Below are 72,089 nucleotides of genomic sequence, written 5' to 3'. Positions count from 1 at the left end.
TAACAGGCTCTTTCGTTTTCTGAACATTTATTTACCTCCATCCAAAGTACATTCTTTACCTAGGTCCTAATAGATATGATATCATAGCCTCGACAAGTCGATCAAGCAGGGTCCTATAATTTATTTCCAACCACTGCACAAAACTGATACTAACACTCCAATCTACACATTCATCTGACTCCATATAACAAGACGGTAAACTGACGGCTCTAACACTTTTAAAGTGTACTTTTTGATGTAGAATCATGTATACTTCATCTCGAGATTGTATCACTCTAGGGGGGGCCATGAGTGGCCGAGTGGTCTAAAGCGCTCACCGTTCCGGATCACTGCCATCTCACCTCTGCCTGGGTGGGGTCGAGTCCAAGGCTCGGCTAGCGTGGAAACGTCGGAAAGCCTGCCAGTAGCTTCTCGTGGGTCGGTGGTTCTTCCCTGGGTTTTCCAGGATTCTTCCTCCACCAGTTATACTGGCCGCCATGTATAGCCTATCTTGTGCTGAAAAATGGCGTTAGACCCGAGAACAACAGCAACAAGTATCACTGTAAATTATACTAGATAATCCGTCGACTCGAACAGATAAGGAGAAAATCGCCAAACCGTTCTAGACTTCAGATATTGCAATATTACTACAAGATGCCATCTGCATATAGACTATATAATTTGTATATGTTACCTGCATTGAAGAATTTTAAATATAAAAATTATAAATATTGCATACTCCTTACCTACAACCTATCATCAAACAACAAGAAGCTCTTTGTACTTAATATAGTTGGGGAATAGATACTATAAATATTTACTTTTACATTACCTTCAGAAGACCGCCCAGTGAGGGAATAGATATATAAACGAATGACCAAATATATTATCAATCACCATTGCATTCGAATATGAACATTGTGCAATTCAAGCCGTAAAAGGAATACCCACGGGACAGTATACAAGGAATTTACATATGAACCAAATGTATGAGATATAATTAGTCAACATGAACATAAATCCTAATTAAACCGCTTTCCAGCGAAAACGTTCTTGCTTTACCGACACGCTCACTTTCTCAACATGTATTTCGAAACATTCCACGATGACCCGAAATTACCGAGTCCCGAAGAAACTGATTATCTCGAACACAGTACCGAACAATTATTGACCAAACGAAGATTGTTTTTAAGTCTCTGTGGCGCAATCGGTTAGCGCGTTCGGCTGTTAACCGAAAGGTTGGTGGTTCGAGCCCACCCAGGGACGATGATAAGTATTTTGCACCTCATCAATCGTGTCTTTCAGTTTTCTCTAGCAAATTCGTGAACAACAAGCAGCGTAATAGAAGAATATATTTGTTTAAGACATTTTTTGCAATATTGTACAATGATTGAACTTCACATATTGTTTTCACATTACTTTCAGACTACTGCCAAGCAATGACAAGACTTTTCTACTGTGGCAAAATAGATCAATACAACATTCCACACATAAACTATCACACACCATTCAATTCCAATGTCATCATTACATAATATTATAATAATATTATTATTTGACTACGCGGTTTTTAAAACATTCCTATTCATCGCTGGATTTTCATTTCAGGGTCCACTGTTTGCAAAAATGTATAATACTTTCATCCTGGTCTATAGTGTTTCATGGACTGATTAAATATGTCGTGATTATGAGCTCTTTTTAAATCTATTAGTTTACAATTTCTTAGGAAACGTAACCTAAAATCCGTACTCTAGATTTCATGAGTGGACGGGAGAGCAGCAACATTGATACGGAAGTAAATGGCAAATACGTTTATATTCTTAGAAACATTTTTTTAAACTTAATAGTCAATAGCTATTAAATCGTTAGAAGTCATAGTTCCTATTTCATTCTATTAGTTTACATATTCTAAAGTCATTTTATTGTACATTTAATAGCATCTAAAGTGTAACAGGCTCTTTCGTTTTCTGAACATTTATTTACCTCCATTCAAAGTACATTCTTTAGTTAAGTCCTAACAGATATGATATCATAGCCTTGACAAGTCGATCAAGTAGGGTCCTATAATTTATTACCAACCACTGCACAAAACTGATACTAACACTCCAATCTACACATTCATCGGACTCCATATAACAAGACGGTCAACTGACGGCTCTAACACTTTTAAAGTGGACTTTATCATGTAGAATCATGTATACTTGATCTCGAGATTGTATCACTGTAAATTATACTAGATAATCCGTCGACTCGAACAGATAAGGAGAAAATCGCCAAACCGATCTAAACTTCAGATATTGCAATATTACTACAAAGATGTCATCTACATATAGACTATATACTTTGTACATGTTACCTTTTTTGAAGACTTTTATATATAAATATAATAAATATTGCTTGCACATTACATTCAACCTATCATAAAACAAGAGGAAGCCCTTTGTACTTATTATAGTGGGGGAATAGATGTATTAAAATGTTCCGAGATATATCATCACATACCATTCCATTCGAATATAGACAATGAGCAATATAAGCCGTTAAAAGCATCGCTCATATATATATATATATATATATATATATATATATATATATATATATATATATATATATATATATATATATATATATAATTTGAGTCCACATAACATGATGGTCATCTGACGTCTGCAACATTTTCAAAGTTTCATTTTGTCATGTACAATCATGCATACGTGTTCTCGTAATTGTATCACTGCACTTTGTACTAGATAATCCATTGCTTTGAACAGACCAGGAGAAATTCTAGATTACGTTGTAAAGTTAAGATTTTGCAATATTACTACACAAAATACCATGTACAAATAGACTCTATACTTTCAATTTGGAACTTGTATTGAAAACTTTTTTCAATATAAAAATTATAAATATTTACTTTTACATTACCTTCAGAAGACCGCCCAGTGAGGGAATAGATATATAAACGAATGACCAAATATATTATCAATCACCATTACATTCGAATATGAACATTCTGCAATTGAAGCCGTAAAAGGAATACCCACGGGACAGTATACAAGGAATTTACATATGAATCAATTGTATGAAATAGATATAGCCAACGTGAACATAAATCCTAATTAAACCGCTTTCCAGCGAAAACGTTCTTGCTTTACCGACACGTTCACTTTTTCAACATGTATTTCGAAACATTCCACGATGACTCGACATTCCCTAGTCCTGAAGAAACTGATTATTTCGAATGCAGTGCCGAACAATTATTTACCAAACGTAGATTGTTTTTAAGTCTCTGTGGCGCAATCGGTTAGCGCGTTCGGCTGTTAACCGAAAGGTTGGTGGTTCGAGCCCACCCAGGGACGATGACAAGTATTTTGCACCTCATCAATCGTGTCTTTGATTGATTATACATTGATTGAACTTCAGATATTATTTTCACATTACATTCAGACTACTGCCAAGCAATAACAAGACTTTTCTGTTGTAATAAAATAGATCAATACAACATTCCACACATAAACTATCACACACCATTCAATTCCAATATCATCATTGCATAATATAAGCCATCAAAAATACACTCTCCGCAAAAAATACCTTGAATATTCATCAAAGATAAATATTATATATATATATATATATATATATATATATATATATATATATATATACATATATATATATATATACAGTGGACATAAATCCATGATATTCGTGGCGATGAGTTAGCCAAAGTACCCAGATATCTAAAACAATTCAGTTTCCTCGTTTTTAGTTATACCTTCTCTTTTCTATATTATCTGTATATCTGTTATTTACGTGGTTTATATGAAGGTCGAGTGAAATGTTTACACTCCAGAAATCTCTTTATATTTATGTCATAATGTACTCCCCTACCAACTGGCTGCACGTTTGGCCAATAATAGCCATTTTGTCACTTTATCAATTTATCACAGATCCAATGAGACACATTCCACGAAGTATCGACATTACCTAATCCTAATAAAACCGGTCATATAGACAAAGGAGGCAAACAATTATTGACCAAGAGATCATGGTTAACAGGTCTTCCTGATAAAAACGGCTAGCAACGTTTGGACTTAACTGAACAAATGGTGGTTTGAGCCCAACCATGGACGATGGATATTATTTGCACTTGATTAGGCGTCCCGTACCATTTGTCCAGCATATTCGTGGACGAGGAGCAAGGATAAAAAGGAAACATATCTGATGAAGATATTTTTATTACATACATGTAGTGCGTTGAATAAACAATAATAAAACTATATATTCTTACACAGACTCCGAATGGGATTGTTCTTGCTACAGTGTTGAGAATATTTTCAATAACTCGCTCCCACTTTGGTAGGTCAAGAAGAAAACAATCATCTGTATTTTAATTACATTATCAGTGCGTGAGTTTCTTAGTGTAAATCGGGTTTACTCGTTGAAATTAACCCGGATAATAAAATATCATTACATTAACAAGGTACTTGAAATATGACAGTGATGATTCTTCAGCATGCATGGATGCCCATCACATCCAATACGTTAAAGTTAGATCTTTAAATGGCGACAACCTGCTTTATAAACATTCGAACTCTTCTTCTCGGACAAATGCTTTATTTAAATATCTGCATTATTTGACTATAGGGTTTTCCAAACATTCATATTCATCGCTGGATTTTCATTTCGGAGTCTACTGTTAGCAAAAAAAATGTATAATACTTTCATCCTAGTTTTTTAGTGTTTCATGGACTGACTAAATATGTCGTGATTATGAGCTCGTTTTAAATCAATCAGTTTACAATAGCTTAGGAAACGGAACCTAAAATCCGTACTCTATATTTCATGAGTGGATAGAGAGAGCAGTAACACTGATACGGAACTAAAGGCCAAACACGTTTATATTCTTAGAAACATGTTCTTTCACTTATAATAATAATAATAATAAACTATCTTTAACGAGGATAACACATTTGGTCATGGCTGACCCATCTGCCATGTGGTCCTCCGTTTTTGTAATAAAATAATAAAAATAGAAGTTCATGCACATAACCATGTATCGTCGCACACTCATTCGTACATATCTGACATGAATGACTGTGTGATTATATGGGAAATATACAAATATATGTCAATTATGGATATTATTTTAAAGTTTTCTATTCAGAACTTTCAATATGTCATTTCAGCTGGTCTAGAACGAATTTCTTTAATTATATTTTAATAGTCAATAGCTATAAAATCTTTAGAAATCATATTTCATATTTCATTGTATTCGTTTACATGTTCTAAAGCCATTTACTTGCACATTTAATAACATCTAACGTGTCTCAGCTCTTTCGTTGTCTGCAGGACACACGGTACTAATTATACGGAAGAACTGTGAACCAGTCTAGAAATGGGTGAAGAAATAATAGAGTATTTACTGGTTTGGTTGTCCATAATTGGTTAATAATGAAAATTAAAATTTTAGGAAAAATATCTTTTGAGAGCTTATCCTATATGTAATGTAAAAAAAATATTGACAAATTTCTACTGATGCAATTTTAGCATTTATCTAGGCTTGACTCAGGAGTACTCAATACTGAAAGTAGCACCTGATTCATTTGGTGCAGAATCAATAACACGTGTTTCATGCATATGTATGTAAACAAAGTGCCGCGGGTCATATGGTGTTCTCCACACATAAGCTTGCACCAAGGTTAGATGTGCATGAAGAATTATAGGTGTCATTATCAGCACCCATAAATTTTAAGTTATTGAATTTTGAATATGATAGTGTTTCCATATGTTTACCATTGGAGATGAATTAGTACCGTGAGTCCTGCACATTTATTTATCTCCACTCAAAGTACATTCATTAGCTAGGTCCTAATAGATAGGATGTCATAGCCTCGACAGGTCGATCAAGTACATTCTTTAGTCAAGTCCTAATAGATATGATATCATAGCCTTGACAAGTCGATCAAGTAGGGTCCTATAATTTATTACCAACCACTGCACAAAACTGACACTAACACTCCAATCTACACATTCATCTGACTCCATATAACAAGACGGTCAACTGACGGCTCTAACACTTTTAAAGTGGACTTTATCATGTAGACTCATGTATACTTGATCTCGAGATTGTATCACTGTAAATTATACTAGATAATCAGTCGACTCGAACAGATAAGGAGAAAATCGCCAAACCGTTCTAGACTTCAGATATTGCAATATTACTACAAAGATGCCATCTACATATAGACTATATACTTTGTACATGCTACCTGCATTGAAGACTTTTATATATAAATATAACAAATATTGCTTTCACATTACATTCAACCTAGCATCAAACAACAAGAAGCCCTTTGTACTTATTATAGAGGGGAAATAGATACATTAAAATGTTCCCAGATATATCATCACATACCATTCCATTCGAATATAAACATTGAGAAAAGTAAGCCGTTAAATGCATGGTTCATATATATAAATTAACTGTGAGTCCACATAACAATACGGTCATCTGACGTCTGCAACATTTAACATTTTTCAAGTTTCATTTTGTCCTGTACAATCATACATACGTGTTCTCGTAATTGTATCACTGCACGTTGTGCTAGATAATCCGTTGCTATCAACAGACCAAGAAAAATTCTCTATTACGTTATAAAGTTAAGATTTTTCAATATTACTGCAAAATACCATGTACAAATAGACTCTATACTTTTAATTTGTAACTTGTATTGAAAACGTTATTAAATATAAATATTATAAATATTTACTTTTACATTACCTCCAGAAAACCGTGAGGGAATATATACATAAACGAATGACCAAATGTATTATCACTCACCATTACATTCGAATATGAGCATTACGCAATTTAAGCCGTAAAAGGAATACCCTCGGGACAATATACAAGGAATTTACATAAGAACGAATTGTATGAAATAGATATAGCCAACGTGAGCATAAATCCTAATTAAACCGCTTTCCAGCGAATTCGTTCATGCTTTACCGACACTCTCACTTTCTCAACTTGTATTTCGAAACATTCCACGACTAATCGACATTAACTAGTCCTAAAGAAACTGATTATTTCGAACATAGTGCCGAACAATTATTGACCAAACGAAAATTGTTATTAAGTCTCTGTGGCGCAATCGGTTAGCGCGTTCGGCTGTTAACCGAAAGGTTGGTGGTTCGAGCCCACCCAGGGACGATGACAAGTATTTTGCACCTCTTCAATCGTGTCTTTCATTTTTTTCAGCATATTCGTGAACAGCAAGCAGTACAATGGTTGAACTTCCGATTTTACTTTCACATTACCTTCATCAGACTACCGCCATGCAAGAAGAAGACTTTTATACTGTCAGAAAATAGATCAATACAACATTCCACACATAAACTATCACACACCATTCAATTCCAATATCATCATTACATAATATAAGCCATCAAAACTATACTCTCTGCAAATAAATACCTGGAATATTCATCTAAACGACATGTCAATCAAGGCTGTAGGGCACTAATATTTGCAGCAAGTTCCAAATTTTTCCAAACACTGCACAAGATGGATGATATCGCTCAAACACATGCATTAATCTAAATCCACGTAACAAAACTGTCAGTTGACATCACCAACATTTTTCAAATTTCACTTTATCCTGTACAATCGTGTATACGTGGTCTCGTGATTGTATCCCTACACTTTCTATTCATAACCTACTGATACGAAGTGATCAGAAGAAATTAACGGTGTAGGCTTAATATTTTGAAATATATGTCTTTAAATGACCTTTCTCCAGATTATACCCCTAACATAATTGAACTAAGATCATCAAATACTCCGATCGACGACCAACAAAGATACCCGGATTCCGTGGACAAAAACTAATTACAACAAAAGCTCATTTTCTGTATCAGTATGGAATTGATTACCAATGAGGATACGTAATTCAAATTCCCTGTCTGCTTTTAAAATATCATTGAGCAGCTAGAATGACATATTAAAGGCTCTGAATTGAAAACTTTATCATTATGTCCATAAATAATATGTCCAGAACTTATTAGATATATTTAATAATGACGACTTATGTTGAAGTGAATATACCTGTGTGTAGAATAGTCGTCATATGTCTATGTTTCTCAATATAGTCACGAATAGTATTCATGTTAAATATGTATTAATTAGTGTGCGACGATACCTGAGTTTGTGTATGATCATGTATTTGTTTTAAACATAGCCAATCACAACAACAGAAGACCAAGTAGCAGATGGGTCAGTTATGGCCAAATGTGTTATCCTCGTTAAAGAAAGATGTTTATTAGTAGTATAGACGATTTACTTTTCATTTGTAACTTCTACTGAAAGCGTGTAAATATAAATTTTACTTTCGCATTACCTTCAGACTAACGCGAAGCAAAACAAGTCTTCTGCTTAGTGTAGTGAGAGCTTATATACATTTGTATGGCCATATATAGTATCACACACCATTACATTCCAATATGATCGATACGCACTTTAACCGTCAAAACGATACAATAAAGCACATTCTACATGGCGTATAAATAAGAACGAATCCTTTGAAACAGATATAGCCAACGTGAACATAAATCCTAAAGTAGTTTGCTACAGCACAATCTTTCTTGCTGGAGCAAAATAGTGTCCCTTTCTCGTAATTGAATTTAGACAAATTCTCACGAGGACTCAACATCATCTAGTCCTGAAGAAACTGGTTATTTCGAGCATAGAACCGAACAATTATTCACCAAGGGGGTTGAGCGATCTCAAGCCTCTGTGGCTCAATCGGTTTGCGCGTTCGGCTGTTAACCGAAACGTTGGTGGTTCGAGGTCACCCAGGGACGATGATTAGTATTTTGCATTCATCGTATGTGTATCAAAGTCCTGAACAAAAAGCAAGCATAATATATGATCATATTTGTTAAAGACATTTTTAATGCATTATTGTACAATGTTGAACTACAAATATTACTTTCACATTACCTTCACACTGCCGCCAGCTAGTGAGAGAATATATGCATAGAATTATGTTTAGACATGATACTATCGGATGTTCTTTGAAGGGTTTTCCCGGGTTCTTCCTCCACCATTAATACTGGCCGCCATGTATAGCCTATCGTGTGCTGAAAATGGCGTTAAACCCCACAGAAACAACAACAAGATATTATTTTACACACCATTAAAATCCACTAGGATCATCACTCAATTTTATCTGTGAAAATACTCTCAGGCCAGAAATGCAAGGCATATGCATAAAACTGAATAAAATAAGATAGATATGTGCAGCGTGGACATAAATCAAAGGTATTCGAGGCGAGAAGAGCGATAAAATGCCTTATAGTGCTAAATGAAGTCGGTTTTCTACAAACTGAATTAAAGCCTGTTTTCTATATGATATGTATATCTGTTATTTACGTGGCTTATACTATGGCCCAGTGACATTTTTAAACTCCAGAAATTGTTTTATGTTTATGTCATCATACACTCCTCTACCGATTGGCTGTTTAAGGCGAAATCTAGATTGCTGACGATAACCATTTCTGTCACTGTACCACTTTCGCTTCCTTCCATTGAGAAACATTCTACGAGGTCTCAAGATGACCTAGTCCTGGTAAAACCGGTCATTTCGACTTTGGAGCCGAACAATTATTCAACAAGATATGTTGGTTTTTAGGTCTCTGTGTCGCAATCGGTTAGCGCGTTCGGCTATTAACCGACAGGTTGGTAGTTCGAGCCCACCTAGGGACGATGACTAGTGTTTTGCACCTTATCGATCGTGTTTTCTTTTTATCTTTCATGAACAAAACGCAACCATAACATTAGAACATATTTGTTTAAGACATATTTCTTGCATTATTGTACAATGATTGAACTACAGATATTACATTCACATTACCTTCAGACTACCGCCTTGCTACGATGTCATAGCCTCAACATTATTTGTTGTGGTTGAGGCTACGAACTGAGCCCATATCATGTAATGCAGCACGAAATATCATCACTAAAGTCAGAAAAACAAACAGTGTAGAAATCTACTACATAAGTGTAATCACGTTGCGAAAGAAGTTTGGCTTATTTTGAATATATAAAGCTCTTACACGATAAAATAAATTGGCATGGTTACACTAACGTCACCGTGTCCGCCATAACAGATAATGCGAGACCCTCGCCGTGACCCCTTTTCTACGTAAAGGCTTGCCAGACCATATCTGGATATTCTACGCTATGTTACTATCAACCAAGTGGCGAATAATGGCTTCTTGGTGGAATTTCAAAGTTGCCGATAAACCGTATTTACTTTCAATGCGCAGAGTTTATGACTCAAACCGCGCCAAATTTTTACTATGATTTGTTTATGTTTCCAAATACGGCCTCAATATTCTTATATGGCACACAAACAAACGAGGCTGAGAACGGAATTAATCATTATTTGAACTAATATGGTTCGAGCCCAACCAGGGACGATCGGTATTATTTTGACTTCGTGAGTCGTCTCTATATCGTCTGCTATGTACAGAATAGATTATAATTCAATCAAGGTTTGTACTGTTTTCTTGGCACATGAAATCTTGCTTGATTATGAAATCCTTTTAAATCCAATTGTTCTCAATAACTTAGGATGCGGAACCTAAACTCCGTGCTCAGCCTTTCATGCTTAGGCAGTGAGAGTTCAATTATCTGAGACACTGAATGTGTATTTGTGCCACAGCGAGGTCAGAAGCACTAATTGCACATTAGTGAGACGAAATGAAGATACTATTCCATAGCTGCCTTTATTTCTGTTTAGAGTTTCACCACAATTATTTCGTGACAATTGTCACGAATAGTGGACTCTTTCTGCGATAAAAATAACCTTGTAATTGTATTTTTATTGTGATAATTGTATAGTTTTTTTGGAGGCTAGTTTGTCATCGCGGTCACCTTTTGAGTGCTCCAAACAAAAAGAGGCAGGGAGTGTATATGTGTTAATGTATTTATTGTACGGTCTAACGGAACATCAGCACAACCCTCTTTATTCACTTATCCTGACAGTTTATTAACATGAAAGTATAAAGGGAAATATATTTAGCAATTCATAACTCTTCTCTACTTTTCTAAATAATAGGGCGTTTGACAATAAGCGAATTTCTGCAAAAGATATGTGTAAGATTTTGAGTCCCCTGCTTCAGTGAACTCACACATACACACATACACTTTGCAAGGGCTGCGATTGTGGTAGTTACGCCACGTCTAAGTACTGTTTCATTTGAATAATTGATTCTACACTCAATTTATGGACGCCTCTTTCAAGTTAAGGGAAATGAAATTAATGGAAAAGTTTACATTGGTTTTCTGTATTTGGCAGTCAGGATTGATAACCATATTTCGAAAGAATACTTGTGTTTTTGCAAAGGAAAGACGTCATTGATGACAGAATCTAATATTGGTTTGACTTTCACTTTTTTAATCTGCATAATACTAGTCAAAACGAGAAAGACAATATTACCTTATTCTCTGATTGAAGATATTTCAGTATGGTGAGGACAAAACGGTGGACGCGGTGTGTACAAGCTCTCTTTAAAATCTGACAAATTTTAATTAATACTAGGAAGCGTTCTACTTTCCCTAATTATGCTATGTGAATTGTATGCCTAGTTATGATATGTGAATATTATGCCTAATTATGCTATGTGAATATTATGCCTAATTATGCTATGTGAATAGTATGCCTAGTTATGCTATGTGAATATTATGCCTAGTTATGCTATGTGAATTATGTGAATATTACGCCTCGTTATGCAAGTGATGCAATAGGCTTTTTAAAGGGTCGAGCGAAAGGAGTGCAATTGGAAATTTGAGTCATTTGATTATTGAATTTTTATTAAGTTGTTATTCATTGAATTTCAACCTTTTTTTGTATATTTAACCATTTCACCGTCGGCATTGCTGACTGGGGGCTTGAAGTTTTACATCGATCTTTCACTAAATTTAACTCCCAACAAAACAGAGCCTCGTTGGGACTTCTATAATGGTTTAAATAAAGTATTGGGGGCACCCCAACCCAGCCATATAGTCCGTCACAGTACTTATTTTTGTGAGGTGCGCTTTTACTTAACATAACCAATATCATTTGTATTTATTGTATTATATTCTCCGGCATGACATTAGGATTGTTTAAACCTCTTGCTCCTAAAAATCACCATTCAACAGACCTTTCCCAAATGCGTCCCACATATTGTCATTTACATGAGAAAAATATTTAGTAGTGAATCATGCAGATTTTTGGCACATTTGTCACTAAAGTAAAAGTCAGCTACTGCTAAAATTTCAGCTTAAAATGTAATATTATTGTATTATGGCATTAGCACCTGACTGTCTATTAAAATAGTGGATGGGGAATTTCCCTTAGTAATGTATAAATAGATACATCTAGCAGAATGTTTGCATGATATTTTGATGGTGGACCATTTTTTGTGGCTATATCATCCTCAAATATTTTACAGCATTGGTGGTGGGTCTCTGTTATTTGCTCGTGTCCATGAAAACAAAAAAATCTGCACACTGCGAAACAGGAGCTTTTTAAGATTTTTGAAATTTTATGTTCTATATTCTTTCATAATGACACATATTATGACATGTATTGAATTCAAAATATTAACATCAGGCCTCTACTTTGGACAGGTTAGTAGTATGGCATTAGGCTCTGATTTGGACAGGTTAGTAGTATGGCATTAGGTTCTAATTTGACAGGTTAGTATGCATTAGGCTCTAAGTTGGACAAGTTAGTAGTATTTCTTTGACCTCTAATCTGGACGGGTTAGTACTATGACATTACACCTCCAATTTGGACAGGATAGTACCATCATATTACAACTCTAATTTGGACAGGTTAGTACTATCATATTACAACTCTAATTTAGACAGGTTAGTACTATTGTATTCGCACTCTAATTTGGACAGGTTAGTACTATGTCATTACACCTCTAATTTGGACAGATTAGTATGCATTAGGCTCTAATTTGGACAGGTTAGTAGTATTTCTTTGACCTCTAATATGGACGGGTTAGTACTATGATATTACACCTCCAATTTGGACAGGATAGTACTATCATATTACACATTTAATTTGGACAGGTTAGTACTATGTCATTACACCTCTAATTTGGACAGATTAGTATGCATTAGACTCTAATTTGGACAGGTTAGTAGTATTTCTTTGACCTCTAATATGGACGGGTTAGTACTATGATATTACACCTCCAATTTGGACAGGTTAGTACTATCATATTACAATTCTAATTTGAAGAGGTTAGTACTATCATATTACACTCTAGTTTGGACAGGTTAGCACTATGACATTACACCTCTAATTTGGACAGGTTAGTACCATCATATTACAACTCTAATTTGGACAGGTTAGTACTATCATATTATAACTCTAATTTGGACAGGTTAGTCCTATGACATTACACTTCTAATTTGGACAGGTTAGTACTATCATATTACAACTCTAATTTAGACAGGTTAGTACTATTGCATTCGCACTCTAATTTGGACAGGTTAGTACTATGTCATTACACCTCTAATTTGGACAGATTAGCATGCATTAGGCTCTAATTTGGACAAGTTAGTAGTATTTCTTTGACCTCTAATATGGACGGGTTAGTACTATGACATTACACCTCCAATTTGGACAGGATAGTACCATCATATTACAACTCTAATTTGGACAGGTTAGTACTATCATATTACAACTCTAATTTGGACAGGTTAGTACTATTGTATTCGCACTCTAATTTGGACAGGTTAGTACTATGTCATTACACCTCTAATTTGGACAGATTAGTATGCATTAGGCTCTAATTTGGACAGGTTAGTAGTATTTCTTTGACCTCTAATATGGACGGGTTAGTACTATGATATTACACCTCCAATTTGGACAGGATAGTACCATCATATTACAACTCTAATTTGGACAGGATAGTACCATCATATTACAACTCTAATTTGGACAGGTTAGTACTATCATATTACAACTCTAATTTAGACAGGTTAGTACTATTGTATTCGCACTCTAATTTGGACAGGTTAGTACTATGTCATTACACCTCTAATTTGGACAGATTAGTATGCATTAGGCTCTAATTTGGACAGGTTAGTAGTATTTCTTTGACCTCTAATATGGACGGGTTAGTACTATGATATTACACCTCCAATTTGGACAGGATAGTACTATCATATTACACATTTAATTTGGACAGGTTAGTACTATGTCATTACATCTCTAATTTGGACAGGTTAGTACTATCATATTACAATTCTAATTTGAAGAGGTTAGTACTATCATATTACACTCTAGTTTGGACAGGTTAGCACTATGACATTACACCTCTAATTTGGACAGGTTAGTACCATCATATTACAAATCTAATTTGGACAGGTTAGTACTATCATATTATAACTCTAATTTGGACAGGTTAGTCCTATGACATTACACTTCTAATTTTGACAGGTTAGTACTATCATATTACAACTCTAATTTAGACAGGTTAGTACTATTGCATTCGCACTCTAATTTGGACAGGTTAGTACTATGTCATTACACATCTAATTTGGACAGATTAGCATGCATTAGGCTCTAATTTGGACAAGTTAGTAGTATTTCTTTGACCTCTAATATGGACGGGTTAGTACTATGACATTACACCTCCAATTTGGACAGGATAGTACCATCATATTACAACTCTAATTTGGACAGGTTAGTACTATCATATTACAATTCTAATTTGGACAGGTTAGTACTATTGTATTCGCACTCTAATTTGGACAGGTTAGTACTATGTCATTACACCTCTAATTTGGACAGATTAGTATGCATTAGGCTCTAATTTGGACAGGTTAGTAGTATTTCTTTGACCTCTAATATGGACGGGTTAGTACTATGATATTACACCTCCAATTTGGACAGGATAGTACTATCATATTACACATTTAATTTGGACAGGTTAGTACTATGTCATTACATCTCTAATTTGGACAGGTTAGTACTATGACATTACACCTCTAATTTTGGACAGGTTAGTAATATGACATTACAACTCTAATTTGGACAGGTTAGTAATATGACATTACACCTCTAATTTGGACAGGTTTGTACTGTCGCATTCGCACTCTAATTTGGACAGGTTAGTACTATGTCATTACACCTCTAATTTGGACAGATTAGTATGCATTAGGCTCTAATTTGGACAGGTTAGTAGTATTTCTTTGACCTCTAATATGGACGGGTTAGTACTATGATATTACACCTCCAATTTGGACAGGATAGTACTATCATATTACACATTTAATTTGGACAGGTTAGTACTATGACATTACACCTCTAATTTGGACAGGTTAGTAATATGACATTACAACTCTAATTTGGACAGGTTAGTAATATGACATTACAACTCTAATTTGGACAGGTTTGTACTGTCGCATTCGCACTCTAATTTGGACAGGTTAGTATTATCACAAGTTGCTAACCTAATACTTGTTTTGAACGCTACTTGCCCAATGACTAGTGAATACAGTTATTGCCGAAAATTTCCCAATGAAGATCCTCTGGACCTAATCGCAAGAAGAATTAGTACACAAAGAATTTAATTTTAAATTTCCGAATGCTACCCAGGGGCAAACCCGAAGTATTTGGCACCCTTGGACGGATCCTTCCTTTGGCAACCCACAAATAAATTTTAAATATAAACACACAAAAAATTATATTATGTTTTCAATTAGATTTTTAAACAGTACAGTGCTGTCATAAGCAAACTGGAAATAACTTTACTTTGGCGAATGTTTCATTTGGTTTGAAAACTTGTATTTCAACTCTCCCAATGGCACCCTGCCCCCCCTTTCTGGCTGTCACCCTGGGTGGACCACACACACACACACACCCCTCGTATCCCCCTAGTACATCAATGATTGTTATCAAACAATAAAAATAAAGTACACGCTATATTTTTCGCCTTAACTGATCTTTGATTGGCGCCATTTTAGCCAACTCAAACTGCTGTATAATAAACAGCGACATGATCCAATAATTCAGTTCACCAAAAAGTATATCCGTGTGCCTCTTCAGGAAATCAAGTCTCCTTTTCTACATTATCATAAAAATAACTTTTCTTACTAACAACTCTTGCAATGTTTATTTTGTCTTTATACGAGTTGTTTCCCTTGCTATATCATAAAACACCTATCAAAAGAGTAATTTGCACAAACTGGTGGGATTGTTTGGTTTGATGCTTTTAACTACTGAGATAAATCAGCCCCATAATATGTACTGATACTGACTGGCATTTGGTGAACTAATCTCGCCTATTCTATAAAATGTAAATTTGTATGCAGACACCCTTTCCAGCACAAAATCGGTGTACGTTTGAAACACTTCAACATATTGAGGTTTTCATTTTCTGTGCCAATTTTCAGGCGAATCGACCGAAATTGCAGCACATGGTAAAATGCTTTTTTTTAATTTCATTTTCTTTTCAATTTTCATTAGTTGGGCGTGAATTGGAACAATGCGGTGTGAAATTGGATCTGGAAAAATTACTTAAAAGATGTTGATTTTATATTTTTATAAATGAGAATGGTCATAAAATTATATACTTGCTACTAAAAACATATGCACTACATTTAATGAATAATTTAATGTAATGAAAACTGGCGCCAATAAATTGATCGGATGAATAATAAAGATAATTCCTTCTATTCCTGTCTTACATAAACATCAGATGATGATATTTGCGTCTACAAAACCAACCAATACCTTGCTAAATAAAACAAGTTTGCAAAGTATTTGTCTGTGAGCACATTATAAAATCTACGAAAAAATTGCAGAGTGAGCTAGAAAGAGCGAGAAGGTGTTCAGTTTCCATGCTTTATCTTCAACGTGTTTGTAACTCTTCGACCTTGCCACAGTACATATTTCAGCAACTTTCTTAAGCACTTTCATGTACCTCATTCTACTCTTACATAACAGATTATTTCAACTTTTGATCCTTTATTTCACACCATATGTTGTCATAATACGTATTTTCCATTTTGAACGTAATGCCATTATGACATTATTGCATTATCTCGCGCAGAAGGATAATGTTAATTGTTTTAAACATATTTGATTGTCATTTTACGAAGCAATATGGGATTGACACGAGTTGTCATTATCATCTAGGTCCTTTCCCAAAACATACAAAAATAACCTAGATATGACATTCATTATACAATTCGTCAAGTACATCCGAAAAACAAGGTAAAACAATTCGTGAGCTTTAAGGGACACAAAACAATGTAAGGAAAAAAGAGAATAAACATATAGGTATGTGTTAAGTAGAGAAGCAGTTAACAAGAGAGAGGGATATCAAGACAAACAGACAAAAGGACAGGTAAAGCGTGAATATATTACATTGGTTATAGTCAGTTTTATCTATTCCTTTATTTATAAACGTGTTGAATAACATTATAAGTATTGTAAACGTGCGGTTTCGTTCATATATTTCTGAACATTTATGAGTATAACAGAATGTTTCTTTTCTCAGTGTGACTCCACTTTTCAGTGTTAAGTCCAGTTACACGACGTGTTGAAAGACAGAGCGAAAGATTTTTGGGTATTGAATAAGGGGCCACAGAAAACAAACAAACAAATTGATCATCACCTTAATTTGTCATAACCATATGCACACATTGGAGAGACAACTAAATTCATTATGTAAAGATCGGACCTGAGGGGACTACATGAGTGTCTAAGTTTTGTATGTATGATATAAAAGTATGTTCACCAATTTCACAATACAGTAACGAGTTGAATTAGATACTTGTTTTCAAAGAAGAATAACAGATTTGTCGCTTTCGCATACACTCAACGAGCGAGAGAGAGAGAGAGTCACAAAAAAGCAGTTGTACATGGTAGGAAAGACGTCTAGGCAAAAAGGAAAGAAAACGTTAGATAAGGTGTTATGCTTTGGGAACAAAATAGTTATTTTACATTTCGAGTATACAACAAACGATGGAACTATGGTAAGAGCATTGACTGACTTTAAGAAAAAGGCAGAATTTTCAAATATCCAATATTTACAATGTCCAAAGTGGATGATAGTAACATTAAGCAACTTCAAATCTATTGCAAGACTTATTAAACATTATAATAAATTATTATAAAGCAAAATAATTTAGAGATAATATCATAAATACCCAGGCAGAAGGAAAATGGACTTAATAAGGTCAGGTATAGAATCCTATAAGTTACATTCCCAGCCACTGTTAAACCCCTGAACATCTTATTCGATAAATCATAAAGAGAACAAATGTCTCCAAATATTGGAGAAGAAACTATAGTAACGCCAGTTTTTAAAAAAGAGAATCCCAACGATGCGTTCAACTGCCTACCTATTTCTTTGTTAAGCTGTGTCGAAAAAATAACGAAAACAGTTGCATTTAAATTTGTTTACAACTATTTGAATTCAAATAATCCAATTTATAAATATCAGTCTGGTATCCTCCCCAAACATTCCACCATATTTCATCATATTTCAGTTAATACATACAAACTGGATGATGTGTAAATAGTATTGTGTACTGTTTGAAACGCTCTTATTCGCTTCTATCATTAAGGATTTCTCTTTAAATTAACAATATAACATATTTTAATTTAATTAGTTAGCTAAGAAACTATCGTTCTGGTCGACTTTGAAAGGGATTTTTAATAAATCTTAATCAGTAAACAAACATATGTTGGCTGCGTCCTCCAGTTCCCTAAAGAACTATGTCCGCTGTTCTATATATAAGTGTCAAAAGACTCTTGCCTGATGATAGTCCGCTACCGTACTAGCTTACGTTTCATCTAATACTAATGTACGATGACCGATAGCGGCCGCCAAAATACAACATCAAAGTAACATGAATTTGTACATGTTCACATTTTATACGTGACGGATCAATATATTAAAGTAATAGATATTTGTACATGTACATATTTTGCTCAAATGTGTACGTGACGGATCAACATATTAAAGTAATAGAGATTTGTACATGCACACATTTTGCTCAAAATGTGTGCATGTACAACTCTCTATTAATTCACAAGTAAAACCAATTAACATTCCTTGCGCAGTAATAAATTCGAAAGAACAATTCACCTTTCTGAAAACCTATCGGTGTATTTATTTGTTCGTCTTAACATACTTACCTTGGTCTCTATGCTAGCAAGAAAGAGGGAAAGCAAAATTCTAATAAGCCTTGTAGTTTTGGCCTGAGAGTATTTAAACGACTAACATTGAGTCATGATCATATTGGAAGATGGTGTGTAATATCATATCTAAAAACACTTTTATGTATCTATTATGACACTGCATTAAGTAGAAAAGTCGTCTTGTTCCTTAGCGGCAGTCTGAAGGTAATGTGCGCCACAGAGACTTGAATACCAATATCTCTTGGTCAATAATTAGTCAGCTGCAAAGTTAAAATGACCGGTTTTAATGGAAGTGACAGAAAGTGGGAAAGTATCAGAAATGGTTATGGTCAGCAATCTCGATTTCGCATCAAACGGTCGGCCAATCGGTAGTGGAGTGCATGACGCCAGAATCAAGGTTATCTGAAATCATTTTTTGTAGTTGAATCATTGTATAATAATCCAATAAAGATGCATTAAACAATATATATACATGTTTTACTAATTATTGACCAAGAGATATTGCTCTTCAAGTTTCTGTGGCACAATAGGTTAGTGCGTTAGGCTGTTAACCACAAGGTTGGTGGTTCGAGCGCACCCAGGGGCGATCAATATTATTTTGCACCTCTTCTCTTGCGTCTTTCATCCTTCTCTACCATATTCCGGAACAAAAAGCAAGCGTATTATATGTACATATATTCTTTAATGGATGTTTATTGCATAATTATAAAATGATTCAACTACAAAAATTAATTTCACATAACGTTCACACTGACGTCAAGCAACAAGTAGTCTTTTCTACTTAATGCAGTGTCATAATAGATGCAAAAAAGTGTTTTCAGATCTGATATTACACACCATCTTACAAAATGATCATCACTCAATTTTAGCAGTGAAAATACTCTCAAGCCAAAACTACAAGACTTATGCATCACACCGAATAACACTGGACAACAAATTTTTACAAAAGTCATGTTACTGAAATAAAATTAGTCAATTCTTATCAATTTGTATGTGCTGAACACGAATATGACAGTCAAATTGCAAAATTGGCTCTAGTTTTTTTGTAATCTGCAAGAAATTAATGTTTACATAACGAAATGCATTCCAATAGTAAAAGGTCAACTGTAATAGCCTACCTATAAAAAATCAAGTCATTGACTACATCTTAGATTTCTTCGCCTGTCTCTTGTACAGCTGTTCGGGAGCATCTCTGAGGAGTGTCCAGCAGTAGTCAGCCAGCATTGTAGTGGACCATTTTCCCTGGTATCTTTGTTCCATTGTTGCGATATCTTGATGAAAACGTTCGCCGTGTTCATCACTAACAATACCACAGTTGCTAGGAAAGAAATCCAAATGGGAATGAAGGAAGTGAATCTTTAGAGACATATTGCAGCCAAGTTTCTTATACTTCATCAACATGTCTTCTACTAGTTCCTTATAGTTTTCTGCCCTAACATTTCCGAGGAAGTTTGTAGAAACTAGGCGAAAAGCATTCCATGCTTGTTTCGCGTCACCTTCCAGCAAGTTGTTGAACCGGTCATCTTTGAAAAGCTCTAGAATCTGAGGACCCACAAAAACTCCCTCTTTAATCTTTGCTTCGCTGAGTCGAGGGAATTTTTCATGCAGGTATCGGAATGCTGGCAAAGTCCGGTCAATGGCTTTCACGAAGTTCTTCATCAAACCTAGTTTGATGTGAAGGGGTGGTAGCAAGATTTTCTGAGCCTCAACCAGAGCTGGGTGTTGGATATTCTTCTCTCCAATGGCTACATTCTGCCTGTGAGTCCATTCCTTCCTCATGTAGTGCATTTCCCTTGCTCGGCTATCCCACTCGCATAAGAAACACATGTATTTTGTATATCCTTGCTGCAGTCCCATTAAAAGGGCAACTACCTTCAAATCACCACAGAGGTGCCAGCTGTACTTGTTATACTCAATGGAATTCAGTAGCTGCCTTAAGTTATCGTATGTCTCTTTCATGTGGACAGCATACGCTACTGGAATAGATGGAAGAATGTTTCCATTGTGCAAAAGCACAGCCTTGAGACTCAGTTTCGAAGAGTCCACAAATAGTCTCCATTCTTGTGGGTCATAAGTGATTTTTAAAGCATTCATGAGGCCCTCAATATCGGAACAGAATATCAGATTACTTTCCTTTCTGAAGAAAGGCTCCAATTGCTGGTGGCGCTTTCGATATGCAGTAATTGTGACATCTTCTTCTAGAAGATTCCATTGTTGGAGTCTTGATCCTAGCAATTCTGCCTTGTTCTTTGATAAGTCCAAATCACGAATCAGGTCATTTAGTTCTTCCTGTGTTATTCTGTGTGGGGTTGATGATGCACCACAGTGAAAATCTGGATCACTGCATGCTGATGGACCAGGAGAAGAACAGGTCGACTCACCTTTGTCTTCGTCAGATGAATCAAGAGAATATTCTGCTGGAGGTTCTGGAATAGGAAGTCCCTCACCATGTGGAACTGGTCTCAATGCAGACGGAATGTTTGGGTAGACTATTCTCGACTTCTTTCGCTTCGTTATTCCGCCGGAAAGAGGAGGAACCAAGCAGAAGTAACAGTCATTTAGGTGGTTGCTTGGCTCTCTCCACACCATTGGGACTGCAAACGGCATTGATGACCTTTTGCAATTCAACCACTGTGAACACTGTGTTGTACATGTAGCACAGCATATATGCGGAGCCCAAGGCTTGTCTTGGTCACCAACCTTGCATCCGAAGTAAAGATGATATGCCTTCTTCACTTGAGAATTGATACTTTTCTTCTGGTTGGCAAATGTCACTTCCCCACAAATATAGCAAAAATTGTCCGCGGTATTAACACACTTTCGAGGCATTACTGTTCTTTATTGTACGTAAATGGATAAAATAATAAGTTTTATGTAACAGTAGCTTGAACTGTCTCGCACAACGTCTAAAATATTTTAAATGCTGAACCTATCTGATTGGGCTTTATATAGTACACTGCTTACGTCAGCTTCAGCAGCCGCCTGGCATTAGTATAATAGGCCTACACATGTATAGTACACTGCTAACGTCAACTTACTTCAGCAGCCGCATGGCATTAGTATTGCATTGCATCAGAAAATGATGCAATCAACTGTGGATGATGTGAGCATGATGGTATTATGCAATGTTACATCATTATTCCGGATGTTGCTGCAGTCCTACTGGAGAAATTTACACAGTGAAACATAGAAAATGAGGTATATGAATATCTTCAAAACGAGAGCCAATACAAATTTTTCACGGTTATATTCGTGTTCGGCACACCAAAATACTACAGATTAGGGCCTTTTCAAGTCAGTAATGATTTCACTGTTGACCAGTGTAATTAGAGATAGATATATCCAATCGGTAGTGGAGTGCATGATCACATAAGCATAAAGCAGTCTCTGCAGTTTAAACTTTTCACTGGGCCATATTATAAACAATGGAATTAAGAGATGTACAGATCATTTACAAAACGGGGTATAATTCGATTTGTAGAAAACTGACATCATTATGCAAATAAGGCATTTTATCGCTCTTCTCGCCTAGAATACATTCGATTTATGTGCAAGTTCGATATATCTATCTCAAATCATTCGGTTTGATGCATAAGCCTTGTAGTTTTGGCCTGAGAGTATTTTCACGGCTAAAATTGAGTGATGATCTTATTCGAAGATGGTGTGTAATATCATATCTGAAAACACTTGTATGCATCTATTATGACACTGCATTAAGAACAAAAGTCGTCTTGTTCCTTGGCGGCAGTGTGAAGGTAATGTGAAATTAATTTTCGTAGTTCAATCATTGTATAGTAATGCAATAAACATGTCTTAAACAATATATGTACATATATTACGCTTGCTTTTTGCTCCGGAATATGGAAGACAAGGCTGAAAGACTCAAATGAAGAGGTGCAAAGTAAGAGTCATCGTCCCTGGGTGGCCTGGAACAACCAACCTTTCGGTTAACAGCCGAAAGCGCTAACCGATTGCGCCACAGAGACATGAAGACCAATATCTCTTGGTCAATAATTAGTCAGCTTTAAAGTCAAAATAACCGGTTTCTATGGAAGTGAGACAAAGTGCGAAATTGTCAGAAATAGTTATCGTCAGCAATCTAGATTTCGTCTCGAACGGTCAGCCAATGGGTAGTGGAGTGCGTGATGACGTAAGCATAAAGCAATTTCTGCAGTTTAAAATGTTCACTGGGCCATATTATAAACCACGTCATTAAGAGATGTACAGATCATATAGAGAAAGGGGTATAATTCGATTTGTAGAAAAATGACATCATTCAGCAAATAAGGCATTTTATCGCTCTTCTCGCCTCGAATACATTGGGTTTATGTGCAAGTTGGATATGTATATCTCTCTAATCATTCGGTTTTATGCATAAGCCTTGTAGTTTTGGCTTGAGAGTATTTTCACGGCTAAAAGTGAGTCGTGATCATATTGGAAGATGGTGTGTAATATCATATCTGAAAACACCTTTTTGCATCTATTATGACACTGCATTAAGTACAAAAGTCGTCTTGTTCCTTGGCGGCAGTGTGAAGGTAATGTGAAAATAATTTTCGTGGTTCAATCGTTGTATACTAATGCAATAAACATGCTTTAAACAATATATGTACATATATTATGCTTGCTTTTTGTTCCGGAATATGATAGACAAGGCTGAAAGACTCAAATGAAGAGGTGCAAAATAAGAGTCATCGTCCCTGGGTGGGCTGGAACCACCACCCTTTCGGTTTACAGCCGAACGCGCTAACCGATTGCGCCACAGAGACCTGAAGTCCAATATTTCTTCGTCAGTAATTAGTCAGCTGCAAAGTCAAAATGACCGGTTTTAATGGAAGTGAGAGAAAGTCGGAAAGTGTCAGAAATGGTTATGGTCAGAAATCTCGATTTCGCCTTAAAGGAGACCAGAAACCAATGGAAATACAGAATAATAATAAAAGCACTATAAAAGAAAACCTGATTCGGAATTATCATCTGCGACCGTAATGCCAATATTTAAATATTGGCATATCTTCTAGGAGCTGAATTTCCGTGACCTTGTATGCAAAATTTCCGCGCCTATTCGGTTACTTTCGGGTGTGACGTCATAGTAGCGACTCCAGCATCCCAACTGGGAGTTGCCAGAGTAAAAGACAATGCCGTTTTGCGTTACTTACGGGTGTAATAGCACATTAAGAAAAGCCTGTGGACAACATTTTTTTTTTCTTTTCCAAACATAAGGGCATAAAGAAAGTATGGATACATTATTACAAGCGAGTCGATTTCAAAGCAACACCATACAGCACACTATGATCATTACATTTCTAAAGGAATGTTACGAAAAGGATCCTGAAAAAATGATAGCCCGACTCTCGGGGCCCTTCTAATTTTAGTTCGGGCCCATCCTGTATTCAAAGGTAGGTCCCCGTCGGGTTTGTCGGAAAAAAATTGTTTGCCTGAGGAAACTTTGATCGCGCTGATGAAAAGAGTAAATGTATTTTCAAGATGTTGACGTACATGCCTTAACATGGCACAATCGAAATCAAATCACCACTGTCCTAGGTGAAATTGAGATCTGATTTTAATCAAATGAAAGCTTATCTAAAAATAAGATTTTAAACCACTGACACGGTCATGTTTCGAGAAAACACAATTTTCAGTAATCTTAAATAAAAATTTAAAAATAAAAAATAATAATCAGTCTATGCCTGTTACACGTAGTATGTATAAACGGTAATCTGTAATGATTGGAACTGATATAAAACTATCCCTTAGGATGTTTAAATAGCAGCGACTAAAAAGAAAAGAGGTCAGTTATAAAATCAAAGTTTCAATTTAACTGGCTGACAATAGAAATTGGAGGAGGCTACAATTGACCCCATCCCTTGCCCCAATGTGCGAGCACCCATTGGACGCGCCATTTCCCCTCTGATACGCCTTATTATCCCCCAGGACAAGACCCTTGTATCTTATTCTGGTCAGCTGTGGCTAAACTGCATAATACCTAACGGTTAGACTTGAGTACACAAGCATAAGGCCAATGTGGCTAATTAACAGTTAATCCTTATCAATTCATTTATCTTGTGAAAAGGACTGCTCTTCGGACATACTTCAAAGAAACCATGTTCTACAATATGTATATGTAAACATCAGTATTGATTGGAAAATAAACGATGCCCTATTTTATTGTAACTTACGAGGCCTAGGACTTCATTTTAACAGTTAAAATCTGTTTTTCCCACATTTAAATCCCACCTTATGTCCTTAGGTTTAAGTCTTAAGGCGTGTAACACTGTTTACTGAATACAATATTTATTCTGAATTAGTTCTTTGGGGGTACAAATACTGCGTGGCATATTTTCATTTATTCCTTCTTTTAATTTAATCATGGTAATTAAACTTTACATATACGGTAGAGGAATGTCAGGCGTTAACTGGCAGTTTCTTTGGTGGAAATGGAGATTGATTTTCTTTGCAGAGAAACGTAGGCCACATTCACAGTGATCATTCATGGGATTTAGGCTAATTGGCGACAATTTTATTTTTTTAATGTTTTTATTACTACAATTCTGTTGTAGTGTTTGAAAAAGTATGAAATTTACGTGAATAATGTTTAATCTTAACATTCTATTTACTGGAGAAAAAAACTAGTGTGATATTTATTATTTCGTCACGACAATATTCACAAGTGATAAAATAGAATATGGCATCTGTGGATTGTATACGTTCTATATATTTATGTATGGTGCTTTTTTTTTTTTTATTTTATTTTTTTCTTCGTCTGAGAAATGAAAATTGGCAGACATAATGTTATAATAGGGAGTTCTCTGCAAAAACTCGGGAGATAGTACGAGATCGGGAGGTAGGTGTGGAAATACCCCCAAAATCGGGAGGTTTTTCTCCCGGCTTGAACTGTCCGGGTTTGTGTAATGCATATGTCATTTACATCATTCTTAAATGAATTTATTGCATTGTGGTAAATTTTTAATTTTTACATTGGGCACCATCACTTAATCCTTATCACATTTGTGCACAGCACACGATGTATAAGTATTTATTTAAAAATTACATGGCATTTTTTAAATTCCAAGATATGAAATATGAGCACCTTCTTACTGTTGTACTTTTCTGCTGTCAGGTCTTAAACACACAGTTCAACAGATATAGTTATGAGCATAACTCGGAAGCATATTCAACTTTTGAATGAGCAACCCAAACCTTCACTCCTCTTGTCTCGCTCGCCATGTATGTTTGTATTTGAGGACTGGCTAGTACTGCGTCACAGGACCACGTGATCTATCGTCTCATCAAAGCTCGGAAAAACTCGACAATTTACGCGATAGTGGTATCTTCCGCGCAATATAATCACTACCATTCTACGATATATAATTTATGCACATCACAGTCCAATTAAAATTTATAGAGAATTACATACATACAAGGCAAATGTTTGTTTCTAGTCTCCTTTAAACGGCCAGCCAATCGGTAGTGGAGTGCATGATGACATAAGCATAAAGCAATTTCTGCAGTTTAAAATGTTCACTGGGCCATATTATAAACCACGTAATTAAGAGATGTACAGATCATATAGAGAAATGGGTATAATTCGATTTGTGGAAAACTGACATCATTATGCAAATAAGGCATTTTATCTCTCTTCTCGCCTCGAATACATTGGATTTATGTCCAAGTTCGATATATCTATCTCTAATCATTCGGTTTCATGCATATGTCTTGTAGTTTTGGCTTGAGAGTATTTTCACTGCTAAAATTCAGTGATGATCATATTGGAAGATGGTGTGTAATATCATATCTAAAAACACTTTTATGCATCTATTATGACACTGCATTAAGTACATAAGCCTACTTGTTGCTTGACGTCAGTGTGAAGGTTATGAAAATAAATTTTCCTAGTTGAATCATTGTATAACAATGCAATAAAGATGCCTTAAACAATATATGCACATATATTACACTTGCTTTTTGTTTCGGAATATGGTAGACTAGGATGAAAGACGCAAATGAAGAGGTGCAAAATAACATTCATCGTCCCTGGGTGGGCTCGAACCACCAACCTTTCGGTTAACAGCCGAACGCGCTAACCGATTGCGCCACAGAGACTTGAAGACCAGTATCACTTGGTCAATAATTAGTCATCTTTAAAGTCAAAATAACCGGTTTCTATGGAAGTGAGACAAAGTGCTAAAGTGTCAGAAATGGTTATCGTCAGCAATCTAGATTTCGTCTCAAACGGTCAGCCAATCGGTAGTGGAGTGCGTGGTGACATAAGCATAAAGCAATTTCTGCAGTTTAAAATGTTCACTGGGTCATATTATAAACTACGTTATTAAGAGATGTACAGATCATATAGAGAAAGGGGTATAATTCGATTTGTAGAAAACTGACATCATTCAGCAAATAAGGCATTTTATCGCTCTTCTCGCCTCGAATACATTGGATCTTTGTCCAAGTTGGATATATCTATCTCTAATCATTCGGTTTCATGCATATATCTTATAGTTTTGGCCTGAGAGTATTTTCACTGCTAAAACTGAGTGATGATCATACTGGAAGATGGTGTATAATATCATATCTGAAAACACTTTTATGCATCTATTATGACACTGCATTAAGTACATAAGCTTACTTGTTGCTTGTCGGTAGTGTGAAGATTATGTAAAATAAATTTTCGCAGTTGAATCATTGTATAACAATGCAATAAAGATGCCTTAAACAATATATGTACATATATCACGCTTGCTTTTTCTTCCGGAATATGGTAGACAAGGATTAAAGACTCAAACGAAGAGGTGCAAAATAAGAGTCCTCGTCCCTGGGTGGGCTCGAAAAACCAGTCTTTCGGTTAACAGCCGAACGCGCTAACCGATTCCGCCACAGAGACCTCAAGACTAATATCTTTTGGTCAATAATTAGTCAGCTACAAAGTCAAAATGACCGGTTTTAATGGAAGTGAGAGAAAGTGCGAAAGTGTCAGAAATGGTCATGATCAGAAATCTAGATTTCGTCTCAAACGGTCAGCCAGTCGGTAGTGGAGTGCATGACGACATAAGCATTAAGCAATTTCTGCAGTTTAAAATTTTAACTGGGCCATATTATACACCGCGTAATTAACACATGTAGAGATCATATAGATAATGGGGTATCATTCGATTTGGTGAAACCTGACATCATTATGCAAATAAGGCATTTTATCTCTCTTCTCGCCTCTACTACATTGGATTTATGTCCAAGTTGGATATATCTATCTCCAATCATTCGGTTTTATGCATAACCCTTGTAGTTTTGGCTTGAGAGTATTTTCACTGCTAAAATTGAGTCATGATCATATTGGAAGATGGTGTGTAATATCATATCTGTAAACACTTTTATGTATCTATTATGACACTGCATTAAGTACATAAGTCTTGTTCTTTGGCGGCAGTGTGAAGGTAATGTGAAATTAATTTTCGTAGTTCAATCGTTGCATAATAATGCAATAAACATGATTTAAAAAATATATGTACATATATTATGCTTCCTTTTTGTTCGGGAATATGGCAGACAAGGATAAAAGACTCAAATGAAGAGGTGCAAAATAAGAGTCATCGTCCCTGGGTGGGCTCGATGCACCACCCTTTCGGTTAACAGTCGAACACGCTTGCCGATTGCGCCACACAGACCTGAAGAGCAATGTCTCTTGGTCAATAATTAGTCAGCTTTAAATTCAAAATGACCGGTTTTTATGGAAGTGAGACAAAGTGCGAAAGTGTCAGAAATGGTTATGGTCAGCAATCTAGATTTCGTCTCAAACGTTCAGCCAATCGGTAGTGGAGTGGGTGGTGACATAAGCATAAAGCAATTTCTGCAGTTTAAAATGTTCACTGGGTCATATTATAAACTACGTTATTAAGAGATGTACAGATCATATAGAGAAAGGGGTATAATTCGATTTGTAGAAAACTGACGTCATTATGCAAATTAGGCATTTTATCGCTCTTCTCGCCTCGAATACATTGGATCTTTGTCCAAGTTGGATATATCTATCTCTAATCATTCGGTTTCATGCATATATCTTATAGTTTTGGCCTGAGAGTATTTTCACTGCTAAAATTGAGTGATGATCATACTGGAAGATGGTGTGTAATATCATATCTGAAAACACTTTTATGCATCTATTATGACACTGCATTAAGTACATAAGCTTACTTGTTGCTTGTCGGTAGTGTGGAGATTATGTAAAATAAATTTTCCTACATGAATCATTTTATAACAACTCAATAAAGATGCCTTAAACAATATATGTACATATATTAGGCTTGCTTTTTGTTCCGGAATATGGTAGACAAGGATGAATGACTCAAACGAAGAGGTACAAAATAAGAGTCATCGTCCCTGGGTGGGCTCGAACCACCAACCTTTCGGTTAACAGCCGAACGCGCTAACCGATTGCGCCACAGAGACCTGAAGACCAGTATCTCTTGGTCAATAATTAGTCAGCTACAAAGTCAAAATGACCGGTTTTAATGGAAGCGAGAGAAAGTGCGAAAGTGTCAGAAATGGTTATGATCAGAAATCTAGATTTCGTCTCAAACGGTCAGCCAATCGGTAGTGGAGTGCATGACGACATAAGCATTAAGCAATTTCTGCAGTTTAAAATTTTAACTGGGCCATATTATACACCGCGTAATTAACACACGTAGAGATCATATAGAAAATGGGGTATCATTCGATTTGGTGAAAACTGACATCATTATGCAAATAAGGCATTTTATCTCTCTTCTCGCCTCGAATACATTGGATTTATGTCCAAGTTGGATATATCTATCTTTAATCATTCGGTTTCATGCATATATCTAATAGTTTTGGCCTCTGAGTATTTTCACTGCTAAAATTCAGTGATGATCATACTGGAAGATGGTGTGTAATATCATATCTGAAAACACTTGTATGCATCTATTATGACACTGCATTAAGTACATAAGCCTACTTGTTGCTTGACGTCAGTGTGAAGGTTATGTAAAATAGAATTTCCTAGCTGAATCATTGTATAACAATGCAATAAAGATGCCTTAAACAATATATGTACATATATTACACTTGCTTTTTGTTCCGGAATATGGTAGACTAGGATGAAAGACGCAAATGAAGTGGTGCAAAATAACATTCATCGTCCCTGGGTGGGCTCGAACCACCAACCTTTCGGTTAACAGCCGAACGCGCTAACCGATTGCGCCACAGAGACTTGAAGACCAGTATCACTTGGTCAATAATTAGTCATCTTTAAAGTCAAAATAACCGGTTTCTATCGAAGTGAATCAAAGTGCGAAAGTGTCAGAAATGGGTATGTTCAGCAATCTAGATTTCGTCTCAAACGGTCAGCCAATGGGCAGTGGAGTGCGTGATGACATAAGCTTTAAGCAATTTCTGCAGTTCAAAATGTTCACTGGGCCATATTATAAACCACGTAATTAAGAGATGTACAGATCATATAGAGAAAGGGGTAAATTTCGATTTGTAGAAAACTGACATCATTCACCAAATAAGGCATTTTATCGCTCTTCTCGCCTCGAATACATTTTATTTATGTCCAATTTGGATATATCTATCTCTAATCATTCGTTTTCACGCATAAATCTTATAGTTTTGGCCTGAGAGTATTTTCACTGCTAAAATTGAGTGATGATCATACTGGAAGATGGTGTGTAATATCATATCTGAAAACACTTTTATGCATCTATTATGACACTGCATTAAGTACATAAGATTACTTGTTGCTTGTCGGTAGTGTGAAGGTTATGTAAAAGAAATTTTTGTAGTTGAATCATTGTATAACAATGCAATAAAGATGCCTTAAACAATATATGTACATATATCACGCTTGCTTTTTGTTCCGGAATAAGGTAGACAAGGATGAATGACTCAAACGAAGAGGTACAAAATAAGAGTCATCGTCCCTGGGTGGGCTCGAACCACCAACCTTTCGGTTAACAGCCGAACGCGCTAACCGATTGCGCCACAGAGACCTGAAGACCAGTATCTCTTGGTCAATAATTAGTCAGCTACAAAGTCAAAATGACCGGTTTTAATGGAAGTGAGAGAAAGTGCGAAAGTGTCAGAAATGGTTATGATCAGAAATCTAGATTTCGTCTCAAACGGTCAGCCAATCGGTAGTGGAGTGCATGACGACATAAGCATTAAGCAATTTCTGCAGTTTAAAATTTTAACTGGGCCATATTATACAGCGCGTAATTAACACATGTAGAGATCATATAGAAAATGGGGTATCATTCGATTTGGTGAAAACTGACATCATTATGCAAATAAGGCATTTTATCTCTCTTCTCGCCTCGAATACATTGGATTTATGTCCAAGTTGGATATATCTATCTCTAATCATTCGGTTTTATGCATAAGCCTTGTAGTGTTGGCTTGAGAGTATTTTCACTGCTAAAATTGAGTCATGATCATATTGGAAGATGGTGTGTAATATCATATCTGTAAACACTTTTATGCATCTATTATTACAACGGATTAAGTACGAAAGTCTTGTTCTTTGGCGGCAGTGTGAAGGTAATGTCAAGATAATATTCGTAGTTCAATCGTTGTATAATAATGCAATAAACATGATTTAAAAAATATACGTACATATATTATGCTTCCTTTTTGTTCGGGAATATGGCAGACAAGGATAAAAGACTCAAATGAAAAGGTGCAAAATAAGAGTCATCGTCCCTGGGTGGGCTCGAAGCACCACCCTTACGGTTAACAGCCGAACGCGCTTGCCGATTGCGCCACAGAGACCTGAAAAGCAATATCTCTTGGTCAATAATTAGTCAGCTTTAAAGTCAAAATGACCGGTTTTTATGGAAGTGAGACAAAGTGCAAAAGTGTCAGAAATGGGTATTTTCAGCAATCTAGATTTCGTCTCAAACGGTCAGCCAATGGGCAGTAGAGTGCGTGATGACATAAGCTTTAAGCAATTTCTGCAGTTTAAAATGTTCACTGGGGCATATTATAAACCACGTTATTTAGAGATGCACAGACTCCTATAGAGAAATGGGTATACTTCGATTTGTAGAAAACTGACATCATTCAGCAAATAAGGCATTTTATCGCTCTTCTCGCCTCGAATACATTGGATCTTTGTCCAAGTTGGATATATCTATCTCTAATCATTCGGTTTCATGCATATGTCTAATAGTTTTGGCCTCTGAGTATTTTCACTGCTAAAATTGAGTGATGATCATACTGGAAGATGGTGTGTAATATCATATCTGAAAACACTTGTATGCATCTATTATGACACTGCATTAAGTACATAAGCCTACTTGTTGCTTGACGTCAGTGTGAAGGTTATGTAAAATAGAATTTCCTAGCTGAATCATTGTATAACAATGCAATAAAGATGCCTTAAACAATATATGTACATATATTACACTTGCTTTTTGTTCCGGAATATGGTAGACTAGGACGAAAGACGCAAATGAAGAGGTGCAAAATAACATTCGTCGTCCCTGGGTGGGCTCGAACCACCAACCTTTCGGTTAACAGCCGAACGCGCTAACCGATTGCGCCACAGAGACTTGAAGACCAGTATCACTTGGTCAATAATTAGTCATCTTTAAAGTCAAAATAACCGGTTTCTATCGAAGTGAATCAAAGTGCGAAAGTGTCAGAAATGGGTATGTTCAGCAATCTAGATTTCGTCTCAAACGGTCAGCCAATGGGCAGTGGAGTGCGTGATGACATAAGCTTTAAGCAATTTCTGCAGTTTAAAATGTTCACTGGGCCATATTATAAACCACGTAATTAAGAGATGTACAGATCATATAGAGAAAGGGGTAAATTTCAATTTGTAGAAAACTGACATCATTCAGCAAATAAGGCATTTTATCGCTCTTCTCGCCTCGAATACATTGGATTTATGTCCAATTTGGATATATCTATCTCTAATCATTCGGTTTCATGCATATGTCTTGTAGTTTTGGCCTGAGAGTATTTTCACTGCTAAAATTGAGTGATGGTCATATTGGAAAATGGTGTGTAATCTCATATCTGAAAACACTTTTATGCATCTATTATGACACTGCATTAAGTACATAAGCCTACTTGTTGCTTGACGTCAGTGTGAAGGTTATGTAAAATAAATTTTCCTACTTGAATCATTGTATAACAATGCAATAAAGATGCCTTAAACAATATATGTACATATATCACGCTTGCTTTTTCTTCCGGAATATTTTAGACAAGAATGAAGAGGAACAAAATAAGAGTCATCGTCCCTGGGTGGGCTTGAACCACCAACCTTTCGGTTAACAGCCGAACGCGCTAACCGATTGCGCCACAGAGACCTGAAGACCAATATCTCTTGGTCAATAATTAGTCAGCTACAAAGTCAAAATGACCGGTTTTAATGGAAGTGAGAGAAAGTGCGAAAGTGTCAGAAATGGTTATGATCAGAAATCTAGATTTCGTCTCAAACGGTCAGCCAATCGGTAGTGGAGTGCATGACGACATAAGCATTAAGCAATTTCTGCAGTTTAAAATTTTAACTGGGCCATATTATACACCGTGTAATTAACACATGTAGAGATCATATAGAAAATGGGGTATCATTCGATTTGGTGAAAACTGACATCATTATGGAAATAAGGCATTTTATCTCTCTTCTCGCCTCGAATACATTGGATTTATGTCCAAGTTGGATATATCTATCTCTAATAATTCGGTTTTATGCATAAGCCTTGTAGTTTTGGCTTGAGAGTATTTTCACGGCTAAAATTGAGTCACGATCATATTGGAAGATGGTGTGTAATATCATATCTGTAAACACTTTTATGCATCTATTATTACAATGCATTAAGTACAAAAGTCTTGTTCTTTGGCGGCAGTGTGAAGGTAATGTCAAAATAATTTTCGTAGTTCAATCGTTGTATAATAATTCAATAAACATGATTTCAAAAATATATGTACATATATTATGCTTCCTTTTTGTTCGGGAATATGGCAGACAAGGATAAAAGACTCAAATGAAGAGGTGCAAAATAAGAGTCATCGTCCCTGGGTGGGCTCATACCACCAACCTTTCGGTTAACAGCCGAAAGCGCTAACCGATTGCGCCACAGAGACCTGAAGAGCAATACCCCTTGGTCAATAATTAGTCAGCTTTACAGTCAAAATGACCGGATTTTATTGAAATGAGACAAAGTGCGAAAGTGTCAGAAATGGTTATGGTCAGCGATCTCGGTTTCGTCTCAAACGGTCAGCCAGTGGGTAGTGGAGTGCGTGATGACATAAGCATAAAGCAATTTCTGCAGTTTAAAATGTTCACTGGGCCATATTATAAACCACGTCATTAGGAGATGTACAGATCATATAGAGAAAGGGGTATAATTCCATTTTAGAAAACTGACATCATTCAGCAAATAAGGCATTTTATCGCTCTTCTCGCCTCGAATACATTGGATTTATGTCCAAGTTGGATATGTATATCTCTCTAATCATTCGGTTTTATGCATAAGCCTTGTAGTTTTGGCTTGAGAGTATTTTCACGGCTAAACTGAGTCATGATCATATTGGAAGATGGTGTGTAATATCTTATCTGAAAACACCTTTTTGCATCTATTATGACACTGCATTAAGTACAAAAGTCGTCTTGTTCCTTGGCGGCAGTGTGAAGGTAATGTGAAAATAATTTTCGTGGTTCAATCGTTGTATACTAATGCAATAAACATGCTTTAAACAATATATGTACATATATTATGCTTGCTTTTTGTTCCGGAATATGGTAGACAAGGCTGAAAGACTCAAATGAAGAGGTGCAAAATAAGAGTCATCGTCCCTGGGTGGGCTGGAACCACCACCCTTTCGGTTAACAGCCGAACGCGCTAACCGATTGCGCCACAGAGACCTGAAGTCCAATATTTCTTCGTCAACAATTAGTCAGCTGCAAAGTCAAAATGACCGGTTTTAATGGAAGTGAGAGAAAGTCGGAAAGTGTCAGAAATGGTTATGGTTAGAAATCTCGATTTCGCCTTAAAGGAGACCAGAAACCAATGGAAATACAGAATAATAATAAAAGCACTATAGAAGAAAACCTGATTTTGAAGTATCATCCGCGACCGTAATGCCAATATTTAAATATTGGCATATCTTCTAGGAGCTGAATTTCCGTGACCTTGTATGCAAAATTTCCGCGCCTATTCGGTTACTTTCGGGTGTGACGTCATAGAAGCGACTCCAGCATCCCAACTGGGAGTTGCCAGAGTAAAAGACAATGCCGTTTTGCGTTACTTACGGGTGTAATAGCACATTAAGAAAAGCCTGTGGACAACATTTTCTTTTTCTTTTCCAAAAATAAAGGCATAAAGAAAGTATGGATACATTATTACAAGCGAGTCGATTTCAAAGCAACACCATACAGCACACTATGATCATTACATTTCTAAAGGAATGTTACGAAAAGGAACCCGGAAAAAATATGATAGCCCGACTCTCGGGGCCCCTCTAATTTTAGTTCGGGCCCATCCTCTATTCAAAGTTAGGTCCCCGTCGGGTTTGTCGGAAAAAATTGTTTGCCTGAGGAAACTTTGATCGCGCTGATGAAAAGAGTAAATGTATTTTCAAGATGTTGACGTACATGCCTTAACATGGCACAATCGAAATCAAATCACCACTGTCCTAGGTGAAATTGAGATCTGATTTTAATCAAATGAAAGCTTATCTAAAAATAAGATTTTAAACCACTGACACGGTCATGTTTCGAGAAAACACAATTTTCAGTAATCTTAAATAAAAATTAAAAAATAAAAAATAATAATCAGTCTATGCCTGTTACACGTAGTATGTATAAACGGTAATCTGTAATGATTGGAACTGATATAAAACTATCCCTTAGGATGTTTAAATAGCAGCGACTAAAAAGAAAAGAGGTCAGTTATAAAATCAAAGTTTCAATTTAACTGGCTGACAATAGAAATTGGAGGAGGCTACAATTGACCCCATCCCTTGCCCCAATGTGCGAGCACCCATTGGACGCGCCATTTCCCCTCTGATACGCCTTATTATCCCCCAGGACAAGACCCTTGTATCTTATTCTGGTCAGCTGTGGCTAAACTGCATAATAGCTAACGGTTAGACTTGAGTACACAAGCATAAGGCCAGTGTGGCTAATTAACAGTTAATCCTTATCAATTCATTTATCTTGTGAAAAGGACTGCTCTTCCGACATACTTCAAAGAAACCATGTTCTACAATATGTATATGTAAACATCAGTATTGATTGGAAAATAAACGATGCCCTATTTTATTGTAACTTACGATGCCTAGGACTTCATTTTAACAGTTAAAATCTGTTTTTCCCACATTTAAATCCCACCTTATTTCCTTTGGTTTAAGTCTTAAGGCGTGTAACACGGTTTACTGAATACAATATTTATTCTGAATTAGTTCTTTGGGGGCACATATACTGCGTGACATATTTTCATTTATTCCTTCTTTTAATTTAATCATGGTAATTAAACTTTACATATACGGTAGAGGAATGTCAGGCGTTAACTGGCAGTTTCTTTGGTGGAAATGGAGATTGATTTTCTTTGCAGAGAAACGTAGGCCACATTCACAGTGATCATTCATGGGATGTAGGAAAATTGGCGACAATTTTATTTTTTTAATGTTTTTATTACTACAGTTCTGTTGTAGTGTTTGAAAAAGTATGAAATTTACGTGAATAATGTTTAATCTTAACATTCTATTTACTGGAGAAAAAAACTAGTGTGATATTTACTATTTCGTCAGGACAATATTCACAAGTGATAAAATAGAATATGGCATCTGTGGATTGTATACGTTCTATATATTTATGTATGGTGCTTTTTTGGTTTTGTTTTTTGTTTTTTATCTTCTTCTGAGAAATGAAAATTGGCAGACATAATGTTATAATAGGGAGTTCTCTGCAAAAACTCGGGAGATAGTACGAGATCGGGAGGTAGGTGTGGAAATACCCCCAAAATCGGGAGGTTTTTCTCCCGGCTTGAACTGTCCGGGCTTGTGTAATGAATATGTCATTTACATCATTCTTAAATGAATTTATTGCATTGTGGTAAATTTTTAATTTTTACATTGGGCACCATCACTTAATACTTATCACATTTATGCACAGCACACGATGTATAAGTATTTATTTAAAAATTACATTGCATTTTTTAAATTCCAAGATATGAAATATGAGCACCTTCTTACTGTTGTACTTCTCTGCTGTCGGGTCTTAAACACACAGTTCAACAGATATAGTTATGAGCATAACTCGGAAACATATTCAACTTTTGAATGAGCAACCCAAACCTTCACTCCTCTTGTCTCGCTCGCCATGTATGTTTGTATTTGAGGACTGGCTAGTACTGCGTCACAGGACCACGTGATGTATCGTCTCATCAAAGCTCGGAAAAACTCGACAATTTACGCGATAGTGGTATCTTCCGCGAATTATATAAACACCATTCTACGATATATAATTTATAAACATCACAGTCCAATTAAAATTTATAGAGAATTACATACATAAAAGGCAAATTTTTCTTTCTAGTCTCCTTTAAACGGCCAGCCAATCGGTAGTGGAGTGCATGATGACATAAGCATTAAGCAATTTCTGCAGTTTAAAATGTTCACTGGGCCATATTATAAACCACGTAGTTAAGAGATGTACAGATCATATAGAGAAATGGGTATAATTCGATTTGTAGAAAACTGACATCATTCAGCAAATAAGGCATTTTATCGCTCTTCTCGCCTCATATTCATTGGATTTATGTCCAAGTTGGATATATTTATCTCTAATCATTCGGTTTCATGCATATGTCTTGTAGTTTTGGCCTGAGAGTATTTTCACTGCTAAAATTGAGTGATGATCATATTGGAAGATGGTGTGTAATATCATATCTGAAAACACTTGTATGCATCTATTATGACATTGCATTAAGTACATAAGCCTACTTGTTGCTTGACGTCAGTGTGAAGGTTATGTAAAATAGAATTTCCTAGCTGAATCATTGTATAACAATGCAATAAAGATGCCTTAAACAATATATGTACATATATTACGCTTGCATTTTGTTCCGGAATATGGTAGACTAGGATGAAAGACGCAAATGAAGAGGTGCAAAATAACATTCATCGTCCGTGGGTGGGCTCGAACCACCAACCTTTCGGTTAACAGCCGAACGCGCTAACCGATTGCGCCACAGAGACTTGAAGACCAGTATCACTTGGTCAATAATTAGTCATCTTTAAAGTCAAAATAACCGGTTTCTATCGAAGTGAATCAAAGTGCTAAAGTGTCAGAAATGGTTATCGTCAGCAATCTAGATTTCGTCTCAAACTGTCAGCCAATCGGTAGTGGAGTGGGTGGTGACATAAGCATAAAGCAATTTCTGCAGTTTAAAATGTTCACTGGGTCATATTATAAGCTACGTTATTAAGAGATGTACAGGTCCTATAGAGAAATGGGTATAATTCGATTTGTAGAAAACTGACATCATTCAGCAAATAAGGCATTTTATCGCTCTTCTCGCCTCGAATACATTGGATCTTTGTCCAAGTTGGATATATCTATCTCTAATCATTCGGTTTCATGCATATATCTAATAGTTTTGGCCTCTGAGTATTTTCACTGCTAAAATTGAGTGATGATCATACTGGAAGATGGTGTGTAATCTCATATCTGAAAACACTTTTATGCATCTATTATGACACTGCATTAAGTACATAAGCTTACTTGTTGCTTGTCGGTGGTGTGAAGATTACGTAAAATAAATTTTTGTAGTTGAATCATTGTATAACAATGCAATAAAGATGCCTTAAACAATATATGTACATATATCACGCTTACTTTTGGTTCCGGAATATGATAGACAAGGATGAAAGACTCAAACGAAGAGGTACAAAATAAGAGTCATCGTCCCTGGGTGGGCTCGAACCACCAACCTTTCGGTTAACAGCCGAACGCGCTAACCGATTGCGCCACAGAGACCTGAAGACCAGTATCTCTTGGTCAATAATTAGTCAGCTACAAAGTCAAAATGACCGGTTTTAATGGAAGTGAGAGAAAGTGCGAAAGTGTCAGAAATGGTTATGATCAGAAATCTAGATTTCGTCTCAAACGGTCAGCCAATCGGTAGTGGAGTGCATGACGACATAATCATTAACCAATCTCTGCAGTTTAAAATTTTAACTGGGCCATATTATACACAGCGTAATTAACACATGTAGAGATCATATAGAAAATGGGGTATCATTCGATTTGGTGAAAACTGACATCATTATGCAAATAAGGCATTTTATCTCTCTTCTCGCCTCGAATACATTGGATTTATGTCCAAGTTGGATATATCTATCTCTAATCATTCGGTTTTATGCATAAGCCTTGTAGTTTTGGCTTGAGAGTATTTTCACGGCTAAAATTGAGTCATGATCATATTGGAAGATGGTGTGTAATATCATATCTGTAAACACTTTTATGCATCTATTATTACAATGCATTAAGTACAAAAGTCTTGTTCTTTGGCGGCAGTGTGAAGGTAATGTCAAAATAATTTTCGTAGTTCAATCGTTGTATAATAATTCAATAAACATGATTTCAAAAATATATGTACATATATTATGCTTCCTTTTTGTTCGGGAATATGGCAGACAAGGATAAAAGACTCAAATGAAGAGGTGCAAAATAAGAGTCATCGTCCCTGGGTGGGCTCATACCACCAACCTTTCGGTTAACAGCCGAAAGCGCTAACCGATTGCGCCACAGAGACCTGAAGAGCAATACCCCTTGGTCAATAATTAGTCAGCTTTACAGTCAAAATGACCGGATTTTATTGAAGTGAGAGAAAGTGCGAAAGTGTCAGAAATGGTTATAGTGAGCGATCTCGGTTTCGTCTCAAACGGTCAGCCAGTGGGTAGTGGAGTGCGTGATGACATAAGCATAAAGCAATTTCTGCAGTTTAAAATGTTCACTGGGCCATATTATAAACCACGTCATTAAGAGATGTACAGATCATATTGTTGTTGTTGTTGTTGTGGGGTTTAACGCCATTTTTCAGCACGATAGGCTATACATGGCGGCCAGTATTAATGGTGGAGGAAGAACCCGGAAAACCCCGGAAAGAACCACCGACCCAGGAGAAGCTACTGGCAAGCTTTCTCACATGCCCACATTGGCTGAATCTTAGACTCGAACCGCCGCAGACAGAAGTGAGATGGCAGTGATCCGTAAGAAGAGCGCTTTAGACCACTCGGCCACTCGGGGACAGATCATATAGAGAAAGGGGTATAATTCGATTTTAGAAAACTGACATCATTCAGCAAATAAGGCATTTTATCGCTCTTCTCGCCTCGAATACATTGGATTTATGTCCAAGTTGGATATGTATATCTCTCTAATCATTCGGTTTTATGCATAAGCCTTGTAGTTTTGGCTTGAGAGTATTTTCACGGCTAAACTGAGTCATGATCATATTGGAAGATGGTGTGTAATATCTTATCTGAAAACACCTTTTTGCATCTATTATGACACTGCATTAAGTACAAAAGTCGACTTGTTCCTTGGCGGCAGTGTGAAGGTAATGTGAAAATAATTTTCGTGGTTCAATCGTTGTATACTAATGCAATAAACATGCTTTAAACAATATATGTACATATATTATGCTTGCTTTTTGTTCCGGAAGATGGTAGACAAGGCTGAAAGACTCAAATGAAGAGGTGCAAATAAGAGTCATCGTCCCTGGGTGGGCTGGAACCACCACCCTTTCGGTTAACAGCCGAACGCGCTTTTTTTTTTTTTTTTTTCTTTCTTTATTTAAAAAACGTTTTGTACAGTATATAAGTTAAAAGTATACAGTCAGTATGTACATAGTAGTTTGTAATGCTATATTACAAAATAATGGTTCTACAATAGTATTTTGTAATGCTATATTACAAAACAATGATTCTACAATAGTATTTTGTTAAGCTATATTACAGAACAATGATTCTAAAATTTTATTTTGTAATGCTATAGTACAAAACAATGATTCTACAATGTAATAAACACTTTATCCTCTTCTATTCTCATTAAAGGATTATCTTTTACAAAATACTTCGTAATCAAAGTCTGATTTTTGTCTTTGTAATGTTGATACGCATATAATATATATTTTCTAGTCAAATATTGGAACAATCTTTCGATGTCTATTTGTTTCCCTAATAACGACATAAAGTTTCTTCTTTTGTAAATGCACAATCGAGCAATGCTCAGAATGTAGTTCAAAAAATAACTATTTACTGATTTTGTTTCTTTGTTATATCCTATCATGAGCATTTGTTCAAAAGAAGTGCTATTGAGAACACCAACTCTACAATTTTTAAAAAGAATCTCAACTATATATACAATATAATTCTTAAAAGAGCTTAATTCAGGACATTTCAAAAACATGTGAAATAAATCCTCTGTTTCCAACTGGCACACTGGACATAAGTCATTATCAATTTTGCCATAGTATTTTAGTCTCTCTTTTGTAAATATTCGATTGTGCATTATTCTGTAATCCAAATCTATACAATCTGGGGTCTTGAAAGGTAGGTGTATCAATTTCCAGTATTTATGCTTTTCCAAACTAAATATCTTACTCCAAAAGGAAACAGAAGCTGGTTCTTGAAAAATCAACGTACATAAAAGCTTGTAAAATAGTTGTGTTGTACATAAACAGAGGTCATATAATTTTGTATCAACTCTGAGAAACATATTATTTCTCCCATTGGTTACAATGGGTTTTGACTCTGTTGCAACAATATTTCTCCAGCCTAATGGTATACTTTCTATTATGCAATTATAGTCTTTTTTTATCTTATCTGTTTTGATCTCAGAATTTGATTTGTATATCATTTCTTGAATAGCTCTATAAGGTAGTATTCCAGGTACAAATTCATATGTAATATCCTGAACACGAACAATTCCTGCTTCTATAAATTCTGCGAAAAACAACGTTTTACCAGCACATGTAATATTAGGATTTAAAAAGAGAGGTTGTTCAAAAACATTCCTCACATCAATATTTGTATCGATATTATTTCTAAGTTTTTCCCATGCATGAAACATTTCTCTGTAAAATATAGGTAGGGTATTCAATTGTTGCTTATTTAAAGACATGAGAAACAACTCTTTGGTCAACCTCATGTTCAGGACAGTAGATAAAAAGTGATCAAAGGTATTTTTCCACATAGCATGGCAATTCACATCAAAGTATCTTTTTAAAAATTTTAGTCTGAATGCATACATTTTCATCTTTATATCAGTTAACTGTAGTCCGCCATTTCGCTTATCACCAATTATTGTATAATAGTGAACCAAATGGGACTTTCCTGACCAGATAAATCTGAGAAATAATTGCTTCAATTCATCAGCAATCATATCAGGAAGAGGCTGAACTGACACTATGTACAATACTCTAGAAACTAATAAGTTATTAACAACTGTTACTTTTCCTTGTATTGTCAAATATCTCTGTGACCACAGTTGCAATAAGTTTTTAATTTTAGACAATCTATCATTCCAGTTCAGTTGCTCACATAACTTTGCACATTTTCCAACATAAGCTCCCAAAATTAAGATGACTTGATCACACATTTGAATTTGTAATTGTTTGCAATAATCATCAGTAAGTTTACCAGATCCAATACACAGAAGTTCTGTCTTTTCCTTGTTCACCTTTGCACCAGATCCTTTACAATACAAGTCAAGTACATTAAAAGATTGATTAATGGATTGTGTGTCCGCTAATGTCAAGGTTGTATCATCTGCATGTTGAAAAACTTTACTTGTATTACTAGACAGTGGGAGTGGAATACCTTTGATAGTGGGATTTGCTTTGATAGCGAATCCTAAGGGTTCTGCTGCTAATACATATAACATTGCTGATATAGGACAACCTTGTCTGACTGAATTTTTAATTAAAAAGGGTTTCGTTAGATGACCATTGCATTTAACACTACTTTTAATTTCATTATAAAATATCTTTATCCACTGAATAAAATTGTCACCAAAACCGAACTTTCGTAAAACAGAAATCAAATATGAGTGGCAAACTCTGTCAAACGCTTTTTCTTGATCAATTTTTAAGATATATCCCTCAAGATTGTCTCTCTCAACCGTATCTATAATATCTCTTACAGTGACTATAGTATCAGCAATATCTCTCCCAACTATACAACATGTCTGAGTTTGAGAAATAATTTTGGGTAATACCATTTTTAAACGTGTAGACAAAATCCTTGCCAAAATTTTATAATCTACATTAAGTAAACTGATAGGACGCCAATTTTGCAATCTTCTATTATCCCCCTTATTTTTATAAATAAGTGATATAACCCCAAATCTCATTGATCTCGACATAATATTGTCATTCTTAACACTCTGAAAGATGTGCAACAGAATATCATATATACAATCATAAAATTTACAATACCACTCTACTGTCAATCCGTCCGGGCCGGGGCTTTTATTTTTAGCCATCCCTTTTATAGCTGTATGTATTTCATCAACTGTTATTATGGCATCACCCATATCTTTATCCTCATCAGATACAGAACAGTTTACAAAATTTAAAAGTGAATCAGTACAATTATCATCAACAGTTACCGAAGAATATAAATGACTATAAAACTGATGTATTTCATCTAAGATTCCGCTTGTATTTGAAATAATTACACCATCATCATCAATCAATTCATTGATTACATTTTTGTTGTGTCGATATTTCTCAAGATTTAGAAAGTATTTAGTATTTCTATCGCTTTCAATTGCCCATTTCGCCTTAGATCTCAATATAGCACCCCGACAAAAATCAGTTTCATAGTCACTTAGCTGATGTTTTAGTTCTTCATATTTGTTAATGTCATATGATTCTTTATTTGCGACTTTTTCTGAAAATGATTTTAATTTATTTTGCAATGTAAAGTATTCTTGTAATCTTTCCTTATTTCTTCTTGTACAGTATACTTGGGAAAATTTTTTAATTTTGTATTTTACATTATCCCACCAAATGAGTGGTTCACTGAAATACATTTCGTCAGTTTTTCCCTCGGTAAGAATTGATTTCACTCTTTGTACATATTTTTCCTCAAAAAAAACATTGTTATTTAGTATCCATAATCCGGGCCCTGTTTCCACTTTGCAGGGATTTAGTTTAAGGTATACAAAAGAATGATCACTAAAGGATGTATCTGCATAATAAATATTTTGCACACTGGAATGCAATTTTGAGGAAATCAAAAAATAATCTATTCTACTCTGCTTCATTTCGCCTAGTACAACTTGTTTTCTGGAGAAACTACGAGTACTAGGACTTCGTGATCTCCATAAATCGGTAATATTCCTATCATGAATAATTTTATAAAGTTCACGCACTGCTACATCATCAATATGTAAGGCTTTGTTATGTCGATCAATACCTGCTAAAGTTGTATTAAAATCACCAGCCAGGATAGTGCTATCACTAGTACTGTTATGTAAATATGTATTTAGCTTCATGAAAAAGTTAAACCTTTCCTTCACAACATTTGGAGCATAAATATTGATTAAATCAATCACTTTATCATCAATAGCTATTTTAAGATGTAAAATCCCTTTTCAATCATTTCCTGATTTCTCAGTTCTCTCACTACTAAAACAGCAACACCTGCCCTTCTATTGTCTGCATTACTATAAAATATGTCACCATTCCAAATCTCATTTTCTCTAATACTTTCAACAAACTCATCATCCCAAAAGGTTTCTTGCAATAATAAAATATGGCCTCTTTTCTCTTTAAATATTTCTAAAACAGACTTTAGTTTATTCAAATTACGCAAGCCATTTACATTTAGAGATACAATATTTAAAGCCATGATTATGATGAGTGTATTGAAAATATTAAAAAATGTTGAGTGTTTGATCATTTCTTCATAGGTGTTCGTCGCATGCTATTCATTTTCAGGTTAGGGACTGGATTAAACCTTCTCCTTCTCCTTTGTACTACTTTGAAATTTTCGATATTAGTACCGTTTTCTTGACATGTACGTGATTCGTTTGATCTTTCAACAACGTCTGCAGCCATCTTCCTGTCATCATCTGAATCTGTCCCCGATCCATCTCCAATTGTATGATTGTTGTTTACTTCCTCCTCAGATTCTATTTCTACATTGGTCATATCAACTCCACTTCTTTCTTTTTCTTCCCCACTTTCTCCACTCTCATTATCTTTTTTTGCATTCTCAATTTCTTCTTTATCATCTTCGTCACTCGGTAACTCCAATATGTCTTCCCTCGTATCATCATCAACTTGCGAATGAATGCCTGCAATGGCCTCTCTGTAACACATACATGTTTGCGCCTCTTTGTGGCATTTGTCGCATATCCTGCATGTACACATAAGAGGAAAACTTCCACAACTTTCACATCTTTGCCTTGTGCAATTTTTTGCTACATGGCCTTGCTCCCCACACTTGTAGCATACAAAATCAGGGCAGTCTTTTATAACATGTCCCGGATCTAGACATCTAGAACATACCTTAACTTGGTTATCGTGTAATACTCTAAAGTATTGCTGACCATTGACAGTCTGAAATTTCAGACTGTAAGGCAAGGATTTTACCTGCTGTGGAAATTTACATTTGACATAAAGAGTCCCATCAGCCACACTAGTCCCAGGATAATATCTGCGTTGAATGGGAGAAAGAAGTTCTACTCCGTATTCACCGAGCTTCATACTTATATCATCATCGGTGATGTATGCTGGTAAATGAAGAATTGACACAATAATAGTGTCTGAATATAAGAGAGTACAATCAAAGTGTTCACTTCCAATATCAATTCCACACAAGGTATTATATGCTACTTCCTTACTCGGTAGTGTGACCTCATACAAATTTGCACCTTTGGGCACAACTGCATAGACCGACATATCTCCGGTTAATTCTTCTACACTTCTAACAATATCACTTGCCTTTATTTTCTTCACATCCTTTACATCAATCACCACGGTACATTCTTTCCCAAAACGACGAGAAGCTCCTGTCTGTCTATCGATGTTACTCGACATGCCATTCTTATAGTTAGCTATTCCACTGCTGTCATTAGAGTGTGAGTCAGCTCCTTGTGCTGCACGTGCAGCACGACCAGGCTTTGTATTCATTGTCACAGAAAATAATATATTGTGTGGTGGATAAAGTTATCCACACACTCAAAATATATCTCACTTATATATGAATGCGATCACACAAATCTTATCAACGTACCTGTAACAAATTAAAACAGCAAAAATGTCTATTAAAGGAAAAAAAACTTGAAAATTCACGGAGCGATCATCAAACGTGTTTTCCTTCTGATGTCATAACCGGAAGTCCCACAGCCGAACGCGCTAACCGATTGCGCCACAGAGACCTGAAGTCCAATATTTCTTCGTCAACAATTAGTCAGCTGCAAAGTCAAAATGACCGGTTTTAATGGAAGTGAGAGAAAGTCGGAAAGTGTCAGAAATGGTTATGGTCAGAAATCTCGATTTCGCCTTAAAGGAGACCAGAAACCAATGGAAATACAGAATAATAATAAAAGCACTATAGAAGAAAACCTGATTCTGAAGTATCATCCGCGACCGTAATGCCAATATTTAAATATTGGCATATCTTCTAGGAGCTGAATTTCCGTGACCTTGTATGCAAAATTTCCGCGCCTATTCGGTTACTTTCGGGTGTGACGTCATAGAAGCGACTCCAGCATCCCAACTGGGAGTTGCCAGAGTAAAAGACAATGCCGTTTTGCGTTACTTACGGGTGTAATAGCACATTAAGAAAAGCCTGTGGACAACATTTTCTTTTTCTTTTCCAAAAATAAAGGCATAAAGAAAGTATGGATACATTATTACAAGCGAGTCGATTTCAAAGCAACACCATACAGCACACTATGATCATTACATTTCTAAAGGAATGTTACGAAAAGGAACCAGGAAAAAATATGATAGCCCGACTCTCGGGGCCCCTCTAATTTTAGTTCGGGCCCATCCTCTATTCAAAGTTAGGTCCCCGTCGGGTTTGTCGGAAAAAAAAAATTGTTTCCCTGAGGAAACTTTGATCGCGCTGATGAAAAAGAGTAAATGTATTTTCAAGATGTTGACGTACATGCCTTAACATGGCACAATCGAAATCAAATCACCACTGTCCTAGGTGAAATTGAGATCTGATTTTAATCAAATAAAAGCTTATCTAAAAAAATAAGATTTTAAACCACTGACACGGCCATGTTTCGAGAAAAAACACAATTTTCAGTAATCTTAAATAAAAATTAAAAAATAAAAAATAATAATCAGTCTATGCCTGTTACACGTAGTATGTATAAACGGTAATCTGTAATGATTGGAACTGATATAAAACTATCCCTTAGGATGTTTAAATAGCAGCGACTAAAAAGAAAAGAGGTCAGTTATAAAATCAAAGTTTCAATTTAACTGGCTGACAATAGAAATTGGAGGAGGCTACAATTGACCCCATCCCTTGCCCCAATGTGCGAGCACCCATTGGACGCGCCATTTCCCCTCTGATACGCCTTATTATCCCCCAGGACAAGACCCTTGTATCTTATTCTGGTCAGCTGTGGCTAAACTGCATAATAGCTAACGGTTAGACTTGAGTACCCAAGCATATGGCCAGTGTGGCTAATTAACAGTTAATCCTTATCAATTCATTTATCTTGTGAAAAAGGACAGCTCTTCCGACATACTTCAAAGAAAACCATGTTCTACAATATGTATATGTAAACATCAGTATTGATTGGAAAATAAACGATGCCCTATTTTATTGTAACTTACGATGCCTAGGACTTCATTTTAACAGTTAAAATCTGTTTTTCCCACATTTAAATCCCACCTTATTTCCTTAGGTTTAAGTCTTAAGGCGTGTAACACATTTTACTGAATACAACATTTATTCTGAATTAGTTCTTTGGGGGCACATATACTGCGTGACATATTTTCATTTATTCCTTCTTTTAATTTAATCATGGTAATTAAACTTTACATATACGGTAGAGGAATGTCAGGCGTTAACTGGCAGTTTCTTTGGTGGAAATGGAGATTGATTTTCTTTGCAGAGAAACGTAGGCCACATTCACAGTGATCATTCATGGGATTTAGGCCAATTGGCGACAATTTTATTTTTTTTAATGTTTTTATTACTACAAATCTGTTGTAGTGTTTGAAAAAAGTATGAAATTTACGTGAATAATGTTTAATCTTAACATTCTATTTACTGGAGAAAAAAAAACTAGTGTGATATTTACTATTTCGTCACGACAATATTCACAAGTGATAAAATAGAATATGGCATCTGTGGATTGTATACGTTCTATATATTTATGTATGGTGCTTTTTTGGTTTTGTTTTTTGTTTTTTATCTTCTTCTGAGAAATGAAAATTGGCAGACATAATGTTATAATAGGGAGTTCTCTGCAAAAACTCGGGAGATAGTACGAGATCGGGAGGTAGGTGTGGAAATACCCCCAAAATCGGGAGGTTTTTATCCCGGCTTCAAATGTCCGGGCTTGTGTAATGAATATGTCATTTACATCATTCTTAAATGAATTTATTGCATTGTGGTAAATTTTTAATTTTTACATTGGGCACCATCACTTAATCCTTATCACATTTGTGCACAGCACACGATGTATAAGTATTTATTTAAAAACTACATTGCATTTTTTAAATTCCAAGATATGAAATATGAGCACCTTCTTACTGTTGTACTTTTCTGCTGTCAGGTCTTAAACACACAGTTCAACAGATATAGTTATGAGCATAACTCGGAAACATATTCAACTTTTGAATGAGCAACCCAAACCTTCACTCCTCTTGTCTCGCTCGCCATGTATGTTTGTATTTGAGGACTGGCTAGTTCTGCGTCACAGGACCACGTGATGTATCGTCTCATCAAAAGCTCGGAAAAACTCGACAATTTACGCGATAGTGGTATCTTCCGCGCAATATAATCACTACCATTCTACGATATATAATTTATAAACATCACAGTCCAATTAAAATTTATAGAGAATTTCATACATAAAAGGCAAATTTTTGTTTCTAGTCTCCTTTAAACGGCCAGCCAATCGGTAGTGGAGTGCATGATGACATAAGCATAAAGCAATTTCTAAAGTTTAAAATGTTCACTGGGCCATATTATAAACCACGTAATTAAGAGATGTACAGATCATATAGAGAAATGGGTATAATTCGATTTGTAGAAAACTGACATCATTCAGCAAATAAGGCATTTTATCGCTCTTCTCGCCTCATATTCATTGGATTTATGTCCAAGTTGGATATATCTATCTCTAATCATTCGGTTTCATGCATATGTCTTGTAGTTTTGGCTTGAGAGTATTTTCACTGCTAAAATTGAGTGATGATCATATTGGAAGATGGTGTGTAATATCATATCTGAAAACACTTGTATGCATCTATTATGACACTGCATTAAGTACATAAGCCTACTTGTTGCTTGACGTCAGTGTGAAGGTTATGTAAAATAGAATTTCCTAGCTGAATCATTGTATAACAATGCAATAAAGATGCCTTAAACAATATATGTACATATATTACACTTGCTTTTTGTTCCGGAATATGGTAGACTAGGATGAAAGACGCAAATGAAGAGGTGCAAAATAACATTCATCGTCCCTGGGTGGGCTCGAAACACCAACCTTTCGGTTAACAGCCGAACGCGCTAACCGATTGCGCCACAGAGACTTGAAGACCAGTATCACTTGGTCAATAATTAGTCATCTTTAAAGTCAAAATAACCGGTTTCTATCGAAGTGAATCAAAGTGCTAAAGTGTCAGAAATGGTTATCGTCAGCAATCTAGATTTCGTCTCAAACGGTCAGCCAATCGGTAGTGGAGTGCGTGGTGACATAAGCATAAAGCAATTTCTGCAGTTTAAAATGTTCACTGGGTCATATTATAAACTACGTTATTAAGAGATGTACAGATCCTATAGAGAAATGGGTATAATTCGATTTGTAGAAAACTGACATCATTCAGCAAATAAGGCATTTTATCGCTCTTCTCGCCTCGAATACATTGGATCTTTGTCCAAGTTGGATATATCTATCTCTAATCATTCGGTTTCATGCATATATCTAATAGTTTTGGCCTCTGAGTATTTTCACTGCTAAAATTGAGTGATGATCATACTGGAAGATGGTGTGTAATATCATATCTGAAAACACTTTTATGCATCTATTATGACACTGCATTAAGTATATAAGCTTACTTGCTGCTTGTCGGTAGTGTGAAGATTACGTAAAATAAATTTTTGTAGTTGAATCATTGTATAACAATGCAATAAAGATGCCTTAAACAATATATGTACACATATCACGCTTGCTTTTTGTTCCGGAATATGATAGACAAGGATGAAAGACTCAAACGAAGAGGTACAAAATAAGAGTCATCGTCCCTGGGTGGGCTCGAACCACCAACCTTTCGGTTAACAGCCGAACGCGCTAACCGATTGCGCCACAGAGACCTGAAGACCAGTATCTCTTGGTCAATAATTAGTCAGCTACAAAGTCAAAATGACCGGTTTTAATGGAAGTGAGAGAAAGTGCGAAAGTGTCAGAAATGGTTATGATCAGAAATCTAGATTTCGTCTCAAACGGTCAGCCAATCGGTAGTGGAGTGCATGACGACATAATCATTAACCAATCTCTGCAGTTTAAAATTTTAACTGGGCCATATTATACACCGCGTAATTAACACACGTAGAGATCATATAGAAAATGGGGTATCATTCGATTTGGTGAAAAACTGACATCATTATGCAAATAAGGCATTTTATCTCTCTTCTCGCCTCGAATACATTGGATTTATGTCCAAGTTGGATATATCTATCTCTAATCATTCGGTTTTATGCATAACCCTTGTAGTGTTGGCTTGAGAGTATTTTCACGGCTAAAATTGAGTCATGATCATATTGGAAGATGGTGTGTAATATCATATCTGTAAACACTTTTATGTATCTATTATTACAATGCATTAAGTACAAAAGTCTTGTTCTTTGGCGGCAGTGTGAAGGTAATGTCAAAAATAATTTTCGTAGTTCAATCGTTGTATAATAATGCAATAAACATGATTTAAAAAAATATATGTACATATATTATGCTTCCTTTTTGTTCGGGAATATGGCAGACAAGGATAAAAAGACTCAAATGAAAAGGTGCAAAATAAGAGTCATCGTCCCTGGGTGGGCTCGAAGCACCACCCTTTCGGTTAACAGCCGAACGCGCTTGCCGATTGCGCCACAGAGACCTGAAGAGCAATATCTCCTGGTCAATAATTAGTCAGCTTTAAAGTCAAAATGACCGGTTTTTATGGAAGTGAGACAAAGTGCGAAAGTGTCAGAAATGGGTATGTTCAGCAATCTAGATTTCGTCTCAAACGGTCAGCCAATGGGCAGTGGAGTGCGTGATGACATAAGCTTTAAGCAATTTCTGCAGTTTAAAATGTTCACTGGGCCATATTATAAACCACGTAATTAAGAGATGTACAGATCATATAGAGAAAGGGGTAAATTTCAATTTGTAGAAAAACTGACATCATTCAGCAAATAAGGCATTTTATCGCTCTTCTCGCCTCGAATACATTGGATTTATGTCCAATTTGGATATATCTATCTCTAATCATTTGGTTTCATGCATATGTCTTGTAGTTTTGGCCTGAGAGTATTTTCACTGCTAAAACTGATTGATGGTCATATTGGAAAATGGTGTGTAATCTCATATCTGAAAACACTTTTATGCATCTATTATGACACTGCATTAAGTATATAAGCCTACTTGTTGCTTGACGTCAGTGTGAAGGTTATGTAAAATAAATTTTCCTACTTGAATCATTGTATAACAATGCAATAAAGATGCCTTAAACAATATATGTACATATATTAGGCTTGCTTTTTCTTCCGGAATATTTTAGACAAGAATGAAAAACTCAAATGAAGAGGAACAAAATAAGAGTCATCGTCCCTGGGTGGGCTCGAACGACCAACCTTTCGGTTAACAGCCGAACGCGCTAACCGATTGCGCCACAGAGACCTGAAGACCAATATCTCTTGGTCAATAATTAGTCAGCTACAAAGTCAAAATGATCGGTTTTAATGGAAGTGAGAGAAAGTGCGAAAGTGTCAGAAATGGTTATGATCAGAAATCTAGATTTCGTCTCAAAGGGTCAGCCAATCGGTAGTGGAGTGCATGATGACATAAACATAAAGCAAATTTCTGCAGTTTAAAATGTTCACTGGACCATATTATAAACCACGTAATTAAGAGATCTACAGATCATATAGAGAAAGGGGTAAATTTCGATTTGTAAGAAACTGACATCATTCACCAAATAAAGCATTTTATCGCTCCTCTCGCCTCGAATACATTGGATTTATGTCCAATTTGGATATATCTATCTCTAATGATTCGTTTTCATGCATATATCTTATAGTTTTGGCCTGAGAGTATTTTCACTGCTAAAAAATTGAGTGATGATCATACTGGAAGATGGTGTGTAATATCATATCTGAAAACACTTTTATGCACCTATTGTGACACTGCATTAAGTACATAAGCTTACTTGTTGCTTGTCGGTAGTGTGAAGATTACGTAAAATAAATTTTTTTAGTTGAATCATTGTATAACAATGCAATAAAGATGCCTTAAACAATATATGTACATATATCACGCTTGCTTTTTGTTCCGGAATATGATAGACAAGGATGAAAGACTCAAACGAAGAGGTACAAAATAAGAGTCATCGTCCCTGGGTGGGCTCGAACCACCAACCTTTCGGTTAACAGCCGAACGCGCTTTTTTTTTTTTTTCTTTCTTTATTTAAAAAAACGCTTTGTACAGTATATAAGTTAAAAAATATACAGTCAGTATGTACATAGTAGTTTGTAATGCTATATTACAAAATAATGGTTCTACAATAGTATTTTGTAATGCTATATTACAAAAACAATGATTCTACAATAGTATTTTGTTAAGCTATATTACAGAACAATGATTCTAAAATTTTATTTTGTAATGCTATAGTACAAAACAATGATTCTACAATGTAATAAACACTTTATCCTCTTCTATTCTCATTAAAGGATTATCTTTTACAAAATACTTCGTAATCAAAGTCTGATTTTTGTCTTTGTAATGTTGATACGCATATAATATATATTTTCTAGTCAAATATTGGAACAATCTTTCGATGTCTATTTGTTTCCCTAATAAAGACATAATGTTTCTTCTTTTGTAAATGCACAATCGAGTAATGCTCAGAATGTAGTTCAAAAAAATAACTATTTACTGATTTTGTTTCTTTGTTATATCCTATCATGAGCATTTGTTCAAAAAAGAAGTGCTATTGAGAACACCAACTCTACAATTTTTTAAAAAGAATCTCAACTATATATACAATATAATTCTTAAAAAAGAGCTTAATTCAGGACATTTCAAAAAAAACATGTGAAATAAATCTTCTGTTTCCAACTGGCACACTGGACATAAGTCATTATCAATTTTGCCATAGTATTTTAGTCTCTCTTTTGTAAATATTCGATTGTGCATTATTCTGTAATCCAAATCTATACAATCTGGGGTCTTGAAAGGTAGGTGTATCAATTTCCAGTATTTATGCTTTTCCAAACTAAATATCTTACTCCAAAAGGAAACAGAAGCTGGTTCTTGAAAAATCAACGTACATAAAAGCTTGTAAAATAGTTGTGTTGTACATAAACAGAGGTCATATAATTTTGTATCAACTCTGAAAAAACATATTATTTCTCCCATTGGTTACAGTGGGTTTTGACTCTGTTGCAACAATATTTCTCCAGCCTAATGGTATACTTTCTATTATGCAATTATAGTCTTTTTTTATCTTATCTGTTTTGATCTCAGAATTTGATTTGTATATCATTTCTTGAATAGCTCTATAAGGTAGTATTCCAGGTACAAATTCATATGTAATATCCTGAACACGAACAATTCCTGCTTCTATAAATTCTGCGAAAAACAACGTTTTACCAGCACATGTAATATTAGGATTTAAAAAAGAGAGGTTGTTCAAAAACATTCCTCACATCAATATTTGTATCGATATTATTTCTAAGTTTTTCCCATGCATGAAACATTTCTCTGTAAAATATAGGTAGGGTATTCAATTGTTGCTTATTTAAAGACATGAGAAACAACTCTTTGGTCAACCTCATGTTCAGGACAGTAGATAAAAAGTGATTAAAGGTATTTTTCCACATAGCATGGCAATTCACATCAAAGTATCTTTTTAAAAATTTTAGTCTGAATGCATACATTTTCATCTTTATATCAGTTAACTGTAGTCCGCCATTTCGCTTATCACCAATTATTGTATAATAGTGAACCAAATGGGACTTTCCTGACCAGATAAATCTGAGAAATAATTACTTCAATTCATCAGCAATCATATCAGGAAGAGGCTGAACTGACACTATGTACAATACTCTAGAAACTAATAAGTTATTAACAACTGTTACTTTTCCTTGTATTGTCAAATATCTCTGTGACCACAGTTGCAATAAGTTTTTAATTTTAGACAATCTATCATTCCAGTTCAGTTGCTCACATAACTTTGCACATTTTCCCACATAAGCTCCCAAAATTAAGATGACTTGATCACACATTTGAATTTGTAATTGTTTGCAATAATCATCAGTAAGTTTACCAGATCCAATACACAGAAGTTCTGTCTTTTCCTTGTTCACCTTTGCACCAGATCCTTTACAATACAAGTCAAGTACATTAAAAGATTGATTAATGGATTGTGTGTCCGCTAATGTCAAGGTTGTATCATCTGCATGTTGAAAAACTTTACTTGTATTACTAGACAGTGGGAGTGGAATACCTTTGATAGTGGGATTTGCTTTGATAGCGAGTCCTAAGGGTTCTGCTGCTAATACATATAACATTGCTGACATAGGACAACCTTGTCTGACTGAATTTTTAATTAAAAAGGGTTTCGTTAGATGACCATTGCATTTAACACTACTTTTAATTTCATTATAAAATATCTTTATCCACTGAATAAAATTGTCACCAAAACCGAACTTTCGTAAAACAGAAATCAAATATGAGTGGCAAACTCTGTCAAACGCTTTTTCTTGATCAATTTTTAAGATATATCCCTCAAGATTGTCTCTCTCAACCATATCTATAATATCTCTTACAGTGACTATAGTATCAGCAATATCTCTCCCAACTATACAACATGTCTGAGTTTGAGAAATAATTTTGGGTAATACCATTTTTAAACGTGTAGACAAAATCCTTGCCAAAATTTTATAATCTACATTAAGTAAACTGATAGGACGCCAATTTTGCAATCTTCTATTATCCCCCTTATTTTTATAAATAAGTGATATAACCCCAAATCTCATTGATCTCGACATAATATTGTCATTCTTAACACTCTGAAAGATGTGCAACAGAATATCATATATACAATCATAAAATTTACAATACCACTCTACTGTCAATCCGTCCGGGCCGGGGCTTTTATTTTTAGCCATCCCTTTTATAGCTGTATGTATTTCATCAACTGTTATTATGGCATCACACATATCTTTATCCTCATCAGATACAGAACAGTTTACAAAATTTAAAAGTGAATCAGTACAATTATCATCAACAGTTACCGAAGAATATAAATGACTATAAAACTGATGTATTTCATCTAAGATTCCGCTTGTATTTGAAATAATTACACCATCATCATCAATCAATTCATTGATTACATTTTTGTTGTGTCGATATTTCTCAAGATTTAGAAAATATTTAGTATTTCTATCGCTTTCAATTGCCCATTTGGCCTTAGATCTCAATATAGCACCCCGACAAAAATCAGTTTCATAGTCACTTAGCTGATGTTTTAGTTCTTCATATTTGTTAATGTCATATGGTTCTTTATTTGCGACTTTTTCTGAAAATGATTTTAATTTATTTTGCAATGTAAAGTATTCTTGTAATCTTTCCTTATTTCTTCTTGTACAGTATACTTGGGAAAATTTTTTAATTTTGTATTTTACATTATCCCACCAAATGAGTGGTTCACTGAAATACATTTCGTCAGTTTTTCCCTCGGTAAGAATTGATTTCACTCTTTGTACATATTTTTCCTCAAAAAGAACATTGTTATTTAATATCCATAATCCGGGCCCTGTTTCCACTTTGCAGGTATTTAGTTTAAGGTATACAAAAGAATGATCACTAAAGGATGTATCTGCATAATAAATATTTTGCACATTGGAGTGCAATTTTGAGGAAATCAAAAAATAATCTATTCTACTCTGCTTCATTTCGCCTAGTACAACTTGTTTTCTGGAGAAACTACGAGTACTAGGATTTCGTGATCTCCATAAATCGGTAATATTCCTATCATGAATAATTTTATAAAGTTCACGCACTGCTACATCATCAATATGTAAGGCTTTGTTATGTCGATCAATACCTGCTAAAGTTGTATTAAAATCCCCAGCCAGGATAGTGCTATCACTAGTACTGTTATGTAAATATGTATTTAGCTTCATGAAAAAGTTAAACCTTTCCTTCACAACATTTGGAGCATAGATATTGATTAAATCAATCACTTTATCATCAATAGCTATTTTAAGATGTAAAATCCTACCCTTTTCAATCATTTCTTGTGTCACCTGATTTCTCAATTCTCTCACTACTAAAACAGCTACACCTGCCCTCCTATTGTCAGCATTACTATAAAATATGTCACCATTCCAAATCTCATTTTCTCTAATACTTTCAACAAACTCATCATCCCAAAAGGTTTCTTGCAATAATAAAATATGGCCTCTTTTCTCTTTAAATATTTCTAAAACAGACTTTAGTTTATTCAAATTACGCAAGCCATTTACATTTAGAAATACAATATTTAAAGCCATGATTATGATGAGTGTATTGAAAGTATTAAAAAATGTTGAGTGTTTGATCATTTCTTCATAGGTGTTCGTCGCATGCTATTCATCTTCATATTAGGTACTGGATTAAACCTTCTCCTTCTCCTTTGTACTACTTTGAAATTTTCGATATTAGTACCGTTTTCTTGACATGTACGTGATTCGTTTGATCTTTCAACAACGTCTGCAGCCATCTTCCTGTCATCACCTGAATCTGTCCCCGATCCATCTCCAATTGTATGATTGTTGTTTACTTCCTCAGATTCTATTTCTACATTGGTCATATCAACTCCAATTCTTTCTTTTTCTTCCCCACTTTCTCCACTCTCATTATCTTTTTTTGCATTCTCAATTTCTTCTTTATCATCTTCGTCACTCTGTAACTCCAATATGTCTTCCCTCATATCATCATCAACTTGCGAATGAATGCCTGCAATGGCCTCTCTGTAACACATACATGTTTGCGCCTCTTTGTGGCATTTGTCGCATATTCTGCATGTACACATAAGAGGAAAACTTCCACAACTTTCACATCTTTGCCTTGTGCACTTTTTTGCTACGTGGCCTTGCTCCCCACACTTGTAGCATACAAAATCAGGGCAGTCTTTTATAACATGTCCCGGATCAAGACATCTAGAACATACCTTAACTTGATTATTGTGTAATACTCTAAAGTATTGTTGACCATTAACAGTCTGAAATTTCAGACTGTAAGGCAAGGATTTTACCTGCTGTGGAAATTTACATTTGACATAACGAGTCCCATCAGCCACACTAGTTCCAGGATAATATCTGCGTTGAATGGGAGAAAGAAGTTCTACTCCGTATTCACCGAGCTTCATACTTATATCATCATCTGTGATGTATGCTGGTAAATGAAGAATTGACACAATAATAGTGTCTGAATATAAAAGAGTACAATCAAAATGTTCACTTCCAATATCAATTCCACACAAGGTATTATATGCTACTTCCTTACTCGGTAGTGTGACCTCATACAAATTTGCACCTTTGGGCACAACTGCATAGACCGACATATCTCCGGTTAATTCTTCTACACTTCTAACAATATCACTTGCCTTTATTTTCTTCACATCCTTTACATCAATCACCACGGTACATTCTTTCCCAAAACGACGAGAAGCTCCTGTCTGTCTATCGATGTTACTCGACATGCCATTCTTATTGTTAGCTATTCCACTGGTGTCATTAGAGTGTGAGTCAGCTCCTTGTGCTGCACGTGCAGCACGACCAGGCTTTGTATTCATTGTCACAGAAAGCAGCAGGGGGGGCGAATCCGACATTTTGTCCAAACGTCATTTGGCTTAATTAGTACTTTCTGCACTCAGCGGATCCGGTGTCGTCAGCGCCTGGTAAAAAAAAAACGACGTCGTCGTCGAGGGGATCGTCCGGACGTCATTTGGTTTAATTAATACCTTCTGCGCGCCGATCCCCAGCGTCGTCAGCGTCCGGTAAGCACATCGACGACCGCGTCGATGTCATCGCCCCCCTGCTGCTAAGTGGTTATTTACAATTTAACCGAATATTTGGTCAAGTCCGATACGATATCGTGTCCGAGGATCATGTAAATTTATCGTTACAAATCCATGTGGGGTCGACTGAGCATGACTAAAAAAGTTTCGAAAAACATTAAAGTCCATGTCACCGCCGCACCATGTCTGCCAAATATTTCGTAGCGTGTGTGTATCAACGCCGTTGAATACAGCAAGAATATTGCAGTTGTCTCTGATTACTTTTGGAATCTGAGTGTATCGTTGAGTGACATATATCACGTCAGTGTTTTTATGCCTGCCTCTGGAAAATATCCTAGCTGGGTTTTTTTGATTGTCTAACATAACATCATCGTACACGACTAGATTGTTAACGTCGCCATCAATATCATCGATACCTGGTGCATCATTGATATCTGTAATAAACTCAATAACATTTTTTTTAGCGATCGCTGATGCATTCTCGTTGAAATCTTTCAACACCTCGTAGCATCGTTGATCATCTACGCTGGGAGCAACCAAATACAACTTATCCCACTTCATCCATCTCATTATTAAATTAAGTAACAATTGCGTCTTGCCGGATCCAGATGGTCCGATGATAATCATCCGGATCGAGTTTGGTAACGCTGCAACATGCTTAACTGGTTCTCTTGTTTTAGTCGCTGAAAAGTCAATTATATTCATGTCTCTATACATAAATTATGGATCTATATTGTGTGAAGTGTATAGTGCGTACTGGCACAAATGATATGACAACCGTTACAACAAGAAATAACAGATCGGCGCTTACTGGCAAGTGTGTACAATGCGGTATAAAGAAATTTAGATTTATTTCTATTAAACCCGGAGATGTTTTAAAAAAAAGCGAGGAGGTGATATTGCAGCCAAGTTATCAAAACTCCCCGGAACCCCGTGGGCAAAGTATCCAGGAGAAAAGCACCTCCCAGGATATAGCTACTGTGGCCCCGGAACGCGATTAGATATCAGACTCGATGATCAAAATCAGCCCAAACCCGGTGAGTATCCAATAAACGCTATCGATAAGGCGTGTCATGCTCATGATGTTGCTTACAAAAGTAGCGATCTGCAACAGCGTCATATCGCGGACGTAAAATTAATTCACGCGTTAAATGCTATTCCTGATAAATCCTTCAAAGAAAAATTGGCCTCATGGTTGGTAAAATCGGCTATGAAAGGTAAATTAATGATTGGAAGCGGAGCTTCTCGCGCTGGTAATTGAAAACGCTAGCGTTTATAATAACAACATGGAATCCATCTATTATTCTCCGAGGGGATACTGGAAAGGGAAGGCCGCAATTGGTAAGCTTGCAAGCGCTGCAAAAGTAACGAGGGCCACTGCGGCTAATTGGTTATCCAAACAGGCTATATGGCAAATCTATCTACCACCGCCTAAACAAATCAACTTCTCGCGCTTTGATGTCAGCGTACCCAATGAAGTTCATCAGGCTGATATACTATTTCTGCCGCATGACAACGGTTACAAATACGCGCTAACTGTAGTTGATGTTGCGAGTCGATACAAACAAGCGGAGCCGTTAAAAACAAAGTCAGCAACTGAAGTAGCCGCTGCGTTTGAAAGAATTTATCGAAGAGGTCCTCTGCGCTGGCCAAATCTATTACAAGTTGATCCCGGTAGTGAATTTCGCGGCGCTGTTTTATCAACGCTGAAACATCATAGCGTCGCGGTACGACGAGGTCATACTGCGCTACATCGTGATCAGGCAATTGTTGAACGATTCAATCGGACTCTTGCTGAACGGTTATTTGGATATCAATACGCGAAGGAATTCATCCAAGAAAAACGATCTCGTGAATGGGTCAAAAGGCTGCCAGGCGTAATTGCAGAGTTAAATAACGAGATTACCCGAGCAATCAACATGAAGCCCAGCGACGCGATTAAAGAAAAGTATATACCCGGAAGATCAAAAATAGATAGCGTTTCCAAGCCGATTCTCGGCGATGTCACCGTGAGATATCTGTATGAACCAGGAGAGCTTGAAGGCGGTAAAAAAAGAGCTACTGATCCTATTTGGAGTGTTACCACACATAACATATCAACGATAACACGATCAACTGGTAGACCACCGATCTATAAACTGGATTCAACTGCCCCACAGCGGGGGTTTACACGCGAGCAACTACAAGTGATACCTGACGATACTCAATTGCCCCCGCGTGGTCTTAACTAGCGCCGTTGCGTCTATTACACTCAAGACAGGTCAACCTCACATTGTTTTTGACATGACCGAGACTGTTATCGATCCTGTCCACGGTAAATTGGCGAGTGTCTTTATCCGAATAACGCCAGCGCATTACACAATTACAACTCGCGCAGTGATTATTCTGTTGTTGTCGTAACGCAATTATTAATTCGGCATCAATATCAAAACGCCGCTGTTTTTTTTTATCCTGTTGGCGGTAACCCGAGAGTTTTCTATCAATGACGCTTGCATCGATGGTGACTCCGTCACCGGCTTCGTCAGTGACTCCGTCAACAACAATTCTTCGAAGCTGATTGATCCTTCGTACTCTGGACACCGCAAGATAGACTAGATTCGACCATTCGATGCGATTATCAACCATCCAAACAATTGTGTCCGTGATGGTTAGTCCCTGCGAGGAATGTATTGTTGTTGCGTATCCTAGCGTCCACGGGGATTTATTAGCACGTAGCGCGTCCTCGACGACGCTGATATCAACGAGCACGATATCATTCAGCACGAGAATTTGTTTTTCTGTCCGGCCTGGAATCTCAACTTCAATGTTCTGCCGCCGTGTATCCGCGGGTCTATAACATAACGGCACTGGACGCGTTGGAAACTTTTCCTTATGCAACGTAAACAACTTCCGCTGAAGTGTGTCCCTGACTATCTTTCTACTCGCTACAATCAAATCGTTTGGTCTCCATGTTTCCCAGAATTCATTTAACGGCGTTTCCGGAATCACCTCGCGGATTATTTCACACTGAATTCTATCCGGTTGTAATCTGATTAATTTTTTAACCCCGCGCAGTTGTTCATCAAGTGCTCGGTAATCAGTATCGGTTTCTTCATAATAGTCCACAAAACCCCTTAACCAATCATGTGGACCCTCGTCGACAAATGGTGGTGGTTGGCCATGATCCCCACACATGATTACCGCTGTATTCGCGAGCAGCAACCAATCAAGAAACATTCGTAAAGTATCTAACGAAACAGTACATATCTCATCCCAAATGATAACCCCAGGAATAAATTTTTCACCCATTCGATCAGGAGTCCACTCGCCGCCGCTGTATCGAAAAAAGCTGTGATAAGTAACGGCGTCAACATTTCGTTGTTTTATCTCTCGCGCTAGTCTATGGGTCGGTGTAAGCACGATTATACTTGCCCGCGTTCGAAATAATTCAATTGCCCGAGTCGTCTTTCCTGACCCGCCACAGCCGCTTAAATAAACCGTCTTGTGTCTACAAATTGGATCAGAACACGATGGTGCATTAGACCATTCTGACAATTTATCACCGCGTAAGTAGTTGTTCTCAACGGTGACATCTGCTGACGGGGAATAATCGCGTCGTATTTCATTTTTAATTCTCCATGTACCCCAACTCTCGTCCGGACTAGTAAACTCGGCTACGTTTCCCTTATACGCTACGTCAATATAAAATGAATCAACGGCTACTCTAACCGCGGTGTCGGGGAATCTATTTATCATCGAGAATAAATTGATAGCGGCGTAACCCAGCATAGACGCCCTCAAATGCGGGTATGCTGGGCTGTCTCCATCGCTGTAGGTAACAACTGTACCCAACCTTGTTCCATTGGACAAGAAAGCTGTTTCGCAGTTCACGTATCTATTTTTCGCCACTGCGTCCTTGATTACGAAATCATATTCTGCGTCATCTATAATCAGCCGTGAGCAATATCGTTTGTAGTCGCAGTTTTTTCCACCTTGTGTGAACTTACCGATTATTCTTCTACCGAGATCTTTTGCCTCGTGGTTTCGTTGGTTGAATATCCTCCTGGACCATTCGACGATATATTCCTCGTCGGCATCGATGTGTTTTCTGGACTCGTCAATTATGCTATCTAGACGCTCTGGTTCTGGTAACCAGACTTCAGTTTGCGCTCGGTATGATATAATCGCGTCACTGACAATCAACGAAATTAGCATTTTACAATCAATCATATACCGTAGCAGCGCTATTGGCAGCCACTTCTTTTCAGCCATGTGTCTACCGATCCAAATATAGCAACAGCGATGAAGTCCTGCCGCGAACTCAAATGATACTACGCGAGCGAATCCGGTTAAATCAAAATCAGGCAGTGGTCCATTAATAGCAACACGAGTCATTTCATGTCTGGGGTGTCCAAATCGTCTAAAGTACTCAGCGGCGGATCCATACCCGAGAAAACTCGCTGGATAACAGGCAACCATATCAACGGAAATCATAGCGTCGCGGTTGTATTCAGTGTTCCATAGTCCACCGTGATAGTATTCCAAACAACTGGATTGTACATCCGGTAGAAATTCCTTGCGTGTTGGACTCCACGCATTTTTCCTCGCTGCAACATGAGCCGCAACCGATGAAATCGTAAAACAATTTGTTAGCAGTTGTTCATCATGCTCTTCAAATTCCATGGCGGTTTTTTTCATCTTGTTGTGAAATGCTTCAGTGCGGTATAATTCACCGTTTGGTCTTACAAACTGATCAAAGGTATCAGCGCTGCGAAGTAACCACACTGATACAGGGTCGTTTTTACACAAATAAGCGATAGCATCAAATAGTTTCCTCTCCGCGAGAAACCCGTTCTCTTCCAGGAATTCTTCGGGTATATACTTTACTGTTCTATCCCGTGGAAACACTGTGATCGCGGGCGTCCATGCGTGTTCGTTATGATCAATAATTTTGATTGGGGCCCCATTTGATTTGTACTTTGATTCGTATAATACTTCACCGGTTATCGTTGTAACGGTTATTGGAAATCTCAGCGATGTTTCTAATCTCGCTATGTCGCTGATGGTTGCTCCACGCTCGCGCACTGTCTCCTCCCACTGGTTGATTTTGCTACGTCGTAAATCAGTCAATTTGTTTCCTCGACACGCATTTGTAAAATGCTCTATTACTCGTTCTGCTACACAATTTATCCCCGTTGACTGTTTCATTGGTTTCAGTTTTCCGATATCAGGTTTCTTATTTAACGGGTATATTCCATAAACAACTGCTGTTTCAGGATACGCTCGTTCATAGTATGGTCTGTCAATTCCGGTTAACAGCCCCGGCTTGGAGTCGCGGCTAACAATGACTGTTTTCTTGTCGCTGAGAACCGGTTCAAATTTATCACGTATGATCCAATTACCTGATTCCACCCGGACAATAAATTTTACTCTGAAGAAATACCTTTTACCGTCAAGTTGTGATATTATCGTTGCTGCGCGGTTGTCGTTCATGGTAGCATCAACAACGCCATCAATTCGAAATGTTGACCAACTATGAGATGCGCCATCACGCTTGAATTCATCGATACAATCGCGTATTTTACTCAACAGGGTTCTATCGTTTATTAACGCTTTTGGTGCGTCCTTGAGGACTCTATCGAGATTGAACTTAATATTTTTCCAGGGCTTAATTGCTGCTAATCTCTCGAACTCATCCATATAATTAAAACAAGTATTTAAATGAAAGAATATAGTATAATGAATCACTGCAAATGGTTGATGATTGGGTCGACAACCCCGTGCAATAAATCATGTAGAGGCGAATTCTGCGGGTATCATTTACAAAGCGTTCGTAATGGTTCTCTTGGCCCCCTCCCGTGCTTGGTTTGTCACGTCGGTGTAAGAGGAAAATCGCAGTTGTGTATCAATTGTGGCGGAAAGCGATACAGGGAACTAAAACGCTATTATGACAAGCGAATTAAAAACGCCGTCATTGACCCCACCGCCGACTTCGTCATCAAAACCCCCCAAGACTACGTTGAAAGATTTATAATTAAACCAAATAATAAATTAGACAAATAGTATTATTATACAAATGGACCAAGAATTTCAGCCGCATCCTGTGCTCGTCAATTACGAGGCATCTCGCGACGGCATTGTTAGAAACCGCAAACTGAAGAAGCCGGTTGGTACCGTAAGTAATCAGGGGTATCTGATGTTTGGTGCCGGAAAGAAGAAGTACCATGTTCATAGGGCGGTATTTGAGGTATTCAACGGATTAATCGAAAATGGACTTGTGATTGATCATATTAATAATAATAAGACTGATAATTCTCTTATAAACTTGCAAGCTGTCTCGCAGAGTCAAAATACCAAAAAAGGCCAAACCGGTAAATACCCAAAGAAAGCAAAACCCGTAAAGTCATTTGATACAACAACTCACGAGGAAAAAATATTTCAGTCGATGAATGAAGCCAGTAGATACTTTGACATTTGTATCGCCTCAATACGAAAAGTAGCAGAACGAGTATATCAAACAGCAATCTCAAAAAAGACCGGGCATAGAATTCGATTTTCATATATAGATACGAAGTCACCGGCGCCCATGGCGCTGACGAAGTCGCCATGACAATAAATTGTCCATTCTGGAAGAAAACAAAGTATTCAGTATTGTTGAACACCTCGGGATCGATACACGGGGTTTCATTTTTTTTTATTTAAAAACAAGATGTTCTATAAGAATAATGAATATCGAAGACATCAATAATATATTAGCCGAGATTTCAAAATTAAAAAATCAAGGAATTGAATTATCTGATGGTCTCGACAGTGAAAAAATATTATCCGATTATGAGATTATTAACGAACAATCGAAACGGGGGCGTTTTACCCTGGCCCGCGAGTACTTTTTCATAAAACGATTACAACATACGATCAATGAAAACTTGTACCACAATGACGCAAATGCATTCATTGGACTATTCACTGCCGTTGAAATAATACGAAAAAAACTCGGACGTGTTTATGAACGACGCCGGGAGATTTCTAGTAAGATCAAAAACATTAGAAGGATTATAGACGAAAACTCCGGCGAGAAATTAGAAATTGCTTCGCAATTGCAATAATGGTAGGTGAATCACTCACTACTCGGCTAGCCAGAGAGCGGCTAGCAGCGCTTAGAAAGTTCATACCGTTACGAGACAGGGTCCGAGAACAACTTCAAACGCGGCAGCAACTACAAACCGATTTTACTGTTGGAAGCGAACAACTCTTTGCCCCGGTAACTAAAGCGACCAAAGATATTACGGCGGCAACTGTACCCGTCCTCGATGCGCTTGAAAAGATAGCGGCTCAGACCGAACAAACAAAAAGGTCTTTAGAAACACTCCCTGCAAAAATAGCGGCTGCTACAACACGGAGGCCACCACCACTCGCTATAACCGAACCACAAGAACCTTATGTTACAATGGCCGACGAAGAAGAACTAGGTGCTACCGCAAGAGAACCAGAAGAAGAAATACCGGAAGAAACACCGGAAGAAACACCGGAAGAAAAAGAGAAAGGGGGGAATATATCCCGTAATGTGCTTAGAAAGTCCACAATAGATCAAATTAGAGACCTCAGCAGCAGGAGGGAAGAATTAATTGATTTTGCTGCCAACAATTTTGCTAAGAAAACACGAGATAAGGAGCATATCAATAGCGGTTACGAGAAAAATATAAAGTCGTTAAAGGATTGGACAAGAATAGTGTATTTAGCGAGTAAACATAAAGATGTATTACTACGTGGTGATGGTCCCGATTACGACGCATTCCACAAGGGAGTTAAAAAAAGGGAAAAACTAAAAAAAGGAAAAGGATACTCTGTTGGTAAAGAATCCTACGGCGTTACCTGTCCTAACAGTGTTCTCAGTGATATATCACGGCTAGAGGTACTAATCGGAGGAAAACGAGCCGGAAATAACTCTCCGGAAATAATCAATGAGGCCGCTGATATTTGCAAGCGGTTGTTTACGGGCGGTATCATGGACGTTAGTGCGTATCGAACGCTCATAGACGAACTCGTGGATGATTAAAAAAATTATCGTTTTTGTTAATTCTGGCCGTTTTTGGTCGTTTTTTGACCGTTTTTTGCCATTTTTTGACAGTTTTTGGTTGGTTTTTGAGGGCAAAGACCCAAGGAAATCATTTAGAGAAAATCGATGTTTTTGCTGAAAAATCGAAAAAAAAACGACTATAGGCAACAAAAAATGACCAAAAATGACTAAAAATCAAGAAAAAACCGGAAAAAAACCGGATTTTTATCGAGGGCAAAAACCCCAGGAAATTTTGATAAAATTTATTCCGGTTTTCCACACGGCGGTGGGGAAGGGGGGGATCAATCACTGGTGATCACAATCACTAATTGAAAAACCGGTGTTTTTATAATAAAGATGATCATACACTACAACCACGATAAACCAGTACTCGTCTACGTGGTAAACTCGCGATTGCCTGTTTACCGCGCGTACTATGGAGATGGTCTCGGTAGCACCATTGCGGGGTTATTTACAAGAATGGCTCCAAAAGTAGCGCCGTTAGCCAAACAATTAGGAATGAAGGCTATTGATGTTATTCGTGATAAGGGTATTAGTGCTATTGGAGACGTTGCCGGAAAGGCGCTTTCTGCAGCAAAGGACAGACTAATGTCGTTGGTGAGGAGAAAAAAACAGAAACCACCGGTGATGCCATCAACGACGGTGATGCCTGCAAATGTCAGTAAAGTAATAAATAACGCCGTGGAAGAAAAACTAGAGTCGTTGGCGGCTCAGTCCTCCACCAACGCGCCCATGAACACAATAGCGGGAGAGTGGTCTTAAACAGAATTCAAAGAAAATCGCAATTGAAAACATCAACATGATAAATAATAAAATGTTTGCGCGAACCGCTGATCCCGCGTTTGATATGGATGCCCCAGTGCGCAGGGATGATTCTGTCCGTGATTATCAATTTTATTCTTATTATGCAGCGCAACCTGACCTACGATCGCGAATTGAACTTCAAGTCCAAGATACCAGTAGATACTTTCTGCCATGTGAAGCGTTTATCGAAATTGAGGGAGAACTCGTGACAAATGCTGCCGATAATGCACCATACGCAGATGACGATCGTGTTCGAGTTGGTTTCGTCAACAACGGTATCATGGCGTTATTTGAGAGCGCCACATATCTTATTGACGGGCGAGAAATTGAATCAATAGAACGCGAGGTTGATGTTGCAACGACGATAATTGGGTTAGCGAGATACTCGGACGATTATACGAGATCGGCGGGCCCATCTATGATGTTTGCGAAGGACACCACCGATAACGCTGACCATTTTCAGTACGTTAACGTGCTAATAAAAGAAAATACCACAGTTAACCAGGTTGAAGCAACCAATCCAGATCGCAGAGCAAAACCAGACGCTGATTTCACTGTTATAAAAAGTCTTAACGATAATTACAATATGGGATTCGCAGCACGAGGGGGGATGTTGCAAAAACCACGCCGACAGTTTTCATGCGCGATTCCACTCCATCACATATTTGGATTCTGCAGAAATGTCAGAAAAGTTATCTATGGGGCTAAGCATACAATCGCGCTCACGCGAAGGGGCGATGATAACAATGCAATATGGCATGCTGCTGGCGTCGCTGCCGGTAAAGTCGTTTTAACTAAAATGGCATTGTGGATGCCGGTGCTGACTCCATCAGTTACCACGGAAGCACGATTGTTATCATTTATGGAACAGGGAGGGAAATCGTTGTTGAGTTGGCTAGCGGTAACAACTGATGCTAAAGAGGATAACGTCGCCGATACGTTTACATGGCACTTGGCATCAAAACAGGGTGTTTCAGCCCCGCGTCATATATTTATAGCACTACAGAATAGGGGACGATTGGGTAATCAAGAACACAGCCATATGATATTTGATCAATTAGGAGTCAGGGATGTTTCGCTGAGAATAAACGGACAACAGGAACCATCCGAGGATATACAGCTTAATTACGGCGACAACCATATCGCACGTGTGTACCATCGATTGCTGTCATATATGGGTCGTGATCAAAACGTCGACACTGGTTTGCAAATATCACAACTTGATTTTAAAAAGCTGTATCCGATTTATTATTTTTCGTTGGAACATCTTGATTTAACGAGACAATCCGTCGTTGATATACACTTCCGAGCTCGTATAGCCCCGGGTGGTGTTAATTACAGAGCGGTTGCTGTCATTCTCAGCGATAAATCAATGCTGTTGGAAGGTGTTGGTGGACGAATGAGAATCATTGATGCACCAGTGGAAAACATGTAATTGAAAGCACAAACGCGTTTACAATAAATGTCGTATAGTGTCGTCAGTGTAGAGTTGACTGATGGTCAAGTCAAGAAATTACGATCAAAGTCGGCTAAACAATGCGGGACCACAATAACGCTGAAGCCGTCACAGATGGCAGGTGGTAATCATAAGATATCGTTGACGGCGCGTCAAATAAAACATTTCAATAATGCGATGAAGAATAAAAAGGGTGTTCAAATAGATTTCTCGGCCGCAGCGATCAAAGACATGGAAAAGACCGGTGGGATATTTCCGTTGTTAGCCGCGATTCCGGCATTGATTGCCGCGCCGGCCCCAGCAGTGGCTAAGGCGGCCGCGTTAGGAGCCGTTGGTACCGCGGCGGGGATGGCATTGAAGAAGGCAACCGGGAAAGGCTATAAAAAAAAACGATCCGTGGCCGGAAAGGGTCTAAGACTACCGGGAACCCCGTATTCATGGTACTCGGGAAAGGGTCTAAGACTACCGGGAACCGTTTATTGACTCAGGAGTCTATGACTCCCATGTCTAATTTTGATTTAATAGACGCCGCAGACGCGCTAGCGATAAAAAACTTCAGAGGTGTTTTTATGAGGGATCAATTACCGGCGGCACCAAGGAATATTGAAACCGGCATAATTAACCTCGATGGGTCCTCCGGAGCGGGAACTCATTGGGTTGCATACGCGATTGATCCGCGTGCGATCGTCTATTTTGATTCATACGGGTTAGCCCCGCCGAACGAGTTTATGCGGTATATCCGGACGTGTTCAGCCCGGGTTTTTTATTCCACGCTGCCAACACAGCAGTTAAGCGACCCGCCGATATGCGGCCGTGAAGTATTGAACGTACTCGCGGCGATTTCATCATCGCGAAAGCCACCTCATGTGGTTGTAAACGAATACACTAGTGGGGTCGTAGAGGCCCGGCGGGTTAATTAGAAACGCTGTTTTTTTTTACAATAACGATGATTGATATTTGGGGACGACCTATTTCGGCGCTGAAAGGATCCACGGAAACGCCCGCCACCGATGACATAAAAAAACTAATCGAGGATGAAATCGCTGATACGTTGAATTTAACAAGTGTTGACCCAGGTGAAATAGTTGTATTTCAAGACCGCCAGGGTAAATTGAAATCCAGTAATGTGTCGCTGGATGACGTTTTAACACGACGGCGTGATGCCGCCGAGGACACTATCGCGTTGTATACCAGCGACGGACGACTCAAGCCGGGTGAACATCTGTCGACGATAACATTAGTCAAAGACGGTTTTATAAGGTTGAATAGATCGGTGACCGAACTTGACGCGCAGGTGAAAAAATCTGTCACCGAGGTGAAAAAATCTGTCACCGATATACAACTCACTACCGCTAGTTTTTTCGGGACCCCGACGGTAACCGAACCGAATCTTGCAACAATAAAAAATACTATTTCGGAGTTTACAACGCTGTCGGGCCAATTTTACACGTTACGAAAAAATGTTAACAGGATCGATGACAACTTTGATAAATTCTTTGGTAAAAAAAATACCAAGCTGGATGAAATCACAACAACTATAAATGATATCACTGCGTATGGACAGGAAATAAAAACAATCAAAACTGATGTTGCAGCGAACAAAGGGAGTGTAGACGTGCATGAACGGGAAATAGAAATAATCGGCGCTAATGTTGCAACGATCATAAATAATGTAGACTCGCATACAGGGGAAATAGGAACGATCAAAACTGATATTGTAGCGAACAAAAGGAATATAGACGCGCATACACAGGACATAATGACAATCAGAGCTGATATTGAAGCGAACAAAAGGGGTGTAGACGTGTATAGAGGGGAAATAGGAACGATCAAAACTGATGTTGCAACGAGCAAAAGAAATATAGACGTGTATGGACAGGAAATAAAAACAATCAAAACTGATGTTGCAGCGAACAAAAGGAATATAGACACGCATACAGGGGAAATAAAAACAATCGAACTTGATGTTGCAGCGAACAAAAGAAATATAGACGCGCATACAGGGGAAATAGAAACGATCAAAACTGATATTGTAGCGAATAAAAAAGGTATAGACGTGCATGAACAGAGAATAGGAACGATCAAAACTGATATTGTGGCGAACAAGAATAATATAGACGCGCATGAATGGAGAATAGAAACAGTCAAAACTGATGTTGCAGCGAACAAAAAAGATGTGGACGCGCATACACGGGAAATAGATACACTCATTACTAAGGTTGCAGCGAACAAAAAAGATGTGGACGCGCATACACAGGAAATAGATACACTCATTACTAAGGTTGCAGCGAACAAAAAAGATGTGGACGCGCATACACGGGAAATAGATACACTCATTACTAAGGTTGCAGCGAACAAAAAAAATGTGGACGCGCATATACAGGAAATAGATATACTCATTACTAGGGTTGCAGCGAACAAGAATAATATAGACGCGAATTTGCGGAGAATAGAAATAATCGGAACTGATGTTGAAGCGATTAAAGACGGACTACCGAGAGTAGCAGAGCAATTCGAAAAAATAAAAATCCCTCATGAGAACATCATCAACACAGTATACACAATTCGGCATGGATCATTCGATTGGACTCCTACACAGAATACAGTAAATACTACCGCAACTGTTAAGGGCATTTATCGATTGACACTGGTTTCAATGATGCAGTTTAATATATTATCGTCGAGTTCATCCGGGTTTAACAATACAATATCAACAATTATAGACAAGAACGCAACTGAACAGTTTACAATTTATGCCGTTGATGGAAATTTAGCCCGGGCAAACATCACATGGTATGTGGAATTTGTAGCGAATCTAAGTAATTAAAAACACTAGCTCTTTTAGAATAAAATGACCACCAGGGTAATTGAATCAGAGGTATCACCGACGTCACATCAATATCGATTCGATACCGCAAAAGAATTCTCCGCGAATTTGAAAACGCTTTCCGAACAATACCGCGCAAAAATAAAAAAATACCGCAGAAAAATAACCACCATCGACGCGGTCGTGTACTCGGTGTCGGGTATAGTAGCCGGTACCGGTGTTATTTTATCCA

General features: G+C 36.8%; 21 non-coding genes across 21 annotated transcripts; 3 read left to right on the top strand and 18 right to left on the bottom strand.

The window, feature by feature from the left end:
* Positions 1–1,171: 1,171 nt before the first annotated feature.
* Trnan-guu (transfer RNA asparagine (anticodon GUU)) lies at positions 1,172–1,245 on the top strand. The gene has a single exon. It is a non-coding gene; the product is annotated as a tRNA-Asn (tRNA).
* Positions 1,246–3,264: 2,019 nt separating this feature from the next.
* Positions 3,265–3,338, top strand: Trnan-guu (transfer RNA asparagine (anticodon GUU)). Its single transcript has one exon. It is a non-coding gene; the product is annotated as a tRNA-Asn (tRNA).
* A 3,783-nt stretch (positions 3,339–7,121) lies between these two features.
* Trnan-guu (transfer RNA asparagine (anticodon GUU)) lies at positions 7,122–7,195 on the top strand. The gene has a single exon. It is a non-coding gene; the product is annotated as a tRNA-Asn (tRNA).
* A 15,925-nt stretch (positions 7,196–23,120) lies between these two features.
* On the bottom strand, positions 23,121–23,194 carry Trnan-guu (transfer RNA asparagine (anticodon GUU)). Its single transcript has one exon. It is a non-coding gene; the product is annotated as a tRNA-Asn (tRNA).
* Positions 23,195–23,903: 709 nt separating this feature from the next.
* Positions 23,904–23,977, bottom strand: Trnay-gua (transfer RNA tyrosine (anticodon GUA)). The gene has a single exon. It is a non-coding gene; the product is annotated as a tRNA-Tyr (tRNA).
* A 3,257-nt stretch (positions 23,978–27,234) lies between these two features.
* On the bottom strand, positions 27,235–27,308 carry Trnan-guu (transfer RNA asparagine (anticodon GUU)). The gene has a single exon. It is a non-coding gene; the product is annotated as a tRNA-Asn (tRNA).
* A 2,266-nt stretch (positions 27,309–29,574) lies between these two features.
* Positions 29,575–29,648, bottom strand: Trnan-guu (transfer RNA asparagine (anticodon GUU)). Its single transcript has one exon. It is a non-coding gene; the product is annotated as a tRNA-Asn (tRNA).
* A 707-nt stretch (positions 29,649–30,355) lies between these two features.
* Positions 30,356–30,429, bottom strand: Trnan-guu (transfer RNA asparagine (anticodon GUU)). Its single transcript has one exon. It is a non-coding gene; the product is annotated as a tRNA-Asn (tRNA).
* A 707-nt stretch (positions 30,430–31,136) lies between these two features.
* Positions 31,137–31,210, bottom strand: Trnan-guu (transfer RNA asparagine (anticodon GUU)). The gene has a single exon. It is a non-coding gene; the product is annotated as a tRNA-Asn (tRNA).
* A 704-nt stretch (positions 31,211–31,914) lies between these two features.
* Positions 31,915–31,988, bottom strand: Trnan-guu (transfer RNA asparagine (anticodon GUU)). Its single transcript has one exon. It is a non-coding gene; the product is annotated as a tRNA-Asn (tRNA).
* A 708-nt stretch (positions 31,989–32,696) lies between these two features.
* On the bottom strand, positions 32,697–32,770 carry Trnan-guu (transfer RNA asparagine (anticodon GUU)). Its single transcript has one exon. It is a non-coding gene; the product is annotated as a tRNA-Asn (tRNA).
* Positions 32,771–33,464: 694 nt separating this feature from the next.
* Positions 33,465–33,538, bottom strand: Trnan-guu (transfer RNA asparagine (anticodon GUU)). Its single transcript has one exon. It is a non-coding gene; the product is annotated as a tRNA-Asn (tRNA).
* Positions 33,539–34,242: 704 nt separating this feature from the next.
* Trnan-guu (transfer RNA asparagine (anticodon GUU)) lies at positions 34,243–34,316 on the bottom strand. Its single transcript has one exon. It is a non-coding gene; the product is annotated as a tRNA-Asn (tRNA).
* A 707-nt stretch (positions 34,317–35,023) lies between these two features.
* Positions 35,024–35,097, bottom strand: Trnan-guu (transfer RNA asparagine (anticodon GUU)). The gene has a single exon. It is a non-coding gene; the product is annotated as a tRNA-Asn (tRNA).
* A 3,261-nt stretch (positions 35,098–38,358) lies between these two features.
* Positions 38,359–38,432, bottom strand: Trnan-guu (transfer RNA asparagine (anticodon GUU)). Its single transcript has one exon. It is a non-coding gene; the product is annotated as a tRNA-Asn (tRNA).
* A 707-nt stretch (positions 38,433–39,139) lies between these two features.
* On the bottom strand, positions 39,140–39,213 carry Trnan-guu (transfer RNA asparagine (anticodon GUU)). Its single transcript has one exon. It is a non-coding gene; the product is annotated as a tRNA-Asn (tRNA).
* Positions 39,214–39,917: 704 nt separating this feature from the next.
* Trnan-guu (transfer RNA asparagine (anticodon GUU)) lies at positions 39,918–39,991 on the bottom strand. Its single transcript has one exon. It is a non-coding gene; the product is annotated as a tRNA-Asn (tRNA).
* Positions 39,992–49,910: 9,919 nt separating this feature from the next.
* On the bottom strand, positions 49,911–49,984 carry Trnan-guu (transfer RNA asparagine (anticodon GUU)). Its single transcript has one exon. It is a non-coding gene; the product is annotated as a tRNA-Asn (tRNA).
* Positions 49,985–50,691: 707 nt separating this feature from the next.
* On the bottom strand, positions 50,692–50,765 carry Trnan-guu (transfer RNA asparagine (anticodon GUU)). The gene has a single exon. It is a non-coding gene; the product is annotated as a tRNA-Asn (tRNA).
* Positions 50,766–51,473: 708 nt separating this feature from the next.
* Trnan-guu (transfer RNA asparagine (anticodon GUU)) lies at positions 51,474–51,547 on the bottom strand. The gene has a single exon. It is a non-coding gene; the product is annotated as a tRNA-Asn (tRNA).
* Positions 51,548–52,255: 708 nt separating this feature from the next.
* On the bottom strand, positions 52,256–52,329 carry Trnan-guu (transfer RNA asparagine (anticodon GUU)). Its single transcript has one exon. It is a non-coding gene; the product is annotated as a tRNA-Asn (tRNA).
* Positions 52,330–72,089: the final 19,760 nt, after the last annotated feature.

The sequence above is a fragment of the Sinohyriopsis cumingii genome, unplaced genomic scaffold (assembly GCF_028554795.1).
Source record: "Sinohyriopsis cumingii isolate HCF-2022 unplaced genomic scaffold, ASM2855479v2 utg002136l, whole genome shotgun sequence".
NCBI lineage: Eukaryota > Metazoa > Mollusca > Bivalvia > Unionida > Unionidae > Sinohyriopsis > Sinohyriopsis cumingii.
Note: the sequence above shows the minus strand (reverse complement) of the source record. Positions and strands in the feature narration are given on the sequence as shown.